The sequence below is a fragment of the Coregonus clupeaformis genome, chromosome 18 (genome assembly GCF_020615455.1).
Source record: "Coregonus clupeaformis isolate EN_2021a chromosome 18, ASM2061545v1, whole genome shotgun sequence".
In the NCBI taxonomy this organism is placed as follows: Eukaryota; Metazoa; Chordata; class Actinopteri; order Salmoniformes; family Salmonidae; genus Coregonus; species Coregonus clupeaformis.
The window spans coordinates 34,518,471-34,590,559 of NC_059209.1; the positions used below are offsets into that span (position 1 = coordinate 34,518,471).

General features: G+C 42.8%; 1 protein-coding gene across 1 annotated transcript; it reads left to right on the forward strand.

The window, feature by feature from the left end:
• The first annotated feature begins 3,268 nt into the window (after positions 1-3,268).
• LOC121530727 (titin) lies at positions 3,269-55,447 on the forward strand. The gene is made up of 16 exons (XM_041835926.2): positions 3,269-3,411; positions 27,903-28,039; positions 33,505-33,604; positions 34,916-35,001; positions 35,303-35,474; positions 39,279-39,458; positions 39,576-39,698; positions 39,844-39,977; positions 43,192-43,222; positions 43,320-43,413; positions 43,537-43,654; positions 45,358-46,367; positions 46,491-46,608; positions 46,718-48,648; positions 48,772-48,889; positions 50,281-55,447. The coding sequence occupies exons 2-16, from the start codon at positions 27,905-27,907 to the stop codon at positions 53,935-53,937; spliced, it is 8,007 nt and encodes a 2,668-aa protein (XP_041691860.2). The 5' UTR covers positions 3,269-3,411; positions 27,903-27,904; the 3' UTR covers positions 53,938-55,447.
• Positions 55,448-72,089: the final 16,642 nt, after the last annotated feature.

The window sequence follows — 72,089 nt, forward strand, 5'->3', positions numbered from 1 at the left end:
GTCATTGTACGCAGATGATTCATGTTTTCTTTTAGATCCACAACTAGAATCCCTCCACAGCCTCATAGAGGATCTAGATACATTTTCTAACCTCTCTGGATTAAAACCAAATTATGACAAATGTACTATATTACGTATTGGATCACTAAAAAATACAATTTTTACATTACCATGTAGTTTACCAATAAAATGGTCTGATGGTGATGTGGATATACTCGAATACATATCCCAAAGGAAATAAATGATCTCACTTCAATAAATTTTAATAGAAAGTTAGCAAAAATAGATAAGATCTTACTACCATGGAAAGGAAAATACCTGTCAATTTGTGGAAAAATCACCCTGATTAACTCTTTAGTATTATCCCAGTTTACCTATTTGCTTATGGTCTTGCCTACGCCTAGCAAACAGTTTTTTAAATTATATGAGAAAAAATATTCAATTTTATTTGGAACGGCAAGCCAGACAAAATTAAAAGAGCATATTTATATAATGAATATGAATTCGGAGGACAGAAATTATAAAATATTAAAGCATTAGACCTATCACTAAAATCTTCAGTCATCCAAAAGTTATACTTAAATCCAAACTGGTTCTCAAGCAAATTAGTAAGATTGTCTCACCCACTGTTCAAGAAAGGCCTTTTTCCCTTTATTCAGATTACAACCTCTCACTTTCAGTTATTTGAAAAGGAAATAATCTCCCAAATGTCACTATTTCTAAAACAAGCCATAGAAAGTTGGTTGCAATTTCAATTTAATCCTCCAGAAACGACAGAACAAATAATGCAACAAATATTGTGGTTAAATTCAAATATACTAATTGACAAAAACCTTTATTTTTTGACAGAATGTTTAAAAAAGGTATAATCTTCGTAAATGATATCATCGGTAGGACTGGTGGAGTTATGTCGCACATGCAGCTAACAAAAACATATGGAAATGTCTGCTCTACCCAAAATTACAACCAAATAATTGCAGCCTTACCGCAAAAGTGGAAGGGGAAAGTTGAAGGGGGAGAAAGTAAGGAACTTGTCTGTCGGCCTTGCATTAAAGAACATAATTGGTTAAGGAAAACTGTGATAAATAAAAAAGTATATCAGTTTCACTTAAGGACCAAAGGATTGACAGCAGTCCCATATAGATTGCAAAATAGTTGGGAAGAGATCTTTGACGTACCGATCCCATGGCATAGTGTTTATGAACTGACACGCAAAAACGACACCGGATTCAAAAATTAGAATCTTTCAATTTAAATTATTATATAAAATTCTTGCTACCAATAGAATGTTATTTATATGGGGGATACAATCTTCCCAGCTCTGCAGATTTTGCTGTGAAGAGATAGAATCATTAGATCATTTGTTTTGGTTCTGTCCATTTTGTAGCTTGTTTTTGGACACAGGTCCAGGAATGGCTAAAGGATTGCAATATTTACCTGGAACTAACCTTGCAGATAGCATTACTGGGTGATCTGAAAAGTCATAGTCAATCAATCAATAATATAATAATACTTTTAGCAAAAATGTTTATTTTTAATTCACAATCTGTAGAAGCAATGAGAATAGAAAGGTTCAGAACTTTTGTAAAACATCACAGTATGGTTGAAATATATATGGCAAATAGAAATCCTATATGGATGGTGTTAAGAGATAGATGGGAGGTATTGAATAGAGTTGAAGGATGGGACTAATAACAAATAACAACAAATAATAACAAAGATAGCTAATAATGTAAGCATACTGTGTCCATAATAAGTATATAGGTTGTATGTTGGGAGCTTTTGGGAAAGAGCACAGTTAGAAAGATATGGCATTTAGAAGCAAACCGGATGGACATCATGAAAATGATCGGAGAGGTTGAGAGTAGAAGAAGTTCAGGAGCAAAAAAATAAATAAATATATATATATATATAGATATAGAATTATTGTAAAATTAACTCTGTCCATAAGGTGTAGATAGTAAGTATAGACCGGAAGTAGAGGCCTGGGCGTTGTTGTTCACTAATTTACTCCAAGTAGGGAAAGGATGGTGGGGTTGAAAAGTAATAAAGGGGGAATATATATATAAAAATAAAAAAAAACATGGGGGATTGGAAGTGATGCAGACAATTACATTGATAGAAGATACAATCTATCTGCAATATTAAGCTGATCCATCCCCCCGAAGAAAAAAAAAAAATAATAATAATAATAAAAAAAAATATAAAAAAAAATATATATATATATAAAAAAATATATATATATATTTACATTATTCAATCTCTCAATTGGCTGACAGAGGCATGGAAACCCCTATATAGTTTGTACAGGACTATGGGACTCTCATGTTGCTTCTGTAAATCCAAGAGTTTAGAGAGAAACTACACTTTATTTAGTGACAGACGGAAACATTGAAATATTCTTAAACAGAGAATGAGAAGTTTGTGTGATGGATCCTTGATCAATTCTATTTGAATAGAATAAACGCGTGTTGAGAGGAAGTTGTAGTCACCTTCATTTACATTTTAGTCATTTAGCAGACGCTCTAATCCAGAGCGATTTACAGGAGCTTCGAACCAGCGACGTTTCGGGTTACTGGCCAACGCTCTTAACCACTAGCTACCTGCCGCCCTACACTGTTTTACTGGTTTAGAGAAAACCCATCAATTACATCTGACATGGAAAAAATGTGTTGATCAATTCTTCGTGCCACTTTTTACCCCTTTTCACTGTTGTGTTGTCTCTCCTGTTCCACTTTTCAGGAAACTTCCGAATCAGATCACACAAATGTCTTGCTACGTACGTTTTTATTGTATTATTTGCTCTGCCATCGCAGCCTTTTCTAAAAACCTTAATTGAAGAGATGACTGAATTCATTCACCTTTTAATTACACTGTAATTACATAATCAGAAATCATTATTTTGACACATCAGACATCACCCCCACCACAGAGATAGGCTACCACCCTTCTGCAGTAATAGGTGATGCTGATTGGCTAGAGAGGTTTAACAATGTATCAATTTACAAAATATTTCGCGGAATAGCCTATATGATATGTCATCAAAAGCCTATATAAATATTTTTATTTCAATATTTTCTAATTCATTAGGCTATTAGTCTGGGTGATAATTCATCAAACACAGAAGATACACGGTCTTGTCTTTTGGGGTCATTTAAATGTTTTATAATGTATTTTGTCTGCAGGCAAAGTCGATTATGTAAGGAGATTCTGCGTGCGCACTCATCTCCAGTTGGCCGCTTGGGCACGCAATTATGGGTAACTGCACCCGGCAGTGTGAGGCGAGCATGCGCTAAAGCAAGCGTAGAGCGACGTAGGCCCAACACATAATAATATCACTGATGTTTACGTACGGAATTTAAATAAATAAAATACTTCTTCGCGGAGAAAAGATTCTTCAACAGAACGAACGTGAGTTACATTGTTATTTTACGGCTCTTTTACGCGCCGCACTCGTTTTGTATGGGTGAACAATTCGGTATTTTTATTGTGCGTTTATTGAGCAAGTTGGATCATCATCTCGGACGCACTGGTTGGATTAGGGATTGTTCGAACACAGTGACTCCAGAAAGCTTTTTTAAAAACAAACGGAGCCCCCACTACATTGTTTAAACAGCTGCATTTATCTTAGATCAAAGCTTTTTACTCAATTTGCAGAGAGATTATATGACCACAATAGGTCGAGAACAAAATGTTCCACTAACAGGACGTAGACTTTGTTACATGTCCATCAGACCATGATTGCATCCCCAAATCCATGGGAAGTATGTTGCAGAATACGTTATGTAATGGGTGCTGAACGGAGAGTGTTTAGGTAATAGAGTTCAGTTGTTAATTCTATAGAAAACTACGTTAATTTCGCAACCCAGGTCTAGCAAATGTAAAATGCATGTCGCTCTCCCGCCAAGTCGATTCCATAGGCTAAATGCAAATTGGTAGATTGTTATGTTTAGATAATGCCTTTATTGGTTTACTAATGGGGCAGTAGGCCTCTGTTTTCCGTGTGAATTATTTTAAAGATCGAATGGATTGTCGTGCGAAATACAGTCAATACCTCAAGCCTTTCAACTTGCACTACTTGATGTCTGTGTTGCGCAGATTACCTTGTTGACAGGTTCGAACGAAGTAGACCGATCACTTGCTTCACAATGGTCTTTACTTGGCTTTATTTTGATCATTCTTTCATAACTTATTTTCGAGTGGTATGTGTGTGTGTGTGTGTTTTGGTGGCTCGTGGTTGCAATCCTTGGATTCCAGTCTTGCAGCATGATTACGAGGCAAGAGTAGAGTACACACCCACTCTTTGTGTTCGCTAAAATAGCCCCCCGCGCTTTCTTTCCACTCTCGCTTTCTCGGTTTCCCCATTCTGTGTTGTTGAACTCTTTGTTCCAAACGGGAGGGATAGCCTAGTAATGTTGGTATTTTGAGAACGTTGTGAATAATCACTGCAAATGTTATGCCTTCATATCGTGAAAGAACAGGATTTCAATATTTCAGCGCGCCACCTATGAAAACGTGTGCGTGATAACTGCGCAGTCATCATTTTATGCAGTTCTGGGTTTTTGCGTGGGATACATTTTGTTACATTCTAGGACTACTCTTCTGTTTGATTTTCATGTTGTCTTGGCTAGTTTTGGATTTAGCTCGACGGCAGGTCAAATGTGTAGCCTATTTTGAAGAGCATTACCTTTTTATTGTGATTCAAACGGTTTAGGTCCTAAAATGCACAATACATGTGAAATGTTCTGGAAACATAGGGACAAAGAGGGTATTTCAAATGTAATCTGCATGTCACTGTACTTGTTACATTGAACTATGCAATGGCAATGGCTAAAGGGGTAGTTCACTATTTTACAATATGATGTATGGTTCCTCACCCTAAAAGTAGTTTATGGGCCATGAGAAATTGCTATCCAGGGGTCTTTAAAAAAATAAAAATGTACAGCTACCTTTTGCCACTGCTAGCTAAAAATCAATGGAAGTGATGGGAGGCAAAATCATTTGAAATCAACTCATAACATTTTACATTACATTTTAGTCATTTAGCAGATGCTCTTATCCAGAGCGACTTACAGTTAGTGAGTGCATACATTTTCCTATTGGCCCCCCCGTGGGAAACGAACCCACAACCCTGGCGTTGCAAGCGCCATGCTCTACCAACTGAGCTACAGGGGACTACTCCACAACTCCATATTTGGTTTGATGTTACTTAAAAGTGATTTGACCATTTTAAAGAAACAAACAGAAAACATGTTCACATGCCCATATCACTATCATGGATTTTTTTTTGCTAGTGGTGGCTATAGTTAGCTGAAGTTTGTAGTGACTGTTTAAAGAAAACCGATTACAATTTCTCCTGGGCCATAGACTATGTTCAGGGTGAGGAACCATCCAACATAATCTTGTAAAGTTGTGAACTACTCCTTTAACTACATCCTGCACATTGCTGTCAATCGGCACATGCAAATAGTTGCCAACTTCTACATATAGAGCCTGTTGCCCAACTATGATGTACTTTAGCTATGTTGTCTTCAAGATATCACTTTCTCTCCTAAATGGACTTAATATTTTATTTGGGTATTAGTGATGGGAAGTTCGGCTCTTTTTACTGACTCTGATCTTTTTGACTCGTTCAGTCAAAATAACAAATCTTTCGACTCATTTCGTTCATTTGAGTCAGTAATGCCCAGAGCACGCAGGACCCCTTACCGGCGAACGATGAACTGAAAACTCAAAAGAGTCATGATTCTACAATACCATTCTATTTAATTCCATTCATTATTATGAGCACGTCCTCCACAATTAAGGTGCCACCGCCTGCCTGTGCTGTAACCATAGGAACGTGACATAAACAGTGGTTCGGGGAAAGACAGATTATGGTCCAACAGAATGACAATAGAGAAAGACTGACCAGACCCAAAATAGATGTCCTAGATCTCTGGATTAAAACACTCCACTCTGGATCACAGAGAATCAAAATATATATATTTTTTTAACTAGGCAAGTCAATTAAGAACAAATTCTTATTTACAATTACGGCCTACCCCGGCCAAACCCGGACAACGCTGGGCCAATTGTGCGCCGCCCTATGGGACTCCCAATCACGGCCCGGATTGTGATACAGCCTGGAATCAAACCAGGGTCTGTAGTGACGCCTCTAGCACTGAGATGCAGTGCCTTAGGCTGCTGCGCCACTCGGGAGCCCTCAGCATGAGGAAATAGTTCATCACCAGCCTGAACCCTCCTGGTTGTTGTGGGTCGTACGGGGCAGTGTCCTATCAGGCTCCAGTAGAAAGCAGAACGGCTGTCTTGTATAAAGGAAGGATGATAGATCTCTCTGATATTCACTACTAACACCCTGTCCTGAGGGAGGGAGAGGGAGAGGGAGAGGGAGAGGGAGAGGGAGAGAGAGAGATTCACTACTAACACCCTGTCCTGAGGGTGTGTAGGGAGAGAGAGAGGAGTGGAGTACATCTGGGTTTCAATGGAATTACACACACGTTACACACATAGGGCCCGATTCCGACCAGAGTTAAGCTTGCTTAAATGGAACGTAGTTCCCTTTCTATGCACTTTTCTCTCTATGCGTGTTCTGACCTTGAACTTGAGCATGAGAATAGTATGCCATGTGGTTGTTGCTGAGGATCATTAGCAACAGTTGATAATATAAAAATAATAAACATGAAGGCTAATTAGATCGTTATGGAGCGGAGAGCAGACCAAGCAGTAACAGCTTCAACCCAACGCATGGCGTAATACTTGGCTGTGTCATCACACAGTTCCATGGTTAGTGCAGGCAATAGATGAGGGTATAGCCTACTATTGTACACTGTTCTCCTTATTATAATTCTATGTACACTAATCTTCCAACATTACCATGGATAAAGGAATGTGGCAATTTACAGAATTATTTTTTTTGTGCGTAAAGGCTCTCCAAACCAGTTGTTTATGACTCATCAATAGTTTCATAACCCCAACTAATCTACAAAACCAGAGTATTTTTAAATCTACCAATTGGTGCTGAAACAGAGACGAATATGCATATATTAAGATGGCTTTCTTTCGTTGATTTCTAATATTCTGAACCCATTCTCTCAATATATTCTATATTATATCAATTCTAACTAAAAGGTACACCATATTTAAAGGGATGGCTTAAAATAAATGTACTGAAAACCCTATTGAATGAAAACTCCATGAGAAAATCTGTTGGCCAGCAAGTGAGAAGGATTTCAGCGGTTGAATTACATTTATTCAGTGTGCGCAAGGGAACCACGTCTGCAAAGCCCGTTACGCACCTTCATAAGGTAAGTCTGAACACAGACTTTATGCTTGGCTGTTAATGACCTCTGACATTACAGGGTGTGGCAGCAGCAGAAACTGTGATGGCGGTGCATGAGACAGACTGACAGACAGACAGAAATAAGGGATTTGAGCCTGTCACCATTCAGTTCAAAATAAAACACACACAGCTGGAGCTCTATACACTCGGCTCTCTATATATGGCCTGTTACAGCCCTGTCCTCTGTTCATATGTGATGTGACACTGATGTTTGTGAGGCAGTGACACAAACCTAGATAGCTACACACTGCATTCTGAGTCTGTTCTCCATTGGTTGTGGAGGAAGTGGCACAAACGTATAGCTTCAACTTGTTCTTGATAACCCAGACACATGTAGCATTGTGGTGAGACAAGTCCTGTACGAGTGGCGCAGTGGTCTAAGGCACTGCATCGCAGTGCTAGCTGTGCCACTAGAGATCCTGGTTCGTATCCAGGCTCTGTCGTAGCCGGCCGCGACCGGGAGACCCATGGGGCGGCGCGCAATTGGCCCAGCGTCGTCCAGGGTAGGGGAGGGAATGGCCGGCAGGGATGTAGCTCAGTTGATAGAGCATGGCGTTTGCAACGCCAGGGTTGTGGGTTTGATTCCCACAGGGGGTATGAAAAAAAAAAATGTATGCACTAACTGTAAGTCGCTCTGGATAAGAGCTTCTGCTAAATGACTAAAATGTAAGTGGGTGCTGCACATTGGTGGTGGATGAGGTGAGTTTCCTCCTTACTAAAGCGCTATTATTATTATTATTATTATTATTATAGCCTTCTGATGATATCGGAGGGGTATACTACAAGGCTAGCTAGTTCTACTCAGGGTTTTCTAAAGCTAACCAGCTTTTGTTAGATCCACATTCCAGCTCTGATGTTGTCTGGTCAAAAAGAGTATGACATTGTTGCTGCCTGTAGCATTTAATGCAAGGGAAGCCAGCAAGCATTTGGCCTCCCTTGATCTTAAAAAAATAAAATAATAATAGCCAATCAGCGTTGAGCTAAACTGAGTGAGCTCAGCTGTGAATGGTGCTGGCGCAAACAAACAAAAAGTGTCAAGGGAAGCCAGTTTGGATTTGGCTTCACACCAATCCAATCACATCAGAATCCAAACGTCAATGACAGAAATGAATTGTTGCATCTCGTTGTGGCTAGCTAGCTAGGTAAAATCGTCCCTTTCCTAAATTAGCCATGGATGGAGATAGGGATTTGGACTTGGTTTTACCAAATGCCTGAGAGGATGGAAGTTGAACATGTAGCTAATGGTAGTAGGCTAATGCTAACTAGCTGGCCTGGCCCATCGTTGCCCATGAAAGGAAGTTAGGCTAGCAAGCAAGCATTTTAGCCAGGTAGCCGAGGACAACAAAAACTAAAGGTGTGCACTGTATGATAGAGTCATGAACCGTTTAGGCAACATGAAAGAGGAGGGTGGCATTGGCGTTTCTCTACAAGTACGGTGAGTCAACATGTTTTTTTCTATTTGCACACACACACACACACACACACACACACACACACACACACACACACACACACACACACACACACACATAAATCAGTACCATGGACAGCCACATTATATTTAGCTTACGTTGATTGGACTAAATTGTTTTTGGAATGTTTTAGTTGTCACTGTATTAGACTAAGCATACTGTAGGTGATTTGATGAGGTTGAAATGTTGAAGTTGAAATGGTGTTGGAATAGTGGAGGCAGCACCTGTTTTCTTTGCGACTTGCGGTAACTCTCTGTGGTTCTAAATCAATAGTTGTTTAGTGGTCCGAAAATGTCGGAAACATGAACTTGTTTGAACATGCTGTAGGTCATGGAGCTGTTTGTTACATGCAATATGTTTTGTGGACTTCACTGGACAGATATTGCTTTCCGGTTTTATGATGAAACAACATTTTTTAAATTGTTTTATTCCACCACTGTGTCTTCTTATTGTCTCGGCCTTCAGGTCTATATATCAAGGCATATGAACTAACAGGTTATAGATCTAACAATGCAATTATCACAACACATAGGTTGTAATATGTATTTTTTCCCCTGGCTTGGCTTCCCCGGTGATTTATACTTAAGTATATTTAAAACCAAATACTTTTACTCAAGTAGTATTTTACTGGGTGACTTTCACATTTACTTGAGTCATTTTCTATTAAGGTATCTTTACTTTTACTCAAGTATGACAATTGGGTACTTTTCCCACCATGGATTATATGTCTATGGTTGGTTGCAGCTGTCAGTTTGCTTTTCGCAAATACAATTGAGCGAAAAACGTACAGTTTGGAAAGCAAATGCTGTCTTTACTAAATGTGTAATGCGATAGGTATTTTAACATTACTATTTTTTTTACACACAAAAAACATTTGATTAATCAAACATTTAATCAGTCGTCTTCCTCAAATGAAGGGGGTGATGACAGTCTTTGCGAGAGGGAGGGTATCTGATTTCATTGGTCCTCACCTTTTAGAATAAATGGAGTTAGCCCTGAGTTAGCCCTGAGTTAGCCCTGAGTTAGCCCTGAGTTAGCCCTGAGTTAGCCCTGAGTTAGCCTGCCCCGGAATGTTAGTTCTGAAGGATTCGTTGCCACAAAGATTTACCTGGCTAAAAGGTGAGCCGCTTTCGTGGTACAGGTTATCCTGAGTTGAACTCAGAGTTGACCAAAGTTACCTCGCTAACTCCTCAAACCTGATTCAAATCAAATCAACTTATATTTGTCACATGCACCGAATACAACAGGTGTAGACCTTACAGTGAAATGCTTACTTACAAGCCCTTAACCAGCAATGCAGTTTTAAGAAGAATAAGAGTTAAGAAAATATTTACTAAATAAACAAAAGTACAAAATAAAAATAAAAAAGGTAACACAATAAAATAACAATAACGAGGCTATGTACAGGGGGTACCGGTACCGATTCAATGTGCGGGGGTACAGGTTAGTCCAGGTAAATTGTACATGTATGTAGGGGTAAAGTGACTATGCACAGATAATAAACAGCGAGTAGCAGCGGCGTAAAAAAAAAAAGGGGTCAATGCATATAGTCCGGGTAGCCATGATTAACTGTTGAGCAGTCTTATGGCTTGGGGGTAGAAGCTGTTAAGGAGCCTTTTGGACCTAGACTTGGCGCTCCGGTACCACTTTCCGTGCAGTAGCAGAGAGAACAGTCTATGACTAGGGTGGCTGGAGTCTTTGACAATTTTTAGGGCCTTCCTCTGACACCGCCTGGTATAGAGGTCCTGGATGGCAGGAAGCTTGGCCCCAGTGATGTACTGGACCGTACGCACTACCCTCTGTAGAGCCTTGCGGTCAGATGCCGAGCAGTTGCCACACCAGGTGGTGATGCAACCAGTCAGGATGCTCTCGATGGTCCAGCTGTATAACTTTTTGCGGATCATGCCCTCTTCATGACCGACTTGGTGTGTTTGGACCATGATAGTTTGTTGGTGATGTGGACACCAAGGAACTTGAAGCTCTCGACCTGCTCCACTACAGCCCTGTCGATGTGAATGGGGGCGTGCTCGGCCCTCCTTTTCCTGTAGTCCACGATCAGGTCCTTTGTCTTGATCACGTTGAGGGAGAGGTTGTTGTCCACGCACCACACTGCCAGGTCTCTGACCTCCTTCCTATAGGCTGTCTCATCGTTGTTGGTGATCAGGCCTACCACCATTGCGTCGTCTGCAAACTTAATGATGGTGTTGGAGTCGTGCATGGCCATGCAGTCGTGGGTAAACAGGGAGTACAGGAGGGGACTAAGCACGCACCCCTGAGGGGCCCCCGTGTTGAGGATCAATGTGGCAAATGTGTTTTTGCGACCCTCACCACCTGGGGGCGGCTCGTCCGGAAGTCCAGGATCCAGTTGCAGAGGGAGGTGTTTAGTCCCAGGGTCCTTAGCTTAGTGATGAGCTTTGAGGGCACTATGCTGTTGAACGCTGAGCTGTAGTCAACGAACAGCATTCTCACATAGGTGTTCTTTTTGTCCAGGTGTGTGGAGTGCAATAGCATTTGCGTTATCTGTGGATCTGTTTGGGCGGTATGCGAATTGGAGTGGGTCTAGGGGTTCTTGGATGATGGTGTGACCAGCCTATCAAGCACTTCATGGCTACAGACGTGAGTGCTACGGGTCGGTAGTCATTTAGGCAGGTTACCTTGGCGTTCTTGGGCACAGGGACTATGGTGGTCTGCTTCAAACATGTAGGTATTACAGACTTGGTCAGGGACAGGTTGAAAATGTCAGTGAAGACACTTGCCAGTTGGTCAGCGTATGCTCTGAGTACAAGTCCTGGTAATCCGTCTGGCCCTGCGGTCTTGTGAATGTTGACCTGTTTCATAGTATAGGGCTAAGATGTGAGGAGAAATGTATTGAGTGAGATTTGTTTGTGTCGCGTGAATTTATTTGACTGTTGTAGTCAAACGTATAGTATGAACTCATTGACAGACACCATGTGAAAGTGCACGTTCTGTCCATAAAGAAGGGTGGAGATTGAGGAAACCTGTTGTGCAAGTACAGGAAACTTTATGGTGCACCCGCTGCATATCTTATTGTCTGAAGGGACTGAGGGGAGAGAGAGGGGTATGCACTGGAACAGAACACATGGAAAGTGTTTGTGTGTATATGTGTGTAAGTTCATACCATAGACTGTGGTCCATTATTGGGTGTTTGTATTTATTCAGGGGTCCATACATGTGTTTGTTGTTTATGTTTGTTGTTTTGTTTGTGTTTGTTGTTTATGTTTGTTGTTTATGTTTGTGTTTGTTGTTTATGTTTGTTGTTTTGTTTGTGTTTGTTGTTTATGTTTGTTGTTTTGTTTGTGTAAGGTTGTTTATGTTTGTGTTTGTTGTTTGTTTGTGTTTGTTGTTTGTTTTGAATCTATAGTATGTGTGTACATGCATTGAGTGTTTTTATATGACCTTGTGTGTGCATGTTTATTTCCGTATATGTTTACTGGTGCATATGTGTGTGCGCTCATAATAGTGTGTGTGTGCGTTTTTCTTCATGTGTCTTCCTGTGTGTAGCACAGGAGGCTGGTGGCACCTTAATTGGGGAGGACGGGCTCATGGTAATGACTGGAGCGGAATCAGTGGAATGGTATCAAATACATCAATCACATGGTTTCCAGGTGTTTGATGCCATTCCATTCGCTCCGTTCCAGACATTATTATGAGCCGTCCTCCCCTCAACAGCCTCCACTGGTGTATATGTAGATAACTGTGCACCAGTGTTTCCGCTGCTGTCATTTAGCTATGGCGCTGCGCAGTTTGAAGATGCTAGAACAGTCCACATTTACGTTTCCTCTGTAAACAAAACGAGTAATGAATAGAAAAATCTGACAACCCCATAGTAGAACAGTTTATTTAATTACCTAGTTGGCTTGTTGTTGTGTGTTCTATTCGAGATAAATATTTATCTCGAGGCACATTCAAGTTACGAGTGCCATAGGGAGGGAAACATGCATTCTGACAAGCAGTCAATGCACAACAATTCTTGCAATTGTGGGGAAAACAGCAGTTTTAATTACCTTTGTTAAAAAGAGGGGGATCCCAGCTTTCTATTCCTACTTTATTTATTTCTCAACTCTTAAATATGTGTGAACTGCACCATTTTAAACCCAGAGTTTTTAGCAGCGCCATGGTTAAGCACGTTACCACTCCACAATTCACTGTGATATCTACATTTTAGTCATTTAGCAGACGCTCTTATCCAGAGCGACTTACAGTTAGTGAGTGCATACATTTTTCATACTGGCCCCCCGTGGGAATCGAACCCACAACCCTGGCGTTGCAAGCGCCATGCTCTACCAACTGAGCTACAGGAGGAGAGTGGGGCTAAATGTAACACGGATCAGTTGTAGACGGATGAAAGTAAGGCGGTTCGGTACCATCGTCCCGGCAAAATAAATAGTGGGAGAACAATTACATTTTGTCAAGGCGTAGATGAGTGGCCGAGACTGTGTACTTATAGTTCCACTTCCAGCACTGTGGAAACACTCCTACTTTAATGATTATTTTCATTGGCAAGATTAGCAAATTTAGGCATGACATGCCAGCAACAAACGCTGACACTACACATCCAAGTACAGTGGGGGAAAAAAGTATTTAGTCAGCCACCAATTGTGCAGGTTCTCCCACTTAAAAAGATGAGAGAGACCTGTAATTTTCATCATAGGTACACGTCAACTATGACAGACAAATTGAGAAGAAAAAATCCAGAAAATCACATTGTAGGATTTTTTATGAATTTATTTGCAAATTATGGTGGAAAATAAGTATTTGGTCACCTACAAACAAGCAAGATTTCTGGCTCTCACAGACCTGTAACTTATTCTTTAAGAGGCTCCTCTGTCCTCCACTCGTTACCTGTATTAATGGCACCTGTTTGGACTTGTTATCAGTATAAAAGACACCTGTCCACAACCTCAAACAGTCACACTCCAAACTCCACTATGGCCAAGACCAAAGAGCTGTCAAAGGACACCAGAAACAAAATTGTAGACCTGCACCAGGCTGGGAAGACTGAATCTGCAATAGGTAAGCAGCTTGGTTTGAAGAAATCAACTGTGGGAGCAATTATTAGGAAATGGAAGACATACAAGACCACTGATAATCTCCCTTGATCTGGGGCTCCACGCAAGATCTCACCTCGTGGGGTCAAAATGATCACAAGAACGGTGAGCAAAAATCCCAGAACCACACGGGGGGACCTAGTGAATGACCTGCAGAGAGCTGGGACCAAAGTAACAAAGCCTACCATCAGTAACACACTACGCCGCCAGGGACTCAAATCCTGCAGTGCCAGACGTGTCCCCCTGCTTAAGCCAGTACATGTCCAGGCCCGTCTGAAGTTTGCTAGAGTGCATTTGGATGATCCAGAAGAGGATTGGGAGAATGTCATATGGTCAGATGAAACCAAAATATAACTTTTTGGTAAAAACTCAACTCGTCGTGTTTGGAGGACAAAGAATGCTGAGTTGCATCCAAAGAACACCATACCTACTGTGAAGCATGGGGGTGGAAACATCATGCTTTGGGGCTGTTTTTCTGCAAAGGGACCAGGACGACTGATCCGTGTAAAGGAAAGAATGAATGGGGCCATGTATCGTGAGATTTTGAATGAAAACCTCCTTCCATCAGCAAGGGCATTGAAGATGAAACGTGGCTGGGTCTTTCAGCATGACAATGATCCCAAACACACCGCCCGGGCAACGAAGGAGTGGCTTCGTAAGAAGCATTTCAAGGTCCTGGAGTGGCCTAGCCAGTCTCCAGATCTCAACCCCATAGAAAATCTTTGGAGGGAGTTGAAAGTCCGTGTTGCCCAGCGACAGCCCCAAAACATCACTGCTCTAGAGGAGATCTGCATGGAGGAATGGGCCAAAATACCAGCAACAGTGTGTGAAAACCTTGTGAAGACTTACAGAAAACGTTTGACCTGTGTCATTGCCAACAAAGGGTATATAACAAAGTATTGAGAAACTTTTGTTATTGACCAAATACTTATTTTCCACCATAATTTGCAAATAAATTCATTAAAAATCCTACAATGTGATTTTCTGGAAAATAATTTCTCATTTTGTCTGTCATAGTTGACGTGTACCTATGATGAAAATTACAGGCCTCTCATCTTTTTAAGTGGGAGAACTTGCACAATTGGTGGCTGACTAAATACTTTTCCCCCCCACTGTATATCTGAACAAATTATGAAAGACAAACATTGTAATTTTGAATTCCGTAAAGTAAGTGTAGAAGAGGTTAAAAAAGTATTGTTGTCTATCAACAATGACAAACCACCGGGGTCTGACAACTTGGATGGAAAATTACTGAGGATAATAGCGGACGATCTTGCCACTCCTATTTGCCATATCTTCAATTTAAGCCTACTAGAAAGTGTGTGCCTTCAGGCCTGGAGGGAAGCAAAAGTTATTCCCCTACCTAAGAATAGTAAAGCCCCCTTAACTGGCTCAAATAGCCGAGCTGTTACCAATCCTTAGTTGCTTTTGACATTATCGATCATAGTCTGTTGCCGAAAAAACGTATGTGTTATGGCTTTACACCCCCTGCTATATTGTGGATAAAGAGTTACTTGTCTAACAGAACACAGAGGGTGTTCTTTAATGGAAGCCTCTCCAACAAAATCCAGGTAGAATCAGGAATTCCCCAGGTCAGCTGTCTAGGCCCCTTACTTTTTCCATCTTTACTAACGACATGCCACTGGCTTTGAGTAAAGCCAGTGTGTCTATGTATGCGGATGACTCAACACTATACACGTCAGCTACTACAGCGACTGAAATGACAGCAACACTTAACAAAGAGCTGCAGTTAGTTTCAGAGTGGGTGGTAAGGAATAAGTTAGTCCTAAATATTTCAAAAACTAAAAGCATTGTATTTGGGACAAACCATTCACTAAACCCTTAACCTCAACTAAATCTCGTAATTAATAATGTGGAAATTGAGCAAGTTGAGGTTACTAAACTGTTTGGAGTAACCCTGGATTGTAAACTGTCTTGGTCAAAACATATTGATACAACATTTGCTAGGATGGGGAGAAGTTTGTCTATAATAAAGCGCTGCTCTGCATTCTTAACAGCACTATCAACAAGGCAGGTCCTACAGGCCCTAGTTTTTGTCGCACCTAGACTACTGTTCAGTCGTGTGGTCAGGTGCCACAAATAGGGACTTAGAACAGGGCAGCACGGCTGGCCCTCGGATGTAAACAGAGAGATAACATTAATAACATGCATGTCAATCTCTCCTGGCTCAAAGTAGAGGAGAGATTGACTTCATCACTACTTGTATTTGTGAGAGGTATTGACATATTGAAAGCACCGAGCTGTCTGTTTAAACGACTAGCACACAGCTCGACACCCATGCATACCCCACAAGACATGCCACAAGAGATCTCTTCACAGTCCCCAAGTCCAGAACAGACTATGGGAGGCGCACAGTACTACATAGAGCCATGACTACATGGAACTCTATTCCACATCAAGTAACTCATGCCAGTAGTAAAATTAGATTTAAAAAACTGATAAAAATACACCTTATGGAACAGCGGGGACTGTGAAGCAACACAAACATAGACACGTGCATACAAACACACGGTAACATACGCACTACACACACGTACACATGGACTTTGTGTTATAGATATGAGGTAGTAGAATAGAGTCCTGAGGGCACACACTTAATATGTTGTGAAATCTGTTATGAATGCATTGTAATGTTTTAAAAATGTATAACTGCCTTAGTGTTGCTGGACCCCAGGAAGAGTAGCTGCTGTCTTGGCAGCAACCAATGGGGATCCATAATAAAGATAAAAATATAAATACATAGGGAACCAACCCCAACCTCCCCCTCCCCTCAATGGTAAGAGGTAATACTATACTGAACAAAAATATAAGCGCAACATGAAACAATTTAAATGATTTTACTGAGTTACAGTTCATATAAGGAAATCAGTCAGTTGAAATAAATTAATTAGGCCCTAATCTATGGATTTCACATGACTGGGCAGGGGCACAGCCATGGGTGGGCCTGGGAGGGCATCAGAATGTGTTTTCCCGCACAAAAGGGCTTTATTACAGACATAAATACTCCTCAGTTTCATCAGCTGTCCGGGTGGCTGGTCTCAGACGATTCCGCAGGTAAAGAAGCCTGCGGTAGAGGTCCTGGGCTGGTGTGGTTACACATGGTCTGCGGTTGTGAGGCCGGTTGGACGTACTGCCAAATTCTCTAAAACAACGTTGGTGGAGGCTTATGGTGTCACGCCCTGGCTCTGGTACTCTGTTATGTTGAGCCAGGGTGTGTTGTTCCGTATAGGTTTTGTGTAGTGTAACCAAGGACGTCAAGTTATCGTTTGTTGTTTTGTTCGTGTGGTGACTCAAATAAATAAGTGTTCACATTCCACGCTGCGCATTGGTCCTCTCTTCCCGACGATCGTGACATATGGTTGAGAAATGAACATTCAATTATCTGGAAAAAGCTCTGGTGGACATTCCTGCAGTCAGCATTCCAACTGCACACTCCCTAAAATCTTGAGACATCTGTGGCATTGTGCTTTGTGACAAAACTGCATATTTTAGAGTGGCCTTTTATTGTCCCCAGCACAAGGTGCTCCTGTGTAATGATCATGCTGTTTAATCAGCTTCTTGATATGTCACACCTGTCAGGTGGATGGATTATCTTGGCAAATGATAAATGCTCACTAACAGGGATTTAAACAAATTTGTGCACAAAATTTGAGAGAAATAAGCTTTTTGTGCCTATAGAACATTTCTGGGATCTTTTATTTCAGTTCAGGAAACATGGGACCAACACTTTATATGTTGCGTTTATATTTTTGTTCAGTATAGATAAATGCCTGCTTTGTTGACAAACTCAGTATGTTGTTGATTTAATTGTACTGAAGGTCACAAACGGAGATCCTAACCAGTTATTGTCCATTGTTACTTTGAGTCAGTGTGTACTACATTTTGTATCATAGTTTGGTTGACTCGTCTTAAACAGTCTACAGGTAGATTTAAACATAGGCTGATCTGACGTCATAACAGGATAATCAACTTGCAGAACTTGTGATTCCTGTTGGAGAAAGCTAGCTAGAATCTAGTGTTCCTTCTGGTTCTCAACAATTGTTGAGGAAGCAAAAACAGTTTGAGAAGAACCCATTCTCAAATGATCCAACTGACGCTATAACATCTTCAGTTAATAACATCTTCAAGAAGTCATTGTCTTTCGGCTGTGAGGTTTGGAACTCTCTGACAGTAGATCCATTCTGCTGTTATAACTGAAAACAGATGTAGTGTTCTCTCTCTCTCTCTCAGCATGTGGTGGACTGTTTCTATTCCCTTGGCGGTTCTTCTCTCAGAGCAGTTTGGAACATTAGCGTAGTGTTAATGTTAGCTTGCTGCTTGATTACCTCGATTGCCACCTTCAAAGAGTATCTTAAATAAGACATCTCAGTCTTATCCCCCCACATCATTTTGTTTTACTTCTCTTTTCCTACTAGCACTGACTTTGCTGATTACTTCTTTATTGAGTAAAAATGTACTTACCACAACTGTGTGGTTGTCTCAATATGTGGTTGTCTAACCTAGCCATCTTAAGACGAATGCACTAACTGTAAGTCGCTCTGGATAAGAACATCTGCTAAATTACAAAAATGCACAAAACAAATGTTAATGTAAAGTGATTTGAGATGTTAGCCTACAAAGTTAGCTTCGGGGGCGGTTTGGTGTGCCCCTAAATCAGACAAACGTGTTCAACCTGTTCTTAGTATTAGCATGGTAATGGTTAAAAGAGAGGCGTATGACAGGTTACATTTACATTTAGACCAAACCTCTTCTTAACAGTGATTTGAGACGCGAGGAATCTAAATAAATTGACATTTTCTTTGCAACTTTGGGTAGAAAACCAATAGCTTTTGCCCGTAATTAAAATAAATTGTGTGGTTATCCTCAAGTCAAGCCAGTCCTCCATGAAAGCAATTCAGTTTGTCCTTCTCTTAGCACCCAAATGCTTCAACCCAACTCTCCTTGAATAGTCCAACAAATAGCAGCTCTCTTGAGAGGGCTATCCCTGTGGTGCAATTCTCATATGACGGCTTGTCCAACAACCCCAACAAATGTATAGAGAAATTGACTAGTGACTGTTGCATGGCAGTCTTCTGTTTGTCAATAAAAGTATTAGAACACCTCTTTTATATGTTGTGTGATTAGTGTCATTTACCATTAAACCCAACCCAATACCATTACAAAACACTATACAGTATGTGTTTTGGACTTTTACCATTGAAGACCCTTAGAGACCATAACATTGAAACCATTATAACTGCTTTAGCCTACTGGTTTGCTTGTTCACCAGGAAATGGTCTAATCCAGACCTTTTTTCTGTGTGGAATAAATCACAAACACAGGGGCCGGTTCCTGGACGTAGATTAGGCCTAAGAGAAGTGCAAACTGCATTGCTTTCATGGAGGACTGGCTTGAATTGTGAGGATGACATTATTAGTATTATTTTCATAATGAGCTAAAGCTATTGAGTTGTAAAGAAAATGTTGTGATCCGTTTTAATATCTCAAATGCATCCATGCTGACTGATGAGAGAAAAATTAACTAGCTGGATTTATGGATCATCAAAGAGAATGATGCATTACATACAGACTTATATACAAAGCCCACAGACCGCAATACCCTGCTACGTGCGGATAGTATGCATCCTCTTCCTCTCAAGAATGGTCTACCATATAGCCAGTTATGCAGGGTTAAACTAATCTGTGGCCACCAATCAGATTTTGACAGCAATGCTAAGAATTGTTAATTTATTTTTTATGACAGATCAATTCAAAATGAGAGGCTACAAGGACAAAAATCGTAATTCTGCAATGATGAAAATATCTCAAAAACAAAGAGAGGAATTCCTAAAAACTAAACCAAAGAAGAAAAACAACGCAGCAGTGTTTTGCACTAAGTGCACCAAGTGTTCGAAGAAAATGAAAGCAATCCGGAAAAAGCACTGGCATATTCTGCAACCAGACAAACAAATTCCACACCTCTTCAAGGAGCACCCACTGGTGGTCTGTAAGCGTGGTCGCCAATATTGGGGAAAGCTTGGTGAGATCTGACCTGCCCCCTGAGCCCACTCAGACACTCTTGACACCCATTCCAAATGAGAACTACAAATGTGGCTCATGAGCACAGTGCAACAGCACTACAAAAACATCCTTCTTCAGACACCCACATACAGGTCGAAAAGTCCCTGTTAGAAGTATCATCTCATGCAAGACAAAGGGGGTAATCTATCTTCATCACCTGTACATGTGGGAAAGCGTACGTTAGGACAAATGAAAATACAATTAAAACAACGCATAGCTGAACACCGCAGCTCAATCAGGTGTAAGAACACTGACTATCCAGTAGCAGCTCACTTTGTTGAAGCCAACCATCCCATCTCCTCCCTCAAATACACAGGCATTGAGCATGTTGCTCTACCAAGGAGAGGAGGTAACATGGAGATCCTACTACTACATAGGGAGGGCTACTGGGATATCCTATTTAAAAACACTGACCCCTAGTGGTCTGAATATTGACTTTGATCTCAGGCCCTTCTTATGACCAATTATATTTTCTGTGAACAGGTCTTGTAAAATGAATGTATTCTTTCTACAGCTTATCAGCGTACACCCAATATGTTCCCCCGTTGATGATGCTTATTATGCATTATGGTTGAACCAAACGATTACATGTAACTATTATTTTAAATGAAATTGGAAATATTTCAATATATACAGTACCAGTCAAATGTTTGGACACACCTACTCATTCAAGGGTTTTTCTTTATTTTTTAAAACTATTTTCTACATTGTAGAATAATAGTGAAGATATCAAAACTATGAAATAACACATATGGAATCATGTAGTAACCAAAAAAGTGTTAAACAAATCAAAATATATTTTATATTTGAGATTCTTCAAATAACCACCTTTTGCCTTGATGACTGCTTTGCACACTCTTGGCATTCTCTCAACCAGCTTCACCTGGAATGCTTTTCCAACAGTCTTGAAGGAGTTCCCACATATGCTGAGCACTTGTTGGCTGCTTTTCCTTCACTCTGCCGTCCGACTCATCCCAAACCATCTCAATTGGGTTGAGGTCGGGGGAATTATGGAGGCCAGGTCAACTGATGCAGCACTTCATCACTCTCCTTCTTGGTCAAATAGCCCTTACACAGCCTGGAGGTGTGTTGGGTCATTGTCCTGTTGAAAAACAAATGATAGTCCCACTAAGCCCAAACCAGATGGAATGGCGTATGACTGCAGAATGCTGTGGTAGCCATGCTGGTTAAGTGTGCCTTGAATTCTAAATAAATCACTGACAGTGTCACCAGCAAAGCACCCACACACAATAACACCTCCTCCTCCATGCTTGAAACAATAATGTATGTTGATGCTAATGTTATGCTAATGATAACAATGGCATAATATATTCAATATGCTGTGGGCCATTGTCTTTTAACAGATTCGCTCAAATCGTTCTGATCAACCTAGCAATCACAACACACCCCTCACTCTTGTCATTGGTTGCACGAATTGCACTGTTTGTCTACATAAACTGGTTCGTGCAATCATGACATTACCCTGAAGAAGGCACATTAATGCCGAAACGTTGGCGTTTTTTTTACCCAATAAATTATACATATGGATTCTTTGTTTTTTTTATAGTGATCCGTTTAATAAACACGAGACCAGCAAAATTGATAAAAGGGTGTGGCAGTAGCAGCAACAGTGACATCTAGTGGGGAAAACCTGGTACTTTAAAGACAGGCACCCAAAGGGTAGTTTTTTCCCCTTAATCCAATCAAATTTTACCAGTTGAATGTACACCAAAATATAAGATTTTTTTGGGTTAAACATTTTATGAAATATTGTATTACAATATGCAAATGAGGCGATAGCTCATTTAAATATGCACATCTTTGCATATCACACAAATACATTTTTGTGGACACTGGATGAAGTCAGCCTAAACACTTTGGTTGCATTTTGTCCAGAGCAGATTGTGGATAAATACTTTTTTTTATCTTTCTATCTATAAAATACTAAATATTATTTTTTCCAAAGAAAATGTTATCTACAGTGCCTTCAGAAAGCATTCACACCCCTTGAATTCTTCCACATTTTGTTGTGTTACAACCTCAATTTAAAATGGATTAAATTGAGATTGTTCGTCACTGGCCTGTTAGTTTGTTATGGCAAGCCTAAATAAGTTCAGAAGTAAAAATGTGCTTACCAAGTCACAGTTGCATGGACTCACTCTGTGTGCAATAATAGTGTTTAAGATGATTTCTGAATGACTACATCATCTCTGTACCCCACACATACAATTATCTGCAAGGTCCATCAGTCGAGCAGTGAATTTCAAACACAGATTCAACTTCAAAGACCAGGGAGGTTTTCCAATACAAAAAGTGGACATTGAATATCCCTTTGAGCATGGTGAAGTTGTTCATTACACTTTGGATGGTGTACCAATACACCCAGTCACTACAAAGATGCAGGCGTCCTTCCTAACTCAGTAGCCGGAGAGGAAGGAAACCGCTAAGGGATTTCACCATGAGGCCAATGGTGACTTTAAAACAGTTACAGCGTTTAATGGCTGTGATAGGAGAAAACTGAGGATGGATCAACAACATTGTAGTTACTCCACAATACTAACCTAATTGACAGAGTGAAAAGAAGGAAGCCTGTACAGAATACAAATTTGCATATACTCCAGAATGTCATGAAGAGTGATCAGATGAATTGCAATTAATTGCAAAGTCCCTCTTTGCCATGAAAATGAACTTAATCCCCCCAAAAACATTTCCACTGCATTTCAGCCCTGCCACAAAAGGACCAGCTGCCATCATGTCAGTGATTCTCTCGTTAACACAGGTGAGAGTGTTGACGAGGACAAGGCTGGAGATCACTCTCATGCTGATTGAGTTAGAATAACAGCCTGGAAACTTTAAAAGGAGGGTGGTGCTTTAAATCATTGTTCTTCCTCTGTTAACCATGGTTACCTGCAAGGAAACACGTGCCGTCATCATTGCTTTGCACAAAAAGGGTTTCACAGGCAAGGATATTGCTGCTAGTAAGATTGCACCTAAATCAACCATTTATCGGATCATCAAGAACTTCAAGGAGAGAGGTTCAATTGTTGTGAAGAAGGCTTGTGAAGAAAGTCCAGCAAGCGCCAGGACCGTCTCCTAAAGTTGATTCAGCTGCGGGATCGGGGCACCACCAGTGCAGAGCTTGCTCAGGAATGGCAGCAGGCAGGTGTGAGTGCATCTGCACGCGCAGTGAGGCAAATACTTTTGGAGGATGGCCTGGTGTCAAGAAGGGCAGCGAGGAAGCCACTTATCTCCAGGAAAAACATCAGGGACAGACTGATATTCTGCAAAAGGTACAGGGATTGGACTGCTGAGGACTGGGGTAAAGTCATTTTCTCTGATGAATCCCCTTTCCGATTGTTTGGGACATCCGGAAAAAAGCTTGTCCGGAGAAGACAAGGTGAGCGCTACCATCAGTCCTGTGTCATGCCAACAGTAAAACATCCTGAGACCATTCATGTGTAGGGTTGCTTTTCAGCCAAGGGAGTGGGCTCACTCACAATTTTGCCTAAGAACACAGCCATGAATAAAGAATGGTACCAACACATCCTCTGAGAGCAACTCCTCCCAACCATCCAATAACAGTTTGTTGATGACCAATGCCTTTTCCAGCATGATGGAGCACCTTGCCATAAGGCAAAAGTGATAACTAAGTGGCTCGGGGAACCAAACATCGACATTTTGGGTCCATGGCCAGGAAACTCCCCAGACCTTAATCCCATTGAAAACTTGTGGTCGATCCTCAAGAGGCGGGTGGACAAACAAAAACCCACAAATTCTGACAAACTCCGAGCATTGATTATGCAAGAATGGGCTGCCATCAGTCAGGATGTGGCCCAGAAGTTAATTGACAGCATGCCAGGGCGGATTGCAGAGGTCTTGAAAAATAAGGGTCAACACTGCAAATATTGACTCTTTGCATAAACTTAATGTAATTGTCAATAAAAGCCTTTGACACTTATGGAATGCTTGTAATTATACTTCAGTATACCATAGTAACATCTGACAAAAATATCTCATAACACTGAAGCAGCGAACTTTGTGAAGACTTGTGTCATTCTCAAAACTTTTGACCACGACTGTACTGTCTATTTACTTTCTCTTCTTCTGAAACGACCTTGACCGCTCGTTAGTTGGACACACAAGTAAGCATGAAAGATCAAAGCAGGATTATTGGTATTTGTTGTGACAAGTGGATTAGATTAGATGATGATGACAGCTCAGTAGAAGCGTAATCTCCTCCTTCCCTGCGTAGATGAACCATGTTAGTCAAGACTATTGTTTGAAAGTACTGTATTCAGCATACACACTGAATGATCAAGGCTGGGGCAGAGATATGTTGTCTTTGTTATTAAATGCTATTGTCATAATAATTTAAATCTACTTTGGGCTGTTCAGATGGTCATGAGAAATTCATTAGACTAATATAATTACTACTATAGACTACGATAGACTAATGTAATCAAATAAATAGATAGCAGCACATCATTTAATTACAAAATATAATGTTATAATACAAATGTTAGAGGACACACAGATGACTCTGCATTCCTTTTGTTGTAAGTCCTAAAACTGCAGTCACTTTCTGAAGATCTGCCACAGTCTTGTCTGCAAACTGCTAGTCAACAAGTAGTAAGAATTAAACTATCAGCTTGCTGGAGCAACATCATCTCATCCACCGATGGCCTACTTGATTCTCTTGCATTGTGGGAGATATTGTTTTTAGAATCACTGATCTGTCAGTTTACACTGAGTCTACAAAACTTTAGGAACACCTTCCTAATATTTGATTGCACCCCATTTTGCCTTCAGAACAGCCTCAATTCGTCGGGGCATGGACTACAACGTGTCGAAAGCGTTCCACAGAGATGCTGGCCCATGTTGACTCCAATGCTTCCCACAGTTGTGTCAAGTTGGCTGGATGTCCTTTGGGTGGTGGACCATTGTTGATACACACGGGAAACTGTTGAGCGTGAAAAACCCAGCAGTGTTGCAGTTCTTGACACACACAAACCGGTGCGCCTGGCACCTACTACCATACCCCGTTCAAAGGCACTTAAATCTTTTGTCTTGCCCATTCACCCTCTGAATGGCACACATACACAATCCATGTCTCAATTGTCTCAAGGCTTAGAAGTCCTTCTTTAACCTGTCTCCTCCCCTTCATCTACACTGATTGAAGTGGATTTAACAAGTGTCATCAATAAGGGATCATAGCTTTCACCTGGATTCACCTGGTCAGTCTATGTCATGGAAAGAGCAGGTGTTCTTAATGTTTTGCACACTGAGTCTAGTTTATGCCTGCCGGGATGGCAGCATTAATGATTCCCTGGTACCATTAGAGCCACATGTTAATCTGCAACTTGCATATATGAAAAGGCCTTAGTGCGTAAACCTCCAACCAACAGTTGAACTCCCAAGATAAGGATCATGTCTGTGTCACTGCCTTTCCCATGACAACTCTATCCTCCTGATTCCTGCTTATAAGCAAAAACTAAAGCAGGAAGCACCAGTGACTTGGTTAATAAAAAAGTGGTCAGATGACGCAGATGCTAAACTACAGGACTGTTTTGCTAGCACAGACTGGAACATGTTCCGGGATTCTTCAGACAGCATTGAGGAGTACACCACATCAGTCACTGGCTTCATCAATAAGTGCATTGATGATGTCGTCCCCACAGTGACCGTACGTACATACCCCAACCAAGAAGCCATGGATTACAGGAAACATCCGCACTGAGCTAAAGGGTAGAGCTGCCGCTTTCAAGGAACGGGACTCTAACCCGGACGCTTATAAGAAATCCCGCTATGACCTCCGACGAACCATCAAACAGGCAAAGAGTCAATACAGGACTAAGATTGAATCGTACTACACTGGCTCTGACGCTCGTCGGATGTGGCAGGGCTTGAAAACTATTACAGACTACAAAGGGAAGTACAGCCGCGAGCTGCCCAGTGACACAAGCCTACCAGACGAGCTAAACCACTTCTATGCTCACTTCGAGGCAAGCAACACTGAAGCATGCATGAGAGCACCAGCTGTTCCGGATGACTATGTGATCACGCTCTCCGTAGCCGATGTGAGTAAGACTTTTAAGCAGGTCAACATTCACAAGGCCGCAGGGCCAGACGGATTACCAGGACGTGTACTCCGAGCATGTGCTGACCAACTGGCAAGTGTCTTCACTGGCATTTTCAACATGTCCCTGACTGAGTCTGTAATACCAACATGTTTCAAGCAGACCACCATAGTCCCCGTGCCCAAGGACTCTAAGATAACCTGCCTAAATGACTACCGACCCGTAGCACTGACGTCTGTAGCCATGAAGTGCTTTGAAAGGCTGGTCATGGCTCACATCAACAGCATTATCCCAGAAACTCTAGACCCACTCCAGTTTGCATACCGCCTCAACAGATCCACAGATGATGCAATCTCTATTGCACTCCACACTGCCCTTTCCCACCTGGACAAGAGGAACACCTACGTGAGAATGCTATTCATTGACTACGGCTCAGCATTCAACACCATAGTGCCCTCTAAGCTCATCACTAAGCTAAGGATCCTGGGACTAAACACCTCCCTCTGCAACTGGATCCTGGACTTCCTGACGGGCCGCCCCCAGGTGGTAAGGGTAGGTAACAACACATCTGCCACACTGATCCTCAACACGGGGGCCCCTCAGGGGTGCGTGCTCAGTCCCCTCCTGTACTCTCTGTTCACCCATGACTGCATGGCCAGGCACGACTCCAACACCATCATTAAGTTTGCCGACGACACAACAGTGGTAGGCCTGATCACCGACAACGATGAGACAGCCTATAGGGAGGAGGTCAGAGACCTGGTCGTGTGGTGCCAGGACAACAACCTCTCCCTCAACGTGACCAAGACAAAGGAGATGATTGTGGACTACAGGAAAAAAAGAGGACTGAGCACGCCCCCCATTCTCATCGACGGGGCTGTAGTGGAACAGGTTGAGAGCTTCAAGTTCCTTGGTGTCCACATCACCAACGAACTATCATGGTCCAAACACACCAAGACAGTCGTGAAGAGGGCACGACAAAGCCTATTCCCCCTCAGGAGACTGAAAAGATGTGGCATGGGTCCTCAGATCCTCAAAAAATTCTACAGCTGCACCATCGAGAGCATCCTGACTGGTTGCATCACCGCCTGGTATGGCAACTGCTTGGCCTCCGACCGCAAGGCACTACAGAGGGTAGTGTGTACGGCCCAGTACATCACTGGGGCCAAGCTTCCTGCCATCCAGGACCTCTATACCAGGCGGTGTCAGAGGAAGGCCCTCAAAATTGTCAAAGACTCCAGCCACCCTAGTCATAGACTGTTCTCTCTGCTACCGCACGGCAAGCGGTACCGGAGTGCCAAGTCTAGGTCCAAAAGACTTCTCAACAGCTTCTACCGCCAAGCCATAAGACTCCTGAACAGCTAATCATGGCTACCCGGACTATTTGCACTGCCCCCCCACCCCATCCTTTTTACGCTGCTGCTACTCTGTTAATTATTTATGCATAGTCACTTTAACTCTACCCACATGTACATATTACCTCAACTACCTCAACTAGCCGGTGCCCCCGCACATTGACTCTGCAACGGTACCCCCCTGTATATATAGCCTCCCTACTGTTACTTTATTTTACTTCTGCTCTTTTTTTTCTCAACACTTTTTTTGTTGTTGTTTTATTTTTACTTTTTCTTTTGTTAAAAATAAATGCACTGTTGGTTAAGGGCTGTAAGTAAGCATTTCACTGTAATGTCTGCACCTGTTGTATTCGGCGCATGTGACCAATAAAACTTTATTTGATTTGATTTGACAATGAGACTTCCCTTCTGAAATGTAGGATTATTTAAAGGAAATAAATATGACGTGTGTGTCTACACACTGCTTTTCTGTGAACTGTGGTGACTGGGTGCTCTGTGTTCCTGTAGGGATGGAGTTCCCTGTTGACGGCCTGGTCAGCGTGAGCCAAGAGAACCTGGAGAGATCAGCCCAGGACTACATGAACAGCCTCCTCCACAGCACACCTGACTCACCCCAACACCTCACCCTCGCAAACAACACACAGGTAAATAAATCCTCACTCTTCCACACTCTACATAGGTAAATAAACCCTCACTCTGCCACATTCTACACAGGTAAATACACCCTCACTCTGCCTCACTCTACACAGGTAAAATAAATAATAACCCTGCCATACTCTACATAGGTAAATAAAACCTGACTCCGCCACATTCTACACAGGTAAATAAGCCCTCACTCTGCCACACTGTACACAGGTAAAAAAAAAAAAAAAAAATGGTCTGATTAAACAAAATTTGAACTGTTTGGCCATAATGACCATCGTTATGTTTGGAGGAAAAAGGGGGACGTTTGCAAGCTGAAGCACACCACCCCAACCGTAAAGCATGGGGGTGGCAGCATCATGCTGTGGGGGTGCTTTGCTGAAGGAGGGACTGGTGCACTTCACAAAATAGATGGCATCATGAGGAAGGAAAATGATGTGGATATATTGAAGCAACATCTCAAGACATCAGTCAGGAAGTTAAAGCTTGGTCGCAAATGGGTCTTCCAAATGGACAATGACCCCAAGCATACTTCCAAAGTTGTGGCAAAATGGCTTAAGGACAACAAAGTCAAGGTATTGGAGTGGCCATCACAAAGCCCTGACCTCAATCCTATAGAAAATGTATGTGCAGAACTGAAAAAGCGTGTGCGAGCAAGGAGGTCTATAAACCTGACTCAGTTACACCAGCTCTGTCAGGAGGAATGGGCCAAAATTCACCCAACTTATTGTGGGAAGCTTGTGGAAGGCTACCCGAAACGTTTGACCCAAGTTAAACAATTTAAAGGCAATGCTACCAAATACTAATTGAGTGTATGTAAACGTCTGACCCACTGGGAATGTGATGAAAGAAATAAAAGCTGAAATAAAAAATTCTCTCTACTATTATTCTGACATTTCACATTCTTAAAATAAAGTGGTGATCCTAACTGACCTAAGACAGGGAATTTGTACTAGGATTAAATGTCAGGAATTGTGAAAAACTGAGTTTAAATGTTTTTGGCTAAGGTGTATGTAAACTTCCGACTTCAACTGTAAATAAACCCTCACTCTGCACAGGTAAATAAACCCTGTCTCTGCCACATTCTACACAGGTAAATAAACCCTCACTCTGCCACACTCCACACAGGTAATTAAACCCTCATTCTGCCACACTCTACACAGGTAAATACATCCTCACTCTGCCACACTCTACACAGGTAAATAAAACCTCACTCTACACAGGTAAATAAACCCTCACTCTGCCATACTCCACACAGGTAAATAAACCCTCACTCTGCTACGCCCTACACAGGTAAATAAACACTCACCCTGTCACACTCTACACAGGTAAATAAACCCTAACTCTTCCACACTCTACACAGGTAAATAAACCCTCACTGCCACACTCTACACAGGTAAATAAACCCTCACTCTGCCAAACTGTACACAGGTAAATACATCCTCACTCTGCCTCACTCTACACAGCTAAATAAACCCTCACTCTACACAAGTAAATAACCCTGACTCTGCCACATTCTACACTGTTAAAAACACCCTCACTTTGCCACACTCTACACAGGTAAAACAAATAATCATGCAGACACACTCTACACAGGTAAATAAACCCTCACTCTGCCATACTCTACACAGGTAAATAAACCCTCACTCTGCCACACTCCACACATGTAATTAAACCCTCATTCTGCCACACTCTACACAGGTAAATACATCCTCACTCTGCCACACTCTACACAGGTAAATAAAACCTCACTCTACACAGGTAAATAAACCCTCACTCTGCCATACTCTACACAGGTAAATAAACCCTCACTCTGCTACGCTCTACACAGGTAAATAAACACTCACCCTGTCACACTCTACACAGGTAAATAAACCCTAACTCTTCCACACTCTACACGGGTAAATAAACCCTCACTGCCACACTCTACACAGGTAAATAAACCCTCACTCTGCCAAACTGTACACAGGTAAATAAATCCTCACTCTGCCTCACTCTACACAGCTAAATAAACCCTCACTCTACACAGGTAAATAACCCTGACTCTGCCACATTCTACACTGTTAAATACACCCTCACTTTGCCACACTCTACACAGGTAAAACAAATAATCATGCAGACACACTCTACACAGGTAAATAAACCCTCACTCTGCCATACTCTACACAGGTAAATAAACCCTCACTCTGCCACACTCTACACAGGTTAATAAACCTTAAATCTGCCACACTCTACACAGGTAAATAAATCCTCACTTTACACAGGTAAATAAACCCTGACTCTGCCACACTGTACACAGGTTTAAAAATAAACTCACTCTGCAACATTCTACACAGGTAAATAAACCCTCACTCTGCCACAGTCTACACAGGTAAATAAACCCTCACTCTGTCACACTCTACACAAGTAAATAAACCCTCACTCTGACACACTCTAAACAGGTAAATAAACCCTCACTCTGACACACTCTACACAGTTAAGTTAACCCTCACTCTGACACACTCTACACAGGTAAATAAATCCTCACTCTACACAGGTAAATAAACCCTCACTCTGCCACACTCTACACAGTTAAATTAACCCTCACTCTGACACACTCTACACAGGAAAATAAACTCACTCTGACACACTCTACACAGGTAAATAAACCCTCACTCTGCCACACTCTACACAGGTAAATAAATCCTCACTCTACACAGGTAAATAAACCCTCACTCTGCCACACTCTACACAGGTAAATAAACCCTCAGTCTGCCACAGTCTACACAGGTAAATAAACCCTCACTCTGCCACACTCTACACAGGTAAATATACCTTAACGCTACACAGGTAAATAGACCCTGTCTCTGCCACATTTTACAAAAGTAAATAGACCTTTACTCTGCCACACTCCACACAGGTAAATAAATCCTCACCCTGCCACACTCTACACAGGTAAATAAACCCTCACTCTGCCAAACTGTACACAGGTAAATAAATCCTCACTCTGCCTCACTCTACACAGCTAAATAAACCCTCACTCTACACAGGTAAATAACCCTGACTCTGCCACATTCTACACTGTTAAATACACCCTCACTTTGCCACACTCTACACAGGTAAAACAAATAATCATGCAGACACACTCTACACAGGTAAATAAACCCTCACTCTGCCATACTCTACACAGGTAAATAAACCCTCACTCTGCCACACTCTACACAGGTTAATAAACCTTAAATCTGCCACACTCTACACAGGTAAATAAATCCTCACTTTACACAGGTAAATAAACCCTGACTCTGCCACACTGTACACAGGTTTAAAAATAAACTCACTCTGCAACATTCTACACAGGTAAATAAACCCTCACTCTGCCACAGTCTACACAGGTAAATAAACCCTCACTCTGTCACACTCTACACAGGTAAATAAACCCTCACTCTGACACACTCTAAACAGGTAAATAAACCCTCACTCTGACACACTCTACACAGTTAAGTTAACCCTCACTCTGACACACTCTACACAGGTAAATAAATCCTCACTCTACACAGGTAAATAAACCCTCACTCTGCCACACTCTACACAGTTAAATTAACCCTCACTCTGACACACTCTACACAGGAAAATAAACTCACTCTGACACACTCTACACAGGTAAATAAACCCTCACTCTGCCACACTCTACACAGGTAAATAAATCCTCACTCTACACAGGTAAATAAACCCTCACTCTGCCACACTCTACACAGGTAAATAAACCCTCAGTCTGCCACAGTCTACACAGGTAAATAAACCCTCACTCTGCCACACTCTACACAGGTAAATATACCTTAACGCTACACAGGTAAATAGACCCTGTCTCTGCCACATTTTACAAAAGTAAATAGACCTTTACTCTGCCACACTCCACACAGGTAAATAAATCCTCACCCTGCCACACTCTACACAGGTAAATAAACCCTCAATCTGCACAGGTAAATAACCCGGACTCTGCCACATTCTACACAGGTAAATACACCCTCACTCTGCCACACTCTACACAGGTAAATAAACCCTCACTCTGTCACACTCTACACAGGTAAATAAAACCTCACTCTTCCACACGCTACACAGGTAAATAAACCCTCACTCTGCACAGGTAAATAAACCCTGTCTCTGCCACATTCTACACAGGTAAATAAACCCTCACTCTGCCACAATCTACACAGGTAAATAAACCCTCACTCTGCCACACTCTGCACAGGTAAATAAACCCTCACTTTGACACACTCTACACAGGTAAATAAACCCTTGCTCTGCCACACTCTACACAGGTAAATAAATCCTCACCCTGCCACACTCTACACAGGTCAATAAACCCTCGCTCTGCCACACTCTACACAGGTAAATAAATCCTCACTCTGCCACACTCTACACAGGTAAATAAATCCTCACTCTTCCACACTCTACACAGGTAAATATACCCTTACGCTACACAGGTAAATAAACCCTGTCTCTGCCACATTTTACAAAGGTAAATAGACCTTCACTCTGCCACACTCTACACAGGTAAATAAACCCTCACTCTACACAGGTAAATAACCCGGACTCTGCCACATTCTACACAGGTCAATTAACCCTCACTCTGCCACATTTTACAAAGGTAAATACATCCTCACCCTGCCACATTCTACACAGGTAAATTAACCCTCACTCTGCCACACTCTACACAGGTAAATAAACCCTCACTCTGTCACACTCTACACAGGTAAATACATCCTCACTCTTCCACACTCTGCACAGGAAAATAAAACCTCACTCTACACAGGTAAATATACCCTCACTCTGCCACACTCCACAAAGGTAAATACATCTTCACTCTGCCAAACTCTACACAGGTAAATAAACCCTCACTCTACACAGGTAAATAACCCTGACTCTGCCACATTCTACACTGTTAAATACACCCTCACTCTGCCACACTCTACACAGTTTTTTTTTAAATCATGCAGCCACACTCTACACAGGTAAATAAACCCTCACTCTGCCATACTCTACACAGGTAAATAAACCCTCACTCTGCTACGCTCTACACAGATAAATAAACCCTCACTCTCCCACACTCAACACAGGTAATAAACTCTCACTCTGCCACACTCTACACAGGTAAATAAACCATCACCCTGCCACACTCTACACAGGTAAAATAACTGTGAAGAGTTTGACACGTGTTAAAGTTAAAACTAGCTAGCTAACAATTCCACAGCCACAACAAAGTGATGTGCTGTAGGTGAGAAGCTTGGATCCAGTGCTGCACAACTTCTCCTCGTGGCTATGTCGTATTGAAACCAGGGGAAACCAGCTGCAGACAGTCAGGGACAGGTGTTGCTCTGTGGTCTGGCAAAAATAATATGATATAATTCATATAATTTGAAATAATCAGTCACATTGATCCTGTAAGCTAATGGTTGAACTTTGACCTTGTTCTCCTGTCCTCTCCCAGGTGCCCATTGGTCTTTCCAATGTGGGTTTCGTTCCTCTATATGGTGCCAACATGAGACAGAAAGTCCTTGCCCTGTTCTCCCAACAGGACCAGTTTACAGGTGACTGAGTGACTCACACTGTCTGATGAGGACAATGTTGATGGTGTTGACACAAAATGGAGACGGCTCCTGGGTAACTGGGCTAGTTTAGTTTGAACCATGGTTTGTTCAAATCTTCCCTCCTACCAAAGAATTGTTGTAATGCCCCAGTCTGTGTTTTGTGTCTTCAGGAACAACATGCCTTATATATACAGCCAGGTCCAAAATTATTGGCACCCTTGATAAATAAATTGGAGCAAAAATACTGAGCAAAATAGCCCCATAACATCAAAGATCCACCACCATATTTTACAGTAGGTATGGAGTTATTTTATGCTTATCACATCCTACTGTCAACACCAAATCCACCACTGGTGTGGGTGGCAAAAGAGCTCTATATTCATGTCATCCAACAAATGTAAACACCTGGGGTTTGCTAAATGGCATTGGCAATTGGATTGGAACCAGTGCTATGGTCAGATGACATGAAAATAGAGCTCTTTGGCCATGCACACCAGCGGTGGGTTTCGCGTCAAAAGAAAGATGCATGTGCAGAAAATAACCACATACCTACTGTAAAATATGGTGGTGGATCTTTGATGTTATGGAGATATTTTGCTTCCACTGGTCCTGGGGCCCTTGTTAAGATGAAAGGCATGATGTACTTTTCCAGAATATTTTAGCCAAAAACCTGGGTGCCTCTGCCAGCAAGTGGATCTTCCAGCAAGACAATAACCCCAAGCATACATCAAAATCCACAAATAAATTATTAATTGACCACAAAATCTACATTTGGCCATCTCAGTCTCCGGACTTGAAAGCCATTGAAAACCTATGGTTTGATTTGAAGATGGCACATCCATAAGCGCAGACGAAGGATATCAAGGATCTGGAAAGATTCTGTATGGAGGAATGGTCTAAGATCCCTCCCAATGTGTTCTCCAATCTCATAAAACATTTAAGAAAAAGGCTCCTTGCAAGGTGAGGTATTGAAAGGTATTGAAAACAGTGGTGGCAATAAATTTGACCCTTATCTTTTTAAGAGAAAAAAAATTAACTTGTTAAACCAAATCTATTTTTCTGAGCAATTGCGTTAGGACAAAATATTATAATTTTCTATTATTTATTTATTTGCATATAATATAGCTCAGTATTTGTATAATTTATTTTAACAGACTTTTTTGCTCATCTTTATCAAGGGTGCCAATAATTGTGGACCTGACTGTATTTACCAAATGTAATAGTTAAGAAACTATGTTATAATGTTTAAAAGAGGTTTATATATAGTTGATATGTTGTATTTATCTACTGTTTTTGTGTATTTCCTCTCAGCGGTGGGGCTGTACCTGTTGGATCGATGGTGGTCACTGGAGAACATCTTAAAAACAGCCGACTCGACCAGAGATGGAGCTGTGGAGGTATGATCAGTTGTCTCTCCTTTGAAAACAAAATGACTGTTATTTGTTGGAACTAGACCACAATGGTTGTATAGAGATACAAAATAGCACGTGCATCAATACTCACTATTCGTTGTAAAAGTTATTATATAGTTATAACAAAATTAAATAGTTGGAAAATAAAGACGCAACCGAAGATAAGCGAAAGATACAATTTTGTGGGTTTATTTGATCATATCTTATTGGAGAATATGACAGTATGGGTCAGTGAATTAAATGAGACACTTTAGTGGTGCTGACATGGTTGTGTGTTTGTCTTCAGGTGGAGACCATAGGGGAGCGGATCGTTCTGTATGTTTTGAACCGTGTGGTGTACAGAGCCAAGGAGATTAGTTCTGGCGAACTACCTTTCCTCTGCCACGGAGAGAACGACTACGCCAAGATCCTTTGGAAAAACGGACAGGCAGTCGGCTTCTACTCAGTCAAACCTGCAGGTAAGAAACAGCTTTTATTGTTGTGAGTAACTAGCCATTATCCACCTCCACTAAGTAGCACCTTTTTGGGTGATGCATGGCGGCCATCTTAGGCTAGAATCCTCATCACATATGAGTTATTGCGTGGTAGAGCTGAGGTTATGTGCTTTAAGTGTTAGTTATGGTGCTGTTAAATAAACTATCGGTGACCATTAATAATGAATTATTTAGATACTGAAGAGCATATGTGTGCATTATATAACACAGATGGTGCTTAACTCACAAAGCCAATTTTCACTTCTCATAGATGTTTCTATGTATGTACTGTATGCAGGGATGTAGTGTTGTCGTAGCCCGCAGGAGCGGCGCACCCTAAATGTTTTCAATTTGAGAATACACGGAGCTGGTAAAAATATTTCTGGGAAATGTATTCTGATAAATTATAAATAAATTATATTTAATTACTACTCAAATTCCATGAAAACGATAGAATGACATACTAAATAAATATCTAGGCTATAACAGCCTATAAGTAGGTTTCTAAAACATCTGTCTTCAAAACAGTTTGTTATGGACTTAGGGATCATGTAGACTATGACGCACTTGAACTCACCCTACTGTCCGAGTGCTTAGCTTACAGAAATGTACCACCTCTATTGTGTATGAAGAGAAAACGGATCCACTGCATGAACCTCATCATCACACCAATGAGATCTAGAATCCAAATTCACTGTGTCTGCCTTGATGTTCATAAAACTCCATGGACCCCCTCTTGTGCAGTGGAACCCAGAACGATATGTGACCACTTGGTTACGGCGCTGTCCTTTCACCTCCACGATTCAAAGGTCGCTCAAATCGCTTAAAATAACCCTAATCAAGATCTGTTGCCTACGGCTAATAGTCATACTCATCACTTATTATTATTATTATTATTATTATAAATAGAAGATTATCACTTCTCACAATGGTGCTCGTTTAGTAAAGTTAGGTCAAAGCTGAATCAATATTTTACATTTTAGTCATTTAGCAGACGCTCTTATCCAGAGCGACTTACATGAGCAATTAGGGTTAAGTGCCTTGCTTAAGGGCACATCGACAGATTTTTCACCTAGTCGGCTCGGGGATTAGAACCAGAGACCTTTCGGTTACTGGCACAACGCTCTTACCCACTAAGCTACCTGCCGTCCAATAGCTCGCAAGATCAAATAATGATTCATTAGTTGGCCTATTTTCAATAACAGAAGCACATATAATAGTAGGCTACAGTATAACATGTTACACCAAAAAACACCTCCTCGGTCATTTCTTATCTGAAGCTGAATAGTCCCCCAAAAAATCCTCATGTGGCCAAAACTCAATAGCATGAGCCACTAAGCAGGATATAGGCCTAAGTTTTGATTGAAACTAACACCATCTGCTTTAATTTATGCATAGTCACTTTAACTCTACCCACATGTACATATTACCTCAACTACCTCAACTAGCCGGTGCCCCCGCACATTGACTCTGCAACGGTACCCCCCTGTATATATACAGTGGGGAAAAAAAGTATTTAGTCAGCCACCAATTGTGCAAGTTCTCCCACTTAAAAAGATGAGAGAGGCCTGTAATTTTCATCATAGGTACACGTCAACTATGACAGACAAATTGAGAATTTTTTTTCCAGAAAATCCCATTGTAGGATTTTTAATGAATTTATTTGCAAATTATGGTGGAAAATAAGTATTTGGTCACCTACAAACAAGCAAGTTTTCTGGCTCTCACAGACCTGTAACTTCTTCTTTAAGAGGCTCCTCTGTCCTCCACTCGTTACCTGTATTAATGGCACCTGTTTGAACTTGTTATCAGTATAAAAGACACCTGTCCACAACCTCAAACAGTCACACTCCAAACTCCACAATGGCCAAGACCAAAGAGCTGTCAAAGGACACCAAAAACAAAATTGTAGACCTGCACCAGGCTGGGAAGACTGAATCTGCAATAGGTAAGCAGCTTGGTTTGAAGAAATTAACTGTGGGAGCAATTATTAGGAAATGGAAGACATACAAGACCACTGATAATCTCCCTCGATCTGGGGCTCCACGCAAGATCTCACCCCGTGGGGTCAAAATGATCACAAGAACGGTGAGCAAAAATCCCAGAACCACACGGGGGGACCTAGTGAATGACCTGCAGAGAGCTGGGACCAAAGTAACAAAGCCTACCATCAGTAACACACTACGCCGCCAGGGACTCAAATCCTGCAGTGCGAGACGTGTCCCCCTGCTTAAGCCAGTACATGTCCAGGCCCGTCTGAAGTGCATTTGGATGATCCAGAAGAGGATTGGGAGAATGTCATATGGTCAGATGAAACCAAAATATAACTTTTTGGTAAAAACTCAACTCGTCATGTTTGGAGGACAAAGAATGCTGAGTTGCATCCAAAGAACACCATACCTACTGTGAAGCATGGGGTTGGAAACATCATGCTTTGGGGCTGTTTTTTCTGCAAAGGGACCAGGACGACTGATCCGTGTAAAGGAAAGAATGAATGGGGCCATGTATCGTGAGATTTTGAGTGAAAACCTCCTTCCATCAGCAAAGGCATTGAAGATGAAACGTGGCTGGGTCTTTCAGCATGACAATGATCCCAAACACACCGCCCGGGCAACGAAGGAGTGGCTTCGTAAGAAGCATTTCAAGGTCCTGGAGTGGCCTACCCAGTCTCCAGATCTCAACCCCATAGAAAATCTTTGGAGGGGAGTTGAAAGTCTGTGTTGCCCAGCGACAGCCCCAAAACATCACTGCTCTAGAGGAGATCTGCATGGAGGAATGGGCCAAAATACCAGCAACAGTGTGTGAAAACCTTTTGAAGACTTACAGAAAACGTTTGACCTGTGTCATTGCCAACAAAGGGTATATAACAAAGTATTGAGAAACTTTTGTTATTGACCAAATACTTACTTTCCACCATCATATGCCAATAAATTCATTAAAAATCCTACAATGTGATTTTCTGGATTTTTTTTTCTCATTTTGTCTGTCATAGTTGACGTGTACCTATGATGAAAATTACAGGCCTCTCTCATCTTTTTAAGTGGGAGAACTTGCACAATTGGTGGCTGACTAAATACTTTTTTTCCCCACTGTAGCCTCCCTACTGTCACTTTATTTTACTGTATATATAGCCTCCCTACTGTCACTTTATTTTACTTCTGCTCCTTTTTTCCTCAACACTTTTTTTGTTGTTGTTTTATTCTTACTTTTTTTGTTTAAAATAAATGCACTGTTGGTTAAGGGCTGTAAGTAAGCATTTCACTGTAATGTCTGCACCTGTTGTATTCGGCGCATGTGACCAATAAAATTTGATTTGATTTGATTTGATTTAATTAAGCTCACGAAACAGTAATTCAAGAAGATCTAAACGCATATTCCCATGAAACTGATTGAGATCAAATGATTGGCATGCAGTTAGGACATTTTCACCAGGTAAAACGTAAAGAATTATCATACACGATTGACATTGATGGCCTATTTTGAAATTAAGATATGCCTAACTTGGTGTATGAGGGTATAAAAAATAAAACATTGTCTTCTGACAATATGTGTGGGTATAGGAAGACGTTGCAATTGGAGGATGCATTTTATGCATAGGCCTATTCTACAATGATATTCAATAGGTCACATCTGTCGGTACAAGCTTTGATTGAGAAATGACATTTAAAAAAAATATTTTAAAAAGTCTCACTCACCTAAAGAAATACTGTATGTATGCTGTCAGTACTTCTATACATACTGTATGTCTGGCTATGTTGACATCTCGTCTCCATTTTGTTTTCCCTATAGGCAGCTTGTGCAGTTCCTTCTTAACCCAACGCTATCACATTCCTGTCATGGATTCCATATTCGTCAGGAAGTGTCACCGTGGCAACGGTCTGGGTCTTCAGATGCTGGAGAACTTTGTTGACAGTTTCAAAGAGGAATGCCTTGGGTTGAGATACCCCCTTTCAAAAGCTATGTACAAAGGTAATCAACCTTTTTTTACTAGTTGTTGGATATAGAATGTTCACACAGAGTTCCCTAAGTTGCGGCCACCAGCCTACCAGTCCACTTTCCTAACAACTGCTCTGTATTGTTCTCCAGTGTGTGGGAAGTATCTGAGCCTGTACCCAGCCCACAGAGACCTACTGTGGGAGGTGGAGAGTATTGGAGGACCCAGCCAGAGGACCAACATAGCCAACAAGATCCATACCATGGCCACGAGCAGTATGTTTATCACAGATTTCAAATGGAAGATGTGAAGGTCCCCTAAGTGTCTCGATTGCTGTATTTAGGTGGTTAGATTGACTTGTCACAGTATGCCTTTAAACATTGACAATTATCACTAAAACGATGGAACTTCTTCCCTCAGCCTTATCGAAGAACCTGTCTTTTACGGAGCACTCTGAAGTGAACCGTGACGTGGCTGAAAACGAGGTGGTCATGGAGGAAGTGACTTCACACCTACAGGAACAGGAAGCCATGGAGTACACTGTTGAAATTGTGGTATGTTTTATAAATCTAACAATAGATTGAATGTAAATAAGTAGGACTGGGCGGTATACCGTAATTTACTTTATACCGGTATTGATGCATGGACCAGTTTGGGCTTTCACTTCACCTTCTATAATGGTATATCAATGTTTGGTTTGTTAAATGTCATACGCAACTCCAGCACGTGTAATATCAGTTTTTATAGTTGACTCCGTTTCAGACGTCTTTCTCCCTCTCCTCCTGCTGCAAGCCCCGCCCCCTGTCCTGCCCCCTGTCACTCAAGGAGAGAACAGTTGCTCGACCATGGAGTCACAAGCACTTTCTTGCAGTTCACTCTGCAGTGCAGTCCTGCGTGGTCAGATTGATGCAACAAGATGTTGGTGACATGTGTTCTATAATGACACTATTAATTTGTGTATCTTACTGTCTGCTAGTTTGTCTTTTATTTATTAAAGTTGTGGCTAAAATAAATATTGTTAGCCTCTAATGCTAATCACTAGTTAGCTGGCTAGCTAGCTTGCTAAATGTACTTTGAGTCAGAGCAAACACAGCTATCTAATACAGCCTGGTACCAGTTCTGGTGTAGGCCAAGATTAGCATGTTGTTTGTGCAACGGTATCTTCTAAATCAGAGAGGAATATGTAAAACATGAATATGTTAGCTAGCTACATGAGGTAAGAAACATGTAATGCAACATCTAATTAGGGTCACCTGGAAACACAGACCAACACTTTGGTTCCTACCCTGTCAATAATTCCTCCCTGGCTTATTAATTTGTTGTCATGTCAAACAACAATGTATTCAAGGTGCTGCCCACTATATTAATACTATAGAATTAGAATAATCATTTTATTTCCATGATTCCAACAGTTCACAATTACCTAGGCCTATATTTGTTTGCCCATATAATGCAGCCCTGTGTGGCACAATGACAACAATAGTGCATGAAATGCAGAAATTCATGAAAATGTTTCTTTTTTTGTTTGAAGTTGGATTGAACAGTATAAAACAATCAGAAAGGAGAAAGCCTGATTGTTGCCACCCTAGGGTCATGAACTACTCATAAAGCATATTTAGAACTTTTTGTTTAATTTTTTGTGACCAACTTTTTTTATTTTGTTTTGTCTTTTTTTTTTTTTAAGGGGGGTTGTATAGTAAAATACGGTATACAACCCAGCGCTAGTAGAGATGGAGTCCTCCATCCGAGTCTTGAGAGGCAGTAGGGCTGATTTGGTTAAATACATTTTATAGCTTGAGATTAAGCCGGATTTATCTATGATCTTCAATGCGTTTGGGAGCGATTGAGATACATTGTCTAGATATAGTAAAATATCGTGTGCGTATAATGAGATGAAGTGATCTGTAGATTGGTGTTATTTCCTTCGATTGAGGAATTGCCTGGGCCAGGGGATAACAAGAATAGAAAAGGTGAAGTTGGATCGCCTTGTCTGCTGCTTCTAGTGATTCTGAACGGAGCAGAGCAGATATTGCTTGTTATAACTATGGCTGAGGGATTGGCATATAATATAATCATACTAATGAAATTGGAACCAATGCCCATATGTTCCAAGATAGACCAGATATATGTCTATTCTAGTCTATCAAAAACGTACTCTGCATAGAGATAATGCAGGCCAAGGAGCTGGTGTTTCTGATGAAGCATCTAAGAGATGTAATAGCCAACAGAGGTTATCCAAGGATAAACGCTTTTTTAACAAACCCGCTTGGGTCCGTGTGGACCAATTTCGGTAATTAAGTCTCGAGACGGGACGACAACATAAAAAAATAAAATATAATAATAATAATATCGGTGTTCATCAAAGATGGTGAGCACTCTGGGTGGCATCCTTACCTTTTATAAATAAAAGCGAAATTAGTGCTGCATTTACATCTCTCCCAAATGAACCTTTGTGAACGGCTGTATTAATCATTTCGAGCTTTAAAAAGACCTCAGGAGGAATACCGTCCCATCCAGGTGATTTGCCGTTATTCATGCTATCCAATACCCTTTTGAGTTAATTGAGAGAGATTTGGGCTCCCAGTGAGGTGGCTTCCTCTGTTGAGAGAAGAGGAGTTCTTAATTATTTTAGAAAGGACTTAGTCTTGCTTGGTGTGGCTTTACAAATCAGAGGTGTACAGTTCTTTATAGTGGGAGAATCTTTGATTGATTAATTTGGGTTCTGATAGTAATTCCCCTGTTTCAGATTCAATAGTTGCTATATCAGCTAATTGAACATTACTGCGTAGCTTGTTGGCCAGTAAACGACTGGGACGATTCCCATGGATGCAATGGTTGAGTCTAATTCTGCTCTGTCTTATCAATAAATTAAGTTCTGTCTTGACTTTGGAAAGAGTAATAGCTACCTAGTCTGAAAAGAGTGTTTGTTGAGAACACTCAAACATAGTTAACAACATTTCCAAATCTGATATCTTCTTTAATTGTGATTTATTTAACCCAGATGCAAATGCATACTTAGAACTTTTATTATTCAAAAACATAAAATACGTCAAATACCGTCATACCTTAAAAATATGAAAGGATATTGTGAAATCGCCCAGCCCTATAAATAAGTATGGTATGTGTCATGCATAATCTGTATATTGTTCCATATGAACTTTTGTATTGTATTATTTACCTATGTACAATCAGTTGGTGTAGTGGAGGGTAAATGCCGGTAAACGCAGTTTACCCACCATTTTTTTGCAAGACAGTTTACCCACCTTTTGGGGGAAAATGCATTGAAAGTATAGGGAGCATACATTTTTTACTGCGACCGGTGATCCGAGTTTACCCACCTATTTTTTACCACTACATCAATGTGTACAATGTAATTATGTTTTTCTTTCATAAAATTATACCTTATTCACTCTTAATTATACCTTATTCACTCCCCGAGTGGCGCAGTGGTCTAAGGCACTGCATCGCAGTGCTAGCTGTGCCACTAGAGATCCTGGTTCAAATCCAGGCTCTGTCGTAGCCGGCCGCGACCGGGAGACCTATGGGGCGGCGCACAATTGGTCCAGGGTAGGGGAGGGAATGGCCGGCAGGGATGTAGTTCAGTTGGTAGAGCATGGCGTTTGCAATGCCAGGGTTGTGGGTTCAATTCCCACGGGGGGCCAGTATGAAAAGTAAAAAAATAATGTAATTCGCTCTGGATAAGAGCGTCTGCTAAATGACTTAAATGTTAATAACACATGGTCTACAATCACATTTCTTTGTTCATAGGAGGAAGTTACACTGGTCAAAGTGACAAACGGCAAGTATTGGTTGTTTCATGTTCATCTTCGTGATAACATACAATATCTAACAATAGACTTTCTCTTCCTAATGCCGACTGTGGTGAATGTTTTCAGGGAATGAAGAAACGCCGGTTACAACCCGAGGCAGGAGCAGTGGCCTCAAACGCAAGAAGATCTTAGAGGAAAGCAAATCAGAGAAAGTCATCAGGTAACAGAGAATGGGAATATCGCTTTGTTTCAAGTGTTCATGGAATACAGTAAAACACATGAACAGTTAAAAAGCTATTGTCCAAATGAAGGTGATTCAATTTGGCATGTCTGTGTGGTTTAGGATTGAGGATATTGAAGCAGAGGTGGAGACTCCCAAAGAGAAGCCAGTTGCAGAGCATCAACAAGAGAATAAAGAAGTTGCTGCTGTTGCTGAATCCGACAAAGAAGAGTTAGCTGAGGTACGTACAGTGGGGAAAAAAAGTATTTAGTCAGCCACCAATTGTGCAAGTTCTCCCACTTAAGAAGATGAGAGAGGCCTGTAATTTTCATCATAGGTACACGTCAACTATGACAGACAAAATGAGAATTTTTTTTTCCAGAAAATCACATTGTAGGATTTTTAATGAATTTATTGGCATATGATGGTGGAAAATAAGTATTTGGTCAATAACAAAAGTTTCTCAATACTTTGTTATATACCCTTTGTTAGCAATGACACAGGTCAAACGTTTTTTGTAAGTCTTCACAAGGTTTTCACACACTGTTGCTGGTATTTTGGCCCATTCCTCCATGCAGATCTCCTCTAGAGCAGTGATGTTTTGGGGCTGTCGCTGGAGCAACACAGACTTTCAACTCCCTCCAAAGATTTTCTATGGGGTTGAGATCTGGAGACTGGCTAGGCCACTCCAGGACCTTGAAATGCTTCTTACGAAGCCACTCCTTCGTTGCCCGGCGGTGTGTTTGGGATCATTGTCATGCTGAAAGACCCAGTCACGTTTCATCTTCAATGCCCTTGCTGATGGAAGGAGGGTTTCACTCAAAATCTCACGATACATGGCCCCATTCATTCTTTCCTTTACACGGATCAGTCGTCCTGGTCCCTTTGCAGAAAAACAGCCCCAAAGCATGATGTTTCCAACCCCATGCTTCACAGTAGGTATGGTGTTCTTTGGATGCAACTCAGCATTCTTTGTCCTCCAAACATGACGAGTTGAGTTTTTACCAAAAAGTTATATTTTGGTTTCATCTGACCATATGACATTCTCCCAATCCTCTTCTGGATCATCCAAATGCACTTCAGACGGGCCTGACATGTACTGGCTTAAGCAGGGGGACATGTCTCGCACTGCAGGATTTGAGTCCCTGGCGGCGTAGTGTGTTACTGATGGTTGGCTTTGTTACTTTGGTCCCAGCTCTCAGCAGGTCATTCACTAGGTCCCCCCGTGTGGTTCTGGGATTTTTGCTCACCGTTCTTGTGATCATTTTGACCCCACGGGGTGAGATCTTGCGTGGAGCCCCAGATCGAGGGAGATTATCAGTGGTCTTGTATGTCTTCCATTTCCTAATAATTGCTTTCACAGTTGATTTCTTCAAACCAAGCTGCTTACCTATTGCAGATTCAGTCTTCCCAGCCTGGTGCAGGTCTACAATTTTGTTTTTGGTGTCCTTTGACAGCTCTTTGGTCTTGGCCATTGTGAAGTTTGGAGTGTGACTGTTTGAGGTTGTGGACAGGTGTCTTTATACTGATAACAAGTTCAAACAGGTGCCATTAATACAGGTAACGAGTGGAGGACAGAGGAGCCTCTTAAAGAAGAAGTTACAGGTCTGTGAGAGCCAGAAATCTTGCTTGTTTGTAGGTGACCAAATACTTATTTTCCACCATAATTTGCAAATAAATTCATTAAAAATCCTACAATGGGATTTTCTGGATTTTTTTTTCTCAATTTGTCTGTCATAGTTGACGTGTACCTATGATGAAAATTACAGGCCTCTCTCATCTTTTTAAGTGGGAGAACTTGCACAATTGGTGGCTGACTAAATACTTTTTTTCCCCACTGTATACGAGTCATACGATTCGTAAACAATTCATATTTTGTTTTTCAAGTGTCCCAAGAGTAAGGAATCTTAAGTGACACACTCTCTTTAAAAAAATAATTGACAGGATGTCGTTGACACAGCCATGGATGACCCAGCAGTAGAGCCTGAGCTCGGAGAGGAGATTGGAGAAACTGTTACAACACAGACACTCAAGCTTCAGAAGACCACTGTGGTGCTAGTGGACCTGAAGAAAACCTTGCAACCACAAGTGGAGGTAGAAAATGTGGCCTCAGAGATCGAGGAGGTGGAGGAGGTGAACGAGGCTCCAAAGGAGGTGGCAGGAACCAATGAAGACGAAGAAGAAACAGCCGAAGAACCCTCTGAGGAAAAGAAAAGAAGAGAGAGACCAAGATCCACTCGTCTCACAAAACCTGTTGAGGCTGAGGAGGAGACGGAGGAAGAGGAGCAGCCAGCAGTTGAGGAACCTGCTGAGGAAGAGGAGAAGATCTCACCACCTGAAGAGGAAGAAGAGGCTCCAGTTGTAGAAACAAGAGTCCTGAGGAGAGGAAGAAAAAGTGTTCCAGTTACTTCGACTCCAAAACGCAAGTCCACAAGAAGAGGCAAACAGCATGAGGAGGAGGAGGAAGAGGTAGCTGATGAAGAGGCAGCTGAGGAAGAAGAAGATGCACCAGTAGTTCTGAGGAGAGAAAGGAAATCTGCCCCTGTTCCTGCCCCTGCAACACCTCCAACTGTTGTTGAAGCAGAAGAGGCAGAGAAAACAGATGAAACGACAGAGGAGGTAGTAGACGACAAAGTCCAGGAAAAAGCTGTTGAGGAAGAGGAAGAGAAGGCCACAACAACAACAAGCCAAGATGAAGAGGAAGTGGAAGCAGAGAGCCTTGATGAGGTTGTGGAAGTTCCTCCAGTTGTGGAAACTAGAGCTAAGAGGAGCAGGACAAAAACAGTCGCAGCAGCCACACCCAAACGAAAGTCCACACGAAGCAAGTCCTCTGTGGATTATAAGGAACAGGATGCAGAGGAGGAGGAAACAGAAAAAGAGGAGGTGTCTGAGGATGCTATCATTGAGGAGACGGAGAAGCAGCCTGAGGAAAGCACATCAGAGAACGTCATCAGGTAACAGAGAATGGGAATATCGCTTTGTTTCAAGTGTTCATGGAATACAGTAAAACATATGAACAGTTAAAAAGCTATTGTCCAAATGAAGGTGATTCACTTTGGCATGTCTGTGTGGTTTAGGATTGAGGATATTGAAGCAGAGGTGGAGACTCCCAAAGAGAAGCCAGTTGCAGAGCATCAACAAGAGAATAAAGAAGTTGCTGCTGTTGCTGAATCCGACAAAGAAGAGTTAGCTGAGGTACGTATACGTGTCATACGATTCGTAAACAATTCATATTTTGTTTTTCAAGTGTCCCAGGAGTAAGGAATCTTAAGTGACACACTCTCTTTAAAAAAATAATTGACAGGATGTCGTTGACACAGCCATGGATGACCCAGCAGTAGAGCCTGAGCTCGGAGAGGAGATTGGAGAAACTGTTACAACACAGACACTCAAGCTTCAGAAGACCACTGTGGTGCTAGTGGACCTGAAGAAAACCTTGCAACCACAAGTGGAGGTAGAAAATGTGGCCTCAGAGATCGAGGAGGTGGAGGAGGTGAACGAGGCTCCAAAGGAGGTGGCAGGAACCAATGAAGACGAAGAAGAAACAGCCGAAGATCCCTCTGAGGACAATAAAAGAAGAGAGAGACCAAGATCCACTCGTCTCACAAAACCTGTTGAGGCTGAGGAGGAGACGGAGGAAGAGGAGCAGCCAGCAGTTGAGGAACCTGCTGAGGAAGAGGAGAAGATCTCACCACCTGAAGAGGAAGAAGAGGCTCCAGTTGTAGAAACAAGTGTCCTCAGGAGAGGAAGAAAAAGTGTTTCAGCTACTCCGACACGCAAGTCCACACGAAGAGGCAAACAACCACAAGAAGAGAAGGAGGGGGAGGAAGAGCCAACTGAGGAAGAAGAAGATGCACCAGTAGTGGAAAACATAGTTCTGAAGAGAGATACCAGAGGCAGATTTTCTGATCTTGCCCCTGCTCCTGCCACACCCAGAAGCAAATCCACACAAGCCTGCAAACAGCCTGAGGAAGAGGAGGAGAAGGAAGAGGAGTTGGCTGAACCTGTTCAGGAAGCTTTGGAAGAAAAGGTGGAGAAAGAAAAAGCAGTGGATGAAGCAGCAGCTGCAACGGTGGAGTGTGTGGGGGAAGAGAAGGTGACAGAGGAAGCCAGAACAGAGGAAGAGGGAAAGGTGGAGGAAGAGAAGGAAGAGGAAGCTGAAGCTGCAGCTGAAAGTGTACCAGTGGAGGAGGAGAGTGTTGCAGAAGAAAAGGTGGTGGAGGGAGAAACAATTCAGGAAGAGAAAAGGGTAGAGGAAGAAAAGGAGATTGGAAAGACTATTACAACACAGACACTCAAGCTTCAGAAAGCCACTGTGGTGCTGGTGGACCTGAAAAAGACCTCGCGCCCACAAGTGGAGGATGAAAATGTGGCCACAGAGATAGAGGTGGAGGAGGATGAGGAGGAGGCTCTAAAAGAGGAGGTGGCAGGAACCAATGAAGACGAAGAAGAGAACAAAGAAGAAACAGCCGAAGAACCCTCTGAGGAAAAGAAAAGAAGAGAGAGACCAAGATCCACTCGTCTCACAAAATCTGTTGAGGCTGAGGAGGAGACGGAGGAAGAGGAGCAGCCAGCAGTTGAGGAACCTGCTGAGGAAGAGGAGAAGATCTCACCACCTGAAGAGGAAGAAGAGGCTCCAGTTGTAGAAACAAGAGTCCTGAGGAGAGGAAGAAAAAGTGTTCCAGTTACTTCGACTCCAAAACGCAAGTCCACAAGAAGAGGCAAACAGCATGAGGAGGAGGAGGAAGACGTAGCTGATGAAGAGGCAGCTGAGGAAGAAGAAGAGGCACCAGTAGTTCTGAGGAGAGAAAGGAAATCTGCCCCTGTTCCTGCCCCTGCAACACCTCCAACTGTTGTTGAAGCAGAAGAGGCAGAGAAAACAGATGAAACGACAGAGGAGGTAGTAGACGACAAAGTCCAGGAAAAAGCTGTTGAGGAAGAGGATGAGAAGGCCACAACAACAACAAGCCAAGAGGAAGAGGAAGTGGAAGCAGAGAGCCTTGAGGAGGTTGTGGAAGTTCCTCCAGTTGTGGAAACTAGAGCTAAGAGGAGCAGGACAAAAACAGTCGCAGCAGCCACACCCAAACGAAAGTCCACACGAAGCAAGTCCTCTGTGGATTATAAGGAACAGGATGCAGAGGAGGAGGAAACAGGAAAAGAGGAGGTGTCTGAGGATGCTATCATTGAGGAGACGGAGAAGCAGCCTGAGGAACGCACATCAGAGAAAGTCATCAGGTAACAGAGAATGGGAATATTGCTTTGTTTCAAGTGTTCATGGAATACGGTAAAACACATGAACAGTTAAAAAGCTATTGTACAAATGAAGGTGATTCACTTTGGCATGTCTGTGTGGTTTAGGATTGAGGATATTGAAGCAGAGGTGGAGACTCCCAAAGAGAAGCCAGTTGCAGAGCATCAACAAGAGAATAAAGAAGTTGCTGCTGTTGCTGAATCCGACAAAGAAGAGTTAGCTGAGGTACGTATACTACATTTAAACGTTAAAACGTTTCAAAGAAATTGGGGATCCTTAATGTTAAGACAAACTCCCTAACCGATAAACAATGTTATTATTTTCCTCACAAAATTCTAATCACAGTGCAGTTATCACAAAACAACCACTAACTTGTCCCGATCATCATCATGAATTGAAAATGTAAATGAAACAAATACCTAATGCAACTATGCTGTAACGTTAGTAGGAGGAGACAAAAAGCCCGTTTTTTTTAGCTACTTTATTAACCGGAGCTGTAATGCGTGAGGGAGCGCGAGAGGCCCGAAGCAGGGATTAACCGGAGCTGTAATGCGTGAGGGAGCGGCGAGAGGCCCGAAGCAGGGATTAACCGGAGCTGTAATGCGTGAGGGAGCGGCGAGAGGCCCGAAGCAGAGCTTCAGCTCAAAAGTGACGAGGGGAGCAGGGATGGGAAGAGAGATAGCAACCAAGTCGACTCGCGCCGGTAGACTAACCTATTGCTAGTTATTTATCATCTCATCTGATTACATAGTACCTGTCTTGACTGCGTCAAACCTAGAGAAGCTAGTTAAGCTAGCTATCCAGCTAACTAGGCTAATTAAGACTAGCTACATAACCTTAACTGTGCGCTTTAGCCCCTTGAGAATCCTACAGTAAATAACAACAACTCCATTCAGAATATTAAGTAGCAGCCTACCTGTTGGCTCTTTGTGTTGGCTCTTCTTTAACTTGTAGTTCTGTCATTTTAATTCCATCTTCCATTGATTAGACTGATAACTTTCCAATCTCCTGATACCTTTCCAATCTCCTGATAACTTTCCACATCTCCTGATAACTTTCCACATCTCCTGATAACTTCCCAATCTCCTGATAACTTTCCACATCTCCTGACAACTTTCCAATCTCCTGATAACTTTCCAATCTCCTGATAACTTTCCAATCTCCTGATAACTTTCCAATCTCCTGATAACTTTCCACATCTCCTGACAACTTTCCAATCTCCTGATAACTTTCCAATCTCCTGATAACTTTCCACTCTGAGGCTGTAGCTCTATGTTGCCTAGTGCCGGTTTGATGACTTGTGATTGGACGACAACAACAACAAGCTACACGCGCCACTCTCGTGAAAAGCAAAGAGCATCAGCAGTATAAATGATCAAATGTTCTCTCTCAGCGGAAAGCGCGATGCAGACCATCTGCATTGTGAATTCACATGGAATTTTCAGAAAACAAACGATCAAATAAATGTCCGCTTAAACGTTTAAAAAAAAGAAAAGTCAATTTGACACATCCCTAATGTATATGATATTGGTAAACAATTAATCTTTGTTTTTCAAGTGCCCAGGAGTAAGGAGACTTAAGTGACACACTCTTTTTTTTCCTTCTATATTTGACAGGATGTCGTTCACACAGCCACGGCGGACACGGCAGTAGAGCCTGCGCTTGGCGAGGAGATTGGAAAGACTGTTGCAACACAGACACTCAAGCTTCAGAAAGCCACTGTGGTGCTGGTGGACCTGAAGAAAACCTTGCAACCACAAGTGGAGGATGAAAATGTGGCCTCACAGATAGAGGAGGTGGAGGAGGAGGCTCTAAAAGAGGAGGTGGCAGGAATCAATGAAGATGAAGAAGAGAACGAAGAAGAAACAGCCGAAGAGGAAAAGAAAAGAAGAGAGAGACCAAGATCCACTCGTCTCACAAAACCTGTTGAGGCTGAGGAGGAGACAGTGGAAGAGGAGCAGCCAACAGTTGAGGAACCTGCTGTGGAAGTGGAGATCTCGCCACCTGAGGAAGAAGAGGAGGCTCCAGTTGTAGAAACAAGAGTCCTGAGGAGAGGAAGAAAAAGTGTTCCAGCTACCCCGACTCCAAAACGCAAGTCCACAAGAAGAGGCAAACAGCCCGAGGAAGAGGAGAATATGGAGGAGCCAGAGGAAAAAGAGGCAGCTGAGGAAGAAGAAGAGGCACCAGTAGTGGAAGCAAGAGTTCTGAGGAGAGGAAGGAAATCTGCTTCTGCTCCTGCCCCTGCAACACCTAGACGCAAATCCACACGTGCCAGCAAAGAACCTGAAGAGGAGGAGGTGGCTGAATCTGTGTGGGACGCTGTGGATGAAAAGGAGGAAGTAAAACCAGTGGAAGAGGAAAAGGCAGAGGAGAAAGCAACACTAATGGATAAAGAGGACATGGTGGAGGAAGCTGCAACAGTGGAGAGTGTGGGGGAAGAAAAGGTGACAGAGGAAGCCATATCTGAGGAAGAGGGAAAGGTGGGGGAAGAGAAGGAAGAGGAAGCTGAAGCTGCACCTGAAACTGCAACAGTGGAGGAGGAGAGTGTTGCAGAAGAAAATGTGAATGAAGAAGCAACAACTGAGGAAGAGGTAAAGGTGGAGGAAGAGAAGGAAGCGGAGAGAGTGGAAGAAGAAAAGATTGAGGACGCCGCAGCTGAAACTATTAGTGTGGAAGAAAAGATGGAGGAGGAAGCAACAACCACAGAGGAAGAAAAGGAAGAGGAAAAAGTTGAGGAAGAGAAGAAAGAAGAAATAGTTATTGAACTAGCTGTAGAACAACTAGCTGAGGAAGTTGCTGTGATAGAAGAGGCAGAAAAAGTGGAGGAGAAAGAGGAAGCAAAGCCATTTGAGGAAGAGGAGAAGACTTCACCGCCCGAGGAGGAAGAGCAAGCTCCAGTAGTGGAGGAAGAGGATGCTCCAGTTGTAGAAACAAGAGTTTTGAGGAGAGGAAGAAAAAGTGTTCCAGCTACTCCGACTCCAAAGCGCAAGTCCACAAGAAGAGGCAAACACGCGGAGGAAGAGCCAGCTGTGGAAGAAAAGGCACCAGTAGTGGGAACCAGAGTTCTGAGGAGAGGAAGCAGAGGCAGAGTTTCTGCTCCTGCCCCTGCCACACCCGGAAGCAAATCCACACGAGCCCGCAAACAACCTGAGGAGGAGAAGGAAGAGGAGGTGGAAGCAGAAATGGTAGATGAGCAAAAGATGGAGGAGGTGGTTGCACCTGTTCAGGAAGCTGTGGAGGAAGAAAAAGCAGTGGACAAAGTAGAAGCTGAAACTGCACCAGTGAAAGAGGAGAATGTTGCCGAACAAAAGGTGGTGGAGGGACAAACAACTCAGGAGGAGAAAACGGTGGAAGAAGAAAATATTGAGGAATTTGCAGCTGAAACTGCTACTGTGGAAGAAAAGGTGGAAGAAAAAACACCTGAAAATGAGGAAAAGGTTGAAGAAGAGAAGGAAGCAGAAGCTGAAACTGCACCAGTAGAAGAGAAGAGTGTTGCAGAAGAGGAAGAAATTGTTGAAATGGATGTAGAAAAACTAGCAGATGTAGGTAAAGAGGCAGAACAAGTGGAGGAGGCAACAGCAGTTGAAAGTGTTGCATATGAAGTGGTAGTAAAGCCAGTTGAGGAACTTGCTGAGGAAGAAGAGAAGACTCCACCACCTGAGGAGGAAGAAGAGGCTCCAGTTGTAGAAACAAGAGTCCTGAGGAGAGGAAGAAAAAGTGTTCCAGTTACTCCTCCAAAACGCAAGTCCACCCGAAGATGCAAACAAGCTGAGGAAGAGGAGGAGGAAGAAAAGCCAGCTGTGGAAGAAGAGGCTCCAGTTGTGGAAAGTGTTGCAGATGAAGTGGTAGAAAAGCCAGTTGAGGAAAAGAAGACCTCACAACCTGAGGAGGAAGAGGAGGCTCCAGTTGTAGAAACAAGAGTCCCGAGGAGAAGGGAAAAAAGCACTCCTGTTAATCCTCCAAAACGTAGGTTCACACCAAGAGGCAAGCAAGCCGAGGAAAATGAGAAGGAGGAGGAAGAAAAAGTAGAGGAGGTGGCTGAACATGTGCCGGAAGCTGTGGAGGAAAAGGAGGCGGCAGCTGAGGAAGATGAGGCACCGGTAGTGGAAGCCAAAGTTCTGAGGAGAGGAAGGAGATCTGCCCCTGTCACACACAGACGCAAATCCAAACGAGCCCGCAAAGAACCTGAAGAAGAGGAAGAGGCGAACGAGGAGGAAAAGGTAGAGGAGGAAAACGCAGTGGAGGAGAAAAAGGTGGTTGAGGTTGAGGAGAATAAGACAGAGGCAGATGTTGCGATGGAGGAGGAAGAAGAAAAGGTTGAAGAGTCAGCAGAGACAAAAGAGGAAGAAGCCATCACACAGCAGCCAGAGGAGGTGGCAGAGCAAACAGAGGGGAAGGAAGAAGTAGAGAACACTGCTGAAACAGAAGAAGAAGAAAAGGGAGCTGACGAAGAAACGGCTAAAGCGGTAGAGAAGAAGGAGGAAGGAGACACCACCAATGTGGAGGAAAATACTGACGAGGCAACAGCGACTCTTGCTGCTTCTCAAGATGAAGTAGAGGGAGTAGATGGTAAAGCTTCAGAGGAAGAGGAGGGAGAAACTCCAGCGGTTGAAGCGGAAGAGGCAGAGAAAACAGAAGAAACTACAGAGGAAGTAGAAGACAATGTCCAGGACAAAGCTGTTGAGGAAGAGGATGAGAAGGCCACAACAACAACAAGCCAAGAGGAAGAGGAAGTGGAAGCAGAGAGCCTTGAGGAGGTTGTGAAAGTTCCTCCAGTTGTGGAAACTAGAGCTAAGAGGAGCAGGACAAAAACAGTCGCAGCAGCCACACCCAAACGAAAGTCCACACGAAGCAAGTCCTCTGTGGATTATAAGGAACAGGATGCAGAGGAGGAGGAAACAGGAAATGAACCCACAGTGGAAGAAGGGGAGGATAACGTAGTGACAGAAGAGGAAAGCGTAGTAGAGGAGGAGGGAAAAGAAAAAGAGGAGGGTGCTATCGTTGAGACGGAGAAGCAGCCTGAGGTAACGAGAGTTCTAAGAGTGAGGCTAACTGCCATGCCCATAACCACACCCATGGCCACACCCACACCACAGCATACATCCACAAGAAGCAGCAAAATAGTTACACCTGAGAAGGTCGAGCCTGAGGTGGGCATGCTTTCATCAGATGAAGAGCAGGAAGAGAGCCCTGTGGAAAAGAGAAATCTCCGGAAGAGAAAAAGCATGGAACCAACACCTGTTGGCAGATCCAAGCGCCGCAGCAGAACTTAGACTGTGTTTTTTTGTTCAGTTTAAAAAAAATATGCATCTATTTAGTGAAGATCATTTTCTTCTATCTATTTGTAAGTTAAAATAAAATAAAATAAATAAATAAACTCACTTCACAGTTTTCTGTAATTTTTCTGAAAGTCGATATGCAGTATATTTGATACCTTTTCATATTGTACATATATTTAGCATTTTAAGTACAAATCTGTGAACAGTTTTTTTTTTTTTACCTTAGTGGCTTGTAACACGATGTGTTTCAGTCGTTTTCTGATAAATGTATAGCAGTTTTTAACTGTTTCTGTTGCAGTTTCTAACAGCACAACTAAAAGTCTGTTCTATTTTTTTGTAATCACAATTTGGTCATGATCTGATAAGATAATATTTATTCCCTCAAAATACTGCTTCCCATAATCGTCTAAAACAACATTTATTCCCTCAAAATAATCCTAACTTCAGAATGCCAAACGGTGTCTCCTCAAGTAAGACTCAAGAAGTCTATAAAGAAATGAATATATTTTTTAATACGAATTTAGTTACATCGGGACACACTAGCACTAATCGTCATTAAGAACATATTTTGGGCCACCTGGCTCCATGCTCAATCAGGAATATCTTAGAAAATATGAAATATTGATATCTGCAATAGTGCAGATACATATGAAAACATTAAATGACCCCGGGAATCGATAGAACATTGCTCAGAGATGCACAAAAACAATATAACATCTCCCCTTTAATAATCTTATAACAATCTTTTTTTAAGCAAGCTATGTTTGTTTTTTTTCTACAAATTTCAGTGACATTTCTTGTGGAAATTTGGAATGCTTACATTTTCACCCAAATATAATTTTATACAAATGTTTTCAACAGAACTCAGGATATAAAATCAAATTTGATGTATTTTTTCTTTAATGGTTAATTTCGACATAATTCTTCATTTGAAATGTTTTATGTCAACACTTTGTGTCATTGTGTTACAGTTTGTGTGTATAAAAATATTTGGTACACTTTGAACATATGATATTTAGTGTTAAAACAACAACCAAATACACACATTTATCATTTAAGGTTTTGATAGACAGTAAATTCAATTTTAATAACAGTAATAACATGGTCATACAGAACAGTTTGTAAAATAAAGTTTAAAAGTTTAAAATAAAGTTTATAATAAAATCTATAAACTGAGCTATGATGTTAAACTGTGAGGATTTCTTTCTCGTGAGAGATGTGAAAATATATATACACTGTGAGTTTTCGTTTGTGTGTGTTATTTTAATAATAAGATTTATCTTGTTTCAGACTTTCAACGCTTTCTTATATGTCTCAATGCTCCACAAAGGCACAAGCCAGCAGTAGCATATCTTGCTCACAAACATTTTCATTTAGTAATGTTGAATTTTATGACAAACCTCTCCTTGCATTATGTGGAATAAACTTATGTAACTTTTCTCCTCTGACACTGTGATTTGTTAGGATCTTTGGTAGTAAATAAAGATTTTCACTGTTTTACCTATTTTTATGTGTTTTCTTTGTTTTCCTTTCTGGCCGTGCTCAAAATAAAAAATAAAAAATTGACTTTCATAATTAATGGGGCTTGCGAAGCAAGAGTCCCCACTTTAAATCTTCAACATACAGTGAGGGAAAAAAGTATTTGATCCCCTGCTGATTTTGTACGTTTGCCCACTGACAAAGACATGATCAGTCTATCATTTTAATGGTAGGTTTACTTGAACAGTGAGAGACAGAATAACAGCAAAAAAAATCCAGAAAAACACATGTCAAAAATGTTATAAATTGATTTGCATTTTAATGAGGGAAATAAGTATTTGATCCCTCTGCAAAACATGACTTATACTTGGTGGTAAAACCCTTGTTGGCAATCACAGAGGTCAGACGTTTCTTGTAGTTGGCCACCAGGTTTGCACACATCTCAGGAGGGATTTTGTCCTTTGCAGATCTTCTCCAAGTCATTAAGGTTTCGAGGCTGACGTTTGGCAACTCGAACCTTCAGCTGCCTCCACAGATTTTCTATGGGATTAAGGTCTGGAGACTGGCTAGGCCACTCCAGGACCTTAATGAGCTTCTTCTTGAGCCACTCCTTTGTTGCCTTGGCCGTGTGTTTTGGATCATTGTCATGCTGGAATACCCATCCACTACCCATTTTCAATGCCCTGGCTGAGGGAAGGAGGTTCTCACACAAGATTTGACGGTACATGGCCCCGTCCATCGTCCCTTTGATGCAGTGAAGTTGTCCTGTCCCCTTAGCAGAAAAACACCCCCAAAGCATAATGTTTCCACCTCCGTGTTTGACGGTGGGGATGGTGTTCTTGGGGTCATAGGCAGCATTCCTCCTCTTCCAAACACGGCGAGTTGAGTTGATGACAAAGAGCTTGATTTTGGTCTCATCTGACCACAACACTTTCACCCAGTTCTCCTCTGAATCATTCAGATGTTCATTGGCAAACTTCAGACGGGCCTGTGTATGTGCTTTCTTGAGCAGGGGGACCTTGCGGGCCCTGCAGGATTTCAGTCCTTCACAGCGTAGTGTGTTACCAATTGTTTTCTTGGTGACTATGGTCCCAGCTGCCTTGAGATCATTGACAAGATCCTCCCGTGTAGTTCTGGGCTGATTCCTCACCGTTCTCATGATCAATGCAACTCCACGAGGTGAGATCTTGCATGGAGCCCCAGGCAGAGGGAGATTGACAGTGCTTTTGTGTTTCTTCCATTTGCGAATAATTGCACCAACTGTTGTCACCTTCTCACCGAGCTGCTTGGCGATGGTCTTGTAGCCCATTCCAGCCTTGTGTAGGTCTACAATCTTGTCCCTGACATCCTTGGAGAGCTCTTTGGTCTTGGCCATGGTGGAGATTTTGGAATCTGATTGATTGATTGCTTCTGTGGACAGGTGTCTTTTCTACAGGTAACGAGCTGAGATTAGGAGAACTCCCTTTAAGAGTGTGCTCCTAATCTCAGCTCGTTACCTGTATAAAAGACACCTGGGAGCCAGAAATCTCTCTGATTGAGAGGGGGTCAAATACTTATTTCCCTCATTTAAAATGCAAATCAATTTATAAAATTTTTAACATGCGTTTTTCTGGATTTTTGTTGTTGTTTTTCTGTCTCTCACTGTTCAAGTAAACCTACCATTAAAATTATAGACTGATCATGTCTTTGTCAGTGGGCAGACGTACAAAATCAGCAGGGGATCAAAATCTTTTTTCCCTCACTGTACTTCTTCTTATTATTATTTGGAACGCTACTCCTCTTACACCGTTTAATCCAGAAATGCCATGCTGGTCTTGATTGAGTTGCTTACATACAACTTTCTTAAATATATTTTATACTTTCTAAACTATTACACTTTTTTCATGGGATTTTTTTCAGTATTCTAAAGGCCCCATTATGACATCATCACTTCCAATAAGTAATCAATAGGTAAGCTGTTTTAGCAACCGTTCAATGGCTTTCTGTATAGATGCAGTAAGTCATGTCAGAAGCTAGCAGATTCAATACTTACCAACAAATTCCAATAAAACTACATCACGTTTTGAAGTTCACTTTCCTTGCTTCGCTAACATACTGTCATTAATCTAGCAAATCCTTTTTGTGGGTCAGAGTGCAGTATTTATTTAGTTTCATAGCACAAACGTTTGTTAGCATGTGTTTCACACTGGCTTTAGCCATGGAGGGAGCAGGGTTGCCAAGGCAACTGTTGCCTAGCAACTCATGCCTCAGAGGTAGACAACTTCTTCATAGGCAACAAATTCCCATGATTTGTGAATCTGTTTTGGACCGAACAGCGAGCGCTAATATTTCTAATGCTACCCCGGTCTGGATGACCTGTAATGATACAGAGAAGATTTGTAATGATCACCAGCTTCGTCCTCATTCTCTGGATCGTGCCCCATGTTCTAAATAACTCAACTGGCTAGTTTGTCTGTCTGTAAAGAGAAGAGCGGGCTGTACGTTGATACTGCTGCTCTGGTTGGATAGAGTGAATCTTTCTCCGTTCACTCGCTTCATATTTCACCAGATCACTTCTCATCGCACTTCTTTCAGTTTTCATACGCAACAACTGTAGTTTAGACACTAAACACAACCACACAACTATTGATCGCACAACTTCTGAACCACACAACTACTGACCACAACCACACAACTATTGACCGCACAACTACTGAACCACACAACTACTGACCACAACCACACAACTATTGACCACACAACTGCTGACAACATCCACACAACTATTAACCACAACTACTGACCACAACTCCTGACCATAACTACTGACCACAACCACACAACTACTGACCACAAGCACAAAACTACTGACCACAACTACTGACCAAAACTGACCACTAATCACCACGACTACTGAATACAACTACTGACCACATACTACTGAACCACACATTACTGACCACAACTAATGACTAAAACTACTGACCACAATCACAACCACACAACTAGTGACCACACAACTACTGACCACAACCACACAACTACTGACCACAACTACTGACCACAACCACACAACTAGTGACCACACAACTACTGAACCACACAACTACTGACCACAACCACACAACTAATGACCAAAACTACTAACCACAATAACTGACCACAACTAATGACCAAAATTACTGACCACAATCACTGACCACAACTACTAACCACAACCACATAACTACTGACCACAACCACACAACTACTGACCACAATGCGTCATGGGTACTTCCGGTTTGAGCTTCTGTTTGTAAACAGTTTGTAAACAGGAATCAGGAGTATAGAGACATTATCTGATTTGCCGAAGGGGGGACGAGGGAGGTATGCTTGCTTGTTGGTTGGTTGAGTAGCAGTGGTCTTGGACTTTATTGTCCCTAGTGGCGAAAGAGACATGTTGATAAAAGTTGTCTTAGTGATGCAGAATTTAAATCGCCGCAACAAGAAAAGCAGCCTCTGAGTGCATGGTTTCCTGCTTATTTATAGCCTTGTACAGTTCGTTAAGTGCCAGCTTTTTGTTATTATTGTCCTGAGGTGGAATATATACAGCAGTCACGATAACAGATGAAAACTCTCTCAGGAGGTAGAAGGGTCGGCATTTGACCATCAAATATTTCAAGATGGGTGAACAATGGGTTGAGACTTCCACTGCGCTAGAATCTGCACACCATCTGTTGTTGATGAAGAGAAATACACCTCCCCCCTGGATTTCCCTGAATCCGATGTCCAGTCCGCTCGGTGAATGGAGAATCCTTCGAGTTGGATAGTCATGGTGGGTATCTTGTCCCAAAGCCATGTTTCAGAAAAACAGAGAATATTGCAGTTACGAGAATCGCATTGATAGCAAATCAATGATTGGAGGTCATCCATCTTATTATCAAGTGACCAGTTTTTCCTTCGCCTTAATCTCAAAAGGATGTCCGGTCTCTTGCCTATTTTTCACCTGCGTTTCCTCTTGGGTAACCCGAAGACTGGATTGGAGGTACATAAGCCTGCATGAGTTACTTGATGTGGAATAGAGTTCCATGGAGTCATGGATCTGTGTGGTACTGTGCGTTTCCTGGAGTCTGTTCTGGACTTGGGGACTGTGAAGTGACCCCTGGTGGCATGTCTTGTTGGGTATGCATGGGTGTCTGAGCTGTGTGCTAGTTGTTTAAACAGACAGCTCTGTGCTTTCAACATGTCAATACCTCTCAGAAAGAAAGTAGTGATGCAGACAATTTCTCCTCTACTTTGAGCCAGGAGAGATTGACATGCATGTCGTTGATGTTAGCTCTCCGTGTACATTTGAGGGCCGGCTGTGCTGCTCTGTTCTGGGCCAACTGTAATTTGCCTATGTCCCTCTTTGTGGCACTTGACCATATGACTGGGCAGTAGCCCAGGTGTGATAAAACTAGGGCCTGTAGGACTTGTTTTGCTGATAGAAATGTCAAGAAAGTAGAGCAGCAGTTTATTATGGAAAGACCTCTCCCCAACTTAGCAACCGTTATGTCAATATGTTTTGGCCATGACAGTTTACTATCCAGGGTTACACCAAGCAGTTTAGTCTCCTCAACTTGCTCAATTTCAACATTATTCATTACAAGATTTAGTTGAGGTTTAGGGTTTAGTGAATGGTTTTTCCAGATACAATGATTTTTAGTTTTTGAAATATTCAGTACTAGCTTATTGCCACCCATTCTAAACCTGACTGCAGCTCTTTTTTTAAGTGTTGCAGTGATTTCACTTGCTGTGGTAGCTAAAGTGTATAATGTTGAGTCATCAGCATTCATAGACACACAGGCTTTACTCAGTGCCAGTGGCAGGTCATTAAAAATATTTTAAAAAGTAAGGGGCCTAGACAACTGCCCTGGGGAATGCCCGACTCTACCTCTGTGTTCTGTTAGACAGGTAACTCTCGATCCACGATATAGCAGGGGATGTAAAGCCATAACACATATGTTTTTCCAGCAGCAGATTATGATCAATAATGTCAAAAGCTGCACTGAAGTCTAACAAAACAGCTCCCACAAGCTTCTTATTATCAATTTCTTTCAGCCAATTGTCAGTCATTTGTGTAAGGGCTGTACATGTAGACTGCCCCTCCCTATAAGCTGAAAGTCAGTTGTTAATTTGTTTACTGTGAAATAGTATTGTATCTGGTCAAACACAATTTTGTCCAAATGTTTACTAAGGGATGGTAGCAGGCTGATTGGTTGGCTGTTTGAGCCAGTAAAGGGTGCTTTGCTCTTCTTGGGTAGCGGAATGACTTTTGCTTCCCTCCAGGCTTGAAGGCACACACTTTCCTGTAGGCTTAGATTGAAGAAATTGAAAATAGGAGTGGCAATATAGTCCACTATCATCCTCAATATTTTCCATCCAAGTTCTCAGAGCTAGGTGGCTTGTCATTATTGATAGACAACAATACTTTTTTCACCTTTTCCACACTCAATTTACGGAATTCAAAATTACAATGCTTGTATTTCATAATTTGGTGAGTTATGAATGGATGTGTAGGTTCAGAGTTTGTTGTTGGCATGTAATAATATAATAATATGCCATTTAGCAGATGCTTTTATCCAAAGCGACTTACAGTCATGTGCACATACATTGGGTGGACCCGGAGATCGAACCCACTACCCTGGCGTTACAAGTGCCATGCTCTACCAATGAAGCTACAGAGGACCACATGTCATGCCTAATTTTGCTAATCTTGCCAATGAAAAAATAATTAAAGTAGTTGGCAATATCAGTGGGTTTTGTGATGAATGAGCCATCTGATTCAATGAAGGATGGAGCTGAGTTTTCCTTTTTGCCCAAAATTTCATTTAAGGTGCTCCAAAGCTTTTTACTATCATTCTTTATATCATTTATCTTTGTTTCATAGTACAGTTTATCTTATTTTTGTTTAGTTTAGTCACATCATTTCTCAATTTACAGTACGTTTGACGATCAGACTTATTTGCCATTCCTTTGCCTCATCCCTCTCAACCATATAATTGTTAAATTCCTCATCAATCCACGGGGATTCAACAGTTTTTACAGTAATTTTCTTAATGGGTGCTAGCTTATTAGTAACTGGAATAAGCAATTTCATAAATGCGTCAAATGCAGCGTCTGGTTGCTCCTCGTTACACACAACAGACCAGCAAATATTCTTTACATCTTCAACATAGGAATCATAACAAAACCTCTTGTATGACCTCTTATACACTATATTAGGCCCAACCTCCTAGATATGGCTACCATATTATGATCATGTAACTCTGTGTTGTTGTTTTTATTGCACTGCTTTGCTTTATCTTGGCCAGGTCGCAGTTGTAAATGAGAACTTGTTCTCAACTGGCTTACCTGGTTAAATAAAAGGTGAAATAAATAAAAATAAATAAACTATATCTGATGGATGTGGATACTGCTTTAGGGCAGATTTCTGCAGCATTAGTAAAGTTATGATCAATGTGGATGATTTAATTCCTGTGCTGTTTGTAAATACCCTGGTAGGTTGACTGATGACCTGAACCAGGTTGCAGGCACTGGTTACAGTTTGAAGCTTTTCTTGACTGGATATTTAGGTCAATATTTAGGTCACCCAGAAACTATACAATGTACTTCTCTGTTGATATGACATACAGTACCAGTCAAAAGTTTGGACACACCTACTCATTCAAGGGTTTTTATTTATTTTTACTATTTTTTACATTGTAGAATAATAGTGCTGACATCAAAACGATGAAATAACACATATGGAATCATGTAGTAACCAAAAAAGTGTTAAACAAATCCAAATATATTTTATATTTGAGATTCTTCAAAGTAGCCACCCTTTGCCATAATCACAGCTTTGCACACTCTTGGCATTCTCTCAACCAGCTTCACCTGGAATGCTTTTCCAACAGTCTGAAGGAGTTCCCACATATGCTGAGCACTTGTTGGCTGTTTTTCCTTCACTTTGCAGTCCAACTCATCCCAAACCATCTCAATTGGGTTGAGGTCAGGTGATTGTGGAGGCCAGGTCATCTGATGCAGCACTCCATCACTCTCCTTCTTGGTCAAATAGCTCTTACACAGCCTGGAGGTGTGTTGGGTCATTGTCCTGTTGAAAAATAAATGATAGTCCCACTAAGCGCAAACCAGATGGGATGGCGTATTGCTGCAGAATGCTGTGGTAGCCATGCTGGTTAAGTGTGCTTTGAATTCTAAATAAATCACAGACAGTGTCACCAGCAAAGCACCACCACACCATCACACCTCCTCCTCCATGCTTCATGGTGGGAACCACACATGCGGAGATCATCCGTTCACCTACTCTGCGTCTCACAAAGACATGGCGGTTGGAACTAAAAATCTCAAATTTGGACTCATCAGACCAAAGGACAGATTTCCACCAGTCTAATGTCCATTGCTCATGTTTCTTGGCCCAAGCAAGTCTCTTCTTATTATTGGTGTCCTTTAGTAGTGGTTTCTTAGGCAGCAATTCGACCATGAAGGCCTGATTCACACAGTCTCCTCTGAACAGTTGATGTTGAGATGTGTCTGTTACTTGAACTCTGTGAAGCATTTATTTGGGCTGCAATTTCTGAGGCTGGTAACTCTAATGAACTTATCCTCTGCAGCAGCGGTAACTCTGGGTCTTCCTTTCCTGTGGTGGTCCTCATGAGAGCCAGTTTCATCATAGCGCTTGATGGTTTTGCGACTGCACTTGAAGAAACTTTCAAAGTTCTTGACATTTTCCGGATTGACTGACCTTCATGTCTTAAAGTAATGATGGACTGTTGTTTCTCTTTGCTTATTTGAGCTGTTCTTGCCATAATATGGACTTGGTCTTTTACCAAATAGGGCTATCTTCTGTATACCACCCCTACCTTGTCACAACACAACTAATTGGTTCAAGCGCAATAAGTAGGAAAGAAATTCCAGAAATTAACTTTTAACAAGTCACACTTGTTAATTGAAATGCATTCCAGGTGACTACCTCATGAAGCTGGTTGAGAAAATGCCAAGAGTGTGCAAAGCTGTCATCAAGGCAAAGGGTGGCTATTTGAAGAATCTCAAATATAAAATATATTTGGATTTGTTTAACACAGGGGTGTCAAACTCATTTTAGCTCAGGGGCCACATGGAGGAAAATCTATTCCCAAGTGGGCCGGACCGGAAAAATCATGGTATATATAACTTAAAAACAACAACTTCAGATTGTTTTCTTTGTTTTAGTACGATCAACATACAACATAAAGCTGGAGCCTGAGGACAGTGTGTCCAAAATAGTACAAGCACAACATCACTATTAATCATAAAACATGTCAAGTTTATTTGAAAATTCTAAAGAAAAAGAACACACAAACACACAATGCCTCAGTGATTAACAGAACTGTTTCACAGATCACAGAACTATATCAGGGTGTCATTTCTCAGGCAGAAATGTAGATAAAAATTATGAAATCCTGTTCCCCAAACAAGTGCAAGAACCACAGTCAAGAATAGGTTAAATATACAAATAAAATAAAATCAATTAAAAACAATAGCACATCAACATAAAAACATATAAACATAAAGCTGGAGCCTGAGGACAGTGTCCAAAAGCACAACATCACTATTAATCATAAAACACCTCAAGTTATTTGAAAGTTCTGAGGACAAAGAACACACAAACACACAATGCCTCAGTGATTAACAGAACTGTTTCACAGATCACAGAACTATATCAGGGTGTCATTTCTCAGGCAGAAATGTAGATAAAAAATAATGAAATCCTGTTCCCCAAACAAGTGCAAGAACCACAGAGTCAAGAATAGGTTAAATATACAAATAAAATAAAATCAATTAAAAACAATAGCACATCAACATAAAAACATATAAACATACATCTGAAAGCATTGCTCAAACTCCCGTAACAGTCCCGTTATTTTATCTTTGAACCACTTCATGTCTGCCACATGTTGGGTCGCGCACACATTTTTCAGACAGGGGAAGTGAGCTGCATCACCACCGGCAAGTTGCGTCTCCCACAATGACAGCTTCAACTTGAAAGAACGTATGCTGTCATAATACTGCGTGACAACTTTGTTGCGCCCTTGCAGCTGTTTGTTCAAGTTATTCAGGTGCTCTGTAACATCCACCATAAATGCAAGGTCCGGCATCCATTCTGCGGAATGAAATTCTAACACTGGTTTGCCCTTTTCTTCCATGAACTGTTCAATTTCTTCTCGTAAATCAAAGAAACGCCTCAGCACAGCACCTCGGCTTAACCATCTTACCTCAGTGTGGTATGGCAGGCCATAGATGTGGTCTTTCTCTCTGAGAAGGCTGTCAAACTGACGGTGATTCAGGCTTCTGGATCGGATGAAATTAACAGTTTGGATGACCACCTTCATGACGTTATCCATCTTTAACGACTTGCAACACAAAGCCTCCTGGTGCAAAATACAGTGAAAAGTCAAAAAATCACGTCCTCCTGTCACGAGTTACAAAGCCAGAACCCAGAAGCAGACCAGGACAAGGTAAGTTGAAACGAAGGTGAGTGTTTATTTACAAAGTCAAGAGTGATGCTGAATAATCCAGGGAACAGAGCGGGCGGCGTTGATTAGTTGTTGGGGGTGCAGTGGTTGATCCAATCATGGCTCGGCAGCCGCCGACCACCAGGCAGAGGTTGGATGAAGGTTCGGACGAGTGATGTTCATGGCTAACGATCCGGCAGGGAATGGATGTTAGGCCAGAGCCTAAGAAGGGTGATGATCAGGACCAGGTGTGCAGATTGCTGATGGGATGCAGGTGCGGAAATCAAGAGAGCTCCCCGGAGCGTTCCAGAACCCTCGGGAAACTGGAGATCACGAGCAGAAAAACTAGTCCACAGACAGGACCCGACTCAGACTGCCGGGATCGTTACAGTACCCCCCCTCCGACCAACGCCACCGGGCGGACTCCCCGGAGCGCCAGGATGGAGGCGGTAGAAGTCACGGATGAGGTCAGCATCTAGGATCTGTCGCCGCGGAATCCAACTCCTCTCTTCAGGACCATACCCCTCCCAGTCCACGAGATACTGGAAACCCCGGCCCCGCCGTCTGGAATCCATGATGCGTCGCACCGTGTAGGCAGGACCACCTCCGATCATCCGAGGAGGAGGAGGAGGAGGCGGAGGAGGCAACAGAGGACTGAGGAAAACAGGCTTGAGGCAGGAGACATGAAAGGTGGGATGGACTCTGAGCGTCCTCGGGAGTTTGAGTCGAACTGCCACCGGATTGATCACCTTCTCCACCACAAACGGACCAATGAACTTCGGTAACAACTTCCTAGACTCAGTCCGTAAAGGAAGATCCCGTGTGGCCAACCAGACCCTATCTCCGATGGTATAGGTGGGAGCGGGGATCCGGCGACGATTCGCCTGGAGCTGATACCGGTCCGAAACTCTAAGGAGTGCCTTTCTGGCCCGATGCCAGGTCCGGTGGCAACGACGAATATGGGCCTGAACAGAAGGCACTGAGAGCTCCTTCTCCTGAGAAGGGAACAAGGGAGGTTGGTAGCCATACAGGCACTGGAAGGGGAGACATCCCAGTGGCAGATGTAGGGAGAGTATTGTGGGCATACTCAACCCAAGGCAACTGAGAGACCCAGGAGGTGGGGTTGGAAGAGGCCAGGCAGCGTAGCGTGGATTCCATCTTCTGGTTGGCTCTCTCCGCCTGACCATTAGATTGGGGGGTGAAAACCAGATGTGAGACTGACTGTAGCTCCAATGGCCAAACAGAAGGACTTCCAGACAGCAGAGGTAAACTGAGGGCCACGGTCGGAAACGATATCACTGGGCAAACCATGGACCCTGAAAACCTCCCTAACCAGGATCTCGGGACGTCTCCGAGGCAGAGGGAAGCTTGGCAATTGGCACAAAGTGGGCGAACTTGCTGAATCTGTCCACGATAGTCAGAACGACCGTGTTCCCCTCAGAAGCGGGCAACCCAGTGACAAAGTCCAGGGCCAGATGCGACCATGGTCGCGGGGAATAGGAAGGGGGTGAAGTAGTCCAGAGCTGGGCCGATTGGTACTCTTATTCTGCGCACACACTGGACAGGCAGCAACATAACCCCGAGTATCCTCGGCCATGGCAGGCCACCAAAAACGTCTGCGAAGAAACGCCATCGTCCGAGCCACGCCAGGGTGACAAGCCATCTTGCTGGCGTGGGACCATTTGAGGACCGCAGGACGAACCGACTCAGGCACAAACAACCGACCGGGTGGACCGTTACCGGGACCGGGCTGCGTCCGAAGGGCCGCCATCACCTCCTCCTCAATCTTCCACCTAACAGCTCCCACGACGCAGTTCCGGGGAGAATTGTCTAGGTCTTGGACCCACTCTCCTCCGTCTTGGAGAACATCCGAGACAAGGCGTCCGCCTTGCCGTTCTTAGATCCAGGTCGGAACGTCAGGGGAAAAAATTGAATCGTCCGAAAAACAACGACCACCTGGCCTGACGGGAGTTGAGACGTCTAGCCCGATTGCACGTAAGCAAGATTCTTGTGGTCAGTCCAGACAATAAACGGTTGCTCCGCCCCCTCCAACCAGTGGCGCCACTCCTCCAAGGCAAGTTTCACCGCGAGAAGCTCCCGGTTACCCACATCGTAATTCCTCTCCGCAGGCGAAAGGCGACGAGAGTAGTAGGCGCAGGGATGGAGTTTACTGTCCGTGGAGCATCGCTGCGACAGGATGGCGCCAACTCCCACATCAGACGCGTCCACTTCAACGACGAACTGACGGGCCGTGTCCGGTTGAGAGAGAATCGGTGCGTTGGTGAATCGCCTCTTCAAATCCAGAAACGCTCGATCCGCCTCCGGATTCCACTTGAAGCTCCTGATACTGGAAGTCAAGGCAGTTAACGGAGCGGCCACACGGCTGTAATCCCGGATGAATCTGCGGTAGAAATTCGCAAACCCCAAAAATCTCTGGAGCTGCAATCTCGTACCGGGCTGGGCCCATTCCAGAACCGCTCTAACCTTCTCCTGGTCCATCCTAATCTCTCCCCTGGAGATGATGTACCCGAGAAAGGATGTCGTGTGGGCGTGAAACTCGCACTTCTCGGCCTTCACGAACAGGCGATTCTCCAACAATCGCTGCAGAACCTGCCGGACATGCTGGACGTGGTCGGAAGGTTCCTTCGAGAAGATCAGAATGTCATCCAGATAAACAAACACAAAGAGACCGATCATATCTCTCAGGACGTCGTTCACCATACTCTGGAATACCGCTGGAGCATTGGTCAGTCCAAACGGCATCACCTGATACTCGAAGTGACCCATCGGTGTATTGAAACCCGTCAACCACTCGTCTCCCTCTCTGATCCGGACCATGTGATACGCATTGCGTAGGTCTAGCTTGGTGAACACCGTAGCACCCTGTAAGGAGTCGAAGGCAGAACTCATCAAGGGCAGGGGATACTTGTTCTTGACCGTGATGTCATTCAACCCCCGATAATCAATACACGGTCGAAGAGAGCCATCCTTCTTACCCACAAAGAAGAATCCTGCCCCCAGGGGTGATGACGAGGGACGAACGAGACCAGCAGCTAGGGACTCCTTGATGTAGGTCTCCAAAGCCCCTCACGTTCAGGGCGGGAGATACTGTATAACCTTCCCTTGGGGTAGACAGCTCCAGGGAACAGGTTGATGGCACAATCATATGGTCGGTGGGGAGGGAGTGACAGAGCCTTCTGCTTACTGAACACTTCCCCAAATCGTGATATGTCTCGGGAACCAGGGACAAATCTGGGGGTTTAGCCTCAATCACCTGACTGGGAACCGAATGGGGACAGGCAGTCTTGAGACAGTTAGCATGACAATCAAGGCTCCAACTCGTTACCTTGCCCGTCACCCAATCGAACGTGGGATTGTGTTCCTTCAGCCAGGGGTATCCAAGGACCAGAGGAACATGGGAAGACGGCAGAATGAAGAATGAAATCATCTCCGAATGATTCCCCGACAACAGCATCTTAACCGGTTCAGTCCTCATCGTGATACGTGCCAGACTACTGCCGTTCAGAGTGGTCGCTTCAATGGCTTCCGGCAATTGCTCCTTGGAAAGCCCCAGCTGTTCCACCAACTCGGCATCAAGAAAGCTTCCATCGGCACCTGAATCGATAAGAGCGTTAATCGCTAAGCTCTGATTCCTGTTCACAAGGGTAGCCGGGAAACGGGGTCTGACAGAGGTATTGAGAGGTCGAAACTGGCTCGCTAAAAAGTCCTCCCAACTTTAGCGAGCCGCGCAGTTTGACGACCGCCCGGGAACAGGTGGCGAGGTAATGTCCCGAACCACCACAGTAGAGGCAACAGTTAGTCCTACGTCTGAGTTGGCGTTCCTCCTTGGTTAACCCGTGCCGCCCTACTTGCATTGGTTCCGAATCGGAGACAGGACCTCTCCACTAATCCTGTGTGGTGGACGATGATCGACGTATTCTGGTCCAATCCCGACCCGACTGGAACCTGAGAAGCTGATCGATTGGACGGACCCCATTGCTTCTCCCTCCTTCGCTCTCGGACTCGATTATCCACCCGAATAGACAAGGCTACCAAGCTGTCCAGGTCACTAGGCTCCGGATAGGAGATCAACTCATCCTTGAGCTGCTCCGACAGACCCTGGTAAAAGGCCGCTTGCAGAGACTCCTCATTCCACCCACTCTCCACAGCCAACGTCTTGAACTCGATCACGAAGTCGGCCACGCTGCGAGTTCCTTGGTGAAGCGAAAACAGGCGCCTAGCTGCGTCCCTCCCTCGGACGGAATGGTCGAAAAGCTTCCTCATCTCGGCCGTGAACCCCTGGTATGAAGCCATGCAGGGGTCTTGTCGTTCCCAAACGGCTGAAGCCCACTCCAGCGCTCGACCACGCAGCAACTCAATCACAAAGGCTATCCTAGCCTTGTCTGTGGCATAAGAGTAGGGCTGTAGATCGAACACTAACCCACACTGCATAAGGAAAGAACGGCATCTTCCCAGCTCCCCCTCATATTTATCCGGCGTCGGAACCTTGGGCTCACGGAAGGACACCGCTCCAGACGCGGCAGGCGAGATGGGTGAAACCGGTAGTGGATCCTCCACCGGAAACTTGCGCTGGTTCTGGACCTCCGTCAGACCGGTAGAAAGGTTCCGAACTGCTAACGCGATCTCCTGTAGCTCCGTGCTATGATGGCCCAACATCTTCTCCTGATGGGTAATGGCATGGCGAACAGAGTCCAGGTCCGCTGGGTTCATTACTGGCCGGATCGTTCTGTCACGAGTTACAAAGCCAGAACCCAGAAGCAGACCAGGACAAGGTAAGTTGAAACGAAGGTGAGTGTTTATTTACAAAGTCAAGAGTGATGCTGAATAATCCAGGGAACAGAGCGGGCGGCGTTGATTAGTTGTTGGGGGTGCAGTGGTTGATCCAATCATGGCTCGGGCAGCCGCCGACCACCAGGCAGAGGTTGGATGAAGGTTCCGGACGAGTGATGTTCATGGCTAACGATCCGGCAGGGAATGGATGTTAGGCCAGAGCCTAAGAAGGGTGATGATCAGGACCAGGTGTGCAGATTGCTGATGGGATGCAGGTGCGGAAATCAAGAGAGCTCCCCGGAGCGTTCCAGAACCCTCGGGAAACTGGAGATCACGAGCAGAAAAACTAGTCCACAGACAGGACCCGACTCAGACTGCCGGGATCGTTACACCTCCATTTGCAGATTGCACTTTCTCTCTGAACTTTGTCACAACGCCTGCTTTTTTCCCGATCATTGAGGGCGCACCATCTGTAGCCAGGCTGACAGCGCGGGACCAGTCCACTCCGACCCTGTCCAGCGCGCCGACGAGTGCGGTAAAAATATCAGCTGCTGTCGTTGTATCTGTCATCGGCACGAACTCCACGAACTCCTCGGTGACGGTCAATGTGTCATCAACTCCGCGGATGAAAAAATGGCCAGTTGTGCAACATCTGTAATGTCCGTGCTTTCATCAATTGCAACCGAAAACGCAATAAATGACTTTACTTTTTGCTTCAACTGGCTGTCCAAATCCACTGAAAGATCGGAAATCCTGTCTGCAACTGTGTTTCTTGTCAGGCTGATATTTGCAAAAGCCTGCCGCTTTTCAGGGCACACAATCTCCGCTGCCTTCATCATGCATGTTTTTACAAATTCACCCTCACTAAATGGTTTTGAAGCCACTGCGATTTCATTAGCAATGAGGTAGCTAGCTTTCACTGCAGCGTCACTGATGTCTCGGCTGTGAGTAAACACAGACTGCTGTTTCTTCAGACCCGCCAACAGTTCATTCACCTTCTCTCATCTCCGCTGTCCTTGAAAGTTGTCATATTTGTCGGCATGAAGACTCACATAGTGGCGACAAAGGTTATATTCTTTCAGCACTGCAACATGCTCTGAACACACCAAACATACAGCTTTCCCATTCAATTCCGTGATTAAATAGGATGACCATTTTTCTTGGAACACTCTGCACTCTGCGTCCACTTTTCTCTTTTTGACAGAGACATATTGGGGCAATGAGGGTGCCAAAGCACATAATGTTAAAAGTAGAAGCCGTAATAAATATCGCGGGGCAAAACAAAGTAGCTCATTGGCTGCACGTGCTTGACCTACTTGCTCTGCCCCGGTATAAACAGTTTGCTTGCTTAACACAATTGCTATTGCGCCATCCAGTGGACGCAATTGGAACAGCAGTTTATTTTATTGAAAAATTGCAGCGCATTTTTATACTTTACAAATAATATATATATATATATTTTTTTTTTTTTCAAAATCATCTCGCGGGCCGGATTAAACCCGTTTGCGGGCCTGATCCGGCCCGCGGGCCGTACGTTTGACACCCCTGGTTTAACACTTTTTTGGTTACTACATGATTCCATATGTGTTATTTAATAGTTTTGATGTCTTCACTATTTTTCTACAATGTAGAAAATAGAAAAAATTAAGAAAAACTCTGGAATGAGTAGGTGTGTCCAAACTTTTGACTGGTACTGTACATTATCAAGCATTTCACATATTATCCAGATCCTGACTGTTAGCACTTGGTATCTATAGCAACTTCCCACAAGAATAGGCTTTAGGTGAGGCAGGTGAACCGGTAGCCACATTACTGAAATAATCAGCTGCTTTTTTAAAAAACTCTTTAATAGCTAGAATCAGTTCTTTAAAATCCAGTTTCAGCAGTTCCGAGCTAGCCCTCCTGATGTCGTTTGACTCCACAGCTGTCATAGAGCAGTGGGAAGCAGCCTTGTGATGTCCTGTACTCCTGCTCCAGGATCGCGAAGAACCAATGTGTTTCTCACCATAGAGCTGCTAATGATGTGTGTATTGTTTTGTATTGTTCGGTATTACTGCACTTTTTGGAGCTAGAAACGTACGCGTTTCGCTGCACCTGTGATAACAACTGCAGCATATGTGTACGCGACCAATTAAAATGTGATTTGACTTGACCAGCGACCTTTGGGTTACTGGAACCAACGCTCTAACCGCTAGGCTACCTGCCAATTGAGTGGTGGCTGTTTTAGGTATCTTACTATTTACTTAGAAATATCAAAATGTTAAACCTTTACTCCCTTTACCTGCAGGAAAGGTGTTTTGCTGCTCAACTATAGGAGCAGTGGATATATCTTCACAATGAAATAGGAGTTTAAAACAGAGTAAAAAAAAACGATGTTCCCTC

Bases quoted from the DNA above. Each gene is read 5' to 3' on its own strand.
- LOC121530727 (XM_041835926.2), top strand. From the start codon at position 27,905: ATGGAGTTCCCTGTTGACGGCCTGGTCAGCGTGAGCCAAGAGAACCTG. The intron at 33,605-34,915 runs GTGACTGAGTGA...ATTTCCTCTCAG, and splicing joins CCAACAGGACCAGTTTACAG to CGGTGGGGCTGTACCTGTTG. The intron at 35,002-35,302 runs GTATGATCAGTT...GTTTGTCTTCAG, and splicing joins CCAGAGATGGAGCTGTGGAG to GTGGAGACCATAGGGGAGCG.